Source organism: Streptopelia decaocto (assembly GCF_964273445.1).
Source record: "Streptopelia decaocto genome assembly, chromosome: 2".
NCBI lineage: Eukaryota > Metazoa > Chordata > Aves > Columbiformes > Columbidae > Streptopelia > Streptopelia decaocto.
The window spans coordinates 62,932,709-62,993,656 of NC_138655.1; the positions used below are offsets into that span (position 1 = coordinate 62,932,709).

Sequence of the window (60,948 nt, forward strand, 5' to 3'; positions counted from 1 at the left end):
AAGAAACTAAAGGAAACTACAGCTATTGATATTTTTCACCTATTACACTAGCAGCAAACACATGAGAAACCATACGACTTTACAACTTGTTTCACACACGCTGCACTGAGGCACAGCACAGTGAATAATGTCTGGACATATTCACCACTGGGAATAAGCTTCATGCCAGAGCCATAGGGCCACACTCAGTTGTATTGCAGGTGATTTTGAGTCCCAGTTAAAGCAATCACTGCCATCTTATGACTCTGAATCATTTCAGTTTGGACTTACTTTTAAAATGGTGACTAATGAAGTTTATTATAGATTCTCATAGTCACAGGGCACAAACTCATCTTCCACCAAACCATCCTCACCTGTTGGTAACAGGTTAGGGACCTGAAGTTTTTAGACTTTTGAAACTGGGCTCAAATAAGGGCTCTTCATGATTTTGCACAAGTCTCCAATGCCTTGTATCCTCCTCATTGTAGTTCAGTACTGTTGTAGATATTCAAGAGGACTTGGAGATGGAAACTGGGCCTTTGAGTCATTTTTCCAAAGATAATGAAGATGTATTCAGCCCTAGGCAGCTGAAGCACAGGAGGAGGATTTAGAAGTATTCTGAACACATTTTTCATTTTCGCTTAGAAACAAGGTCAAGACAGATTTTATTTTTTCTTAAACTGTTGGACTATTTGTTTTAAATTGTAGTAGTCTTGAAGTAGTCTCAAATCATTACGGCAGGAACTCAGCTGAATTAAAAAAACAGACAAAGAAGAGGAGAAGCAGTCAAGGAAGAATGTGCTAGGATTTCACCACAGTAATTTCACAAATGCTGCTTTACAATTCATCTATTGTCCTCAAAATAGCTCTAGTGTACTCTACAGTTCACAAAACAAGCAGAGGAAAAAGGTATTAATGACAACCCAATGAATTGCTGGCTCGTAGATTAGAACAATAGAAACTATAGACTCTGAAAGACACTTGGGGAGAAATCAACCTTCAGAAATACTTAAGATGATAATGAAGTAATGTATTACTTTTAATCAAGTAAGAGGCAAAAGTCTCCATTAAACTCAGATCTTTCTCATGTAAAGTACTGAGAAGACACACACAAAGCAACAGAGCACAGCCTCAGGGAAACACACACAGAGGTGTTGCTGAGGTTTTGACACACCAGATACAGTATTTTGGATTTAGTAATATGTGTGCAACAGAGAAACTTCTTCAGTAAGCAGGAGGCCATAAGTGCAGCAGGCTGTGCCTGTTGGAAAGAATCCGTCCATGTTTTTGTGCTCTTTCTTATGGGATTTGCAGTCATGCTAACCCTCAGACCACGTTAGTGATCTTCAAATTGTGGGACTGCTGCCTACATAGAGACACAGATACCATCTTTGCAGTCGTCATCTGGTGTCAAGTCCTGAAGCTTCATATCTTCAGTTTCCTCTGCAACCACAGTGCAACAGACTTTTTTCAAAAAGAGAAGCTAAGGCTTTTGCTGCACTACAGTTTCCCTTTCTGGGGTCTAAGAAAACACCAAATAAAAGATTTCTAATTAAATTAAGGATTAGCAACACAAACATGAAAACAGAAAAGCTTTCCTCTGCACCTCAAATTTATGTAAGAGTAGACACAGATAATCAAATTGGTTGAGTTTTCTAATTGCTCCGGGCTGCAATTAAACTAACTTTAACTCTCATTGTCTTAAAAATGCCTTAGCTCAACCTTGAACTGACAGTACACATTTCCGCTCTTCAATCTGAGACAGATTTTAATACCTCCCCAGAGTATTGCACGTCTTTTTAGATGGCCTTTAACAAGGCATTTTAAAACAAATGTGTTTGTTTTCATTTTAGTTTCATTTTGAATTAAAAAAAAACAAACAAACAACAACTGTGAACTGGTGCTAAAAAAGAGTCTGGTATGATTTGTATGTCAGAACCAAAGTAATGCTAATGAATATTTGCTCCATAAGCAGAGAAAGTTAGCTGTAAAAAACAAACAAACAAACAAAAACAACAAAAACAACAACCAAAAACAACAACAACAACAAAATCCACAGCCAGGCTGGAGAAGAAACAGCTGTTACATATCCAAGAAATACTGTGAGACTACTGCCATCTTCTGGGACACAAAACAAAAGCATGTCGATGCTAAACGAAACACTTAACTTGTAAAAAGAGGTTTTAGGGTTTGAGATACAGAATCAGCAGAAATTCTTGAGGACTGACTGATTTGCCCATGATTTCTTGTTCATATCATATTCCAGTTCTTCATCATTTACATACTGAACTCCTAAAAACTAGGTTAACATCATTTTATAAGCACAGCAAAATTATACTCCTTCAATTTATGTTGTGGGAAGACAGTTGAAAGCACTTGTTGCATTCTGCTTCTGAGAAGTTTTTCAGAGTGTTTGCATGAACTTATCACAATCATAGTGATTGGAGTGTCTTGTCATGGCTCATGACTAGGGCTTACTGAAGTACTGTTATGTGTTGCACAAACATATAATTCAGTAAATATGTGTGTGTGATGCATTTTGTGGCAACTTTATTGCTTATTTCAGGCTTTGCTGGTTTTGGACTTCAAACACAAGCAGTGAGAGAGCTGTTTGTTTGGGTTTTTTTAACTTACAGAGTGTTCCATGTGGTTATTTATCCTATAGGTTGACTGTGAACAGAAAAGTTTGTCACAGGAGTTCAATACTCAGTTTATATTTGTAAGCTATGAGTGTTTTTTGTCATGGCTAACAACAAAGAACTGTCTGGTGTTCCATCATAGAAACATAGTTCGTGATCAGTAGGCAAGTAAAAAGGAGTCATATAGCACCAGGCTTCTCAGCGACAGATGACTTCAGGTCCACAGGAAATAAACACTTAATAGTAAATAAAAAATGAACAAACAAATGGGCAAATAAATAAATGGGACTCTCTCTTCTCCCTGAGTGGTACATGACTGCTTTCCAAAACAGCACCTTCCGCCCAACCTTCAGGTCTTGAACAGCCGCCTACTAGACTAGGCTGTTCAGTGTGTACACCCAATATTGAAGGAATATAACACTTCTGCCTATCTCTTAAATACTAGCCTGTGACATAACTCAATTTGGGACGGCTTTGTTTTTTTTACCAGTTTCTCCCCATTCTCTCCCCACTTCAGACTGGATGTTTTCCAGGCTGACATTACAATCGACTCCTGGGCCTTCTTTTTATGTAGGGCGATGCAAGCAAAAAGAGACAAAATGTTATCTGGTCAAAACTCTGCCCACTGGGCTGTGTGGCAGGAGAAAAACTGCACCCATCTCTTCACAGCCCAGCAAGATATATGGGATCTTGGGTGGCCTTTGGGACAGGGCTACCAAATGCATGTCATGCGAGTTGTATAATGCTTGGCACCCTGCCTTGAGTTTATCTTTACTGCTAATACCGGCCATCAATCTTGTTCCTCCTGAGGCTGACTGCTCCTATAGGAAACTGTTTTACTTCTGCCCACTCATTGTATCTCACTCATAAAAGACAATTTTATACTCCTGGCACATCTAAGAGTATCAGCCTGTTGCCTCTGCAGAAAGAATCCCATATCCTGAAGAAGTCTCCCACGCTCAAGTGAGACAAGAAAGGAATGATGCTACAGAGTCTTCAGGTAATCTGGAGGTGAGAGTTTATAATAATCGGCAAGTGAAATACACCACTCTAACAGCCATTTAAAAGAAAAAAAAAAAAAAAAAAGTCTGGGCCAAGATCTGTGCAACATTTCACTGTAATTAAGATCCCATTCTGATAAAAATCCCAGTATGTTTCTTTACTTTGTCATGTCAGCTAAAATAAGATACAAGCCAGTAGTTCTGAGAAAGATAGTTTATTAGTTACATAATGTATTTTCTATAATATAAAACTCATTTTTGTGGTATCCCAGAGTTACATCATACTTGATGAGATGACTTTAAATGTTTGTTACTATGACAATCCACAGAAAACAAAATCTGTGTTCCATGCTTGTCCTTTTGGCACTTGATTAGGATAAATTTTGCTTGATATTTATAATACTGCATTTATACTACTTGCTCCATTTTTAACTATGTTGGACTGGGATAGTGTAACATGAGAACCTTGACAAAAAGTGAAAAAAATTTTCCATCACTTTTTATACTAAGTACTGATTTTGCAGAACATGGTTTCCATAAAACTATGGAGACAATCTGCCATCTGTCAGTAAGTGTTATCCAAGTTACGTTGTGTCCCTAGAAAACATGACATACAATTTACTGGGCATTACTGAAAAGTAGACTCTTGACACCCACCCTTAAGATATTAATAAGCACTGATAAGATCCCCTCTCAGTCTTCTCCAGAACCAGCTTTCTCAGCCTTTCCTTGTAAGAAGTATGCTCCAGGCCGCTATGGAACACTAGATTTTTTAGTGAGGCACTTAAGCACCATGTGATTACTTAGAATGCAGAAACTCCACTGCACCAGCCGGGAATCGAACCCGGGTCGCAAGAATGGGAATCTTGCATGATACCACTACACCACTGGTGCGCTGAGTGACTGCCTCCAAACACTCTTTGGTTCTGTTTAAACCAGAATATTGTGGAGAGGAGAGGGAGAGGGAGAGGGAGAGGGAGAGGGAGAGGGAGAGGGAGAGGGAGAGGGAGAGGGAGAGGGAGAGGGAGAGGGAGAGGGAGAGGGAGAGGGAGAGGGAGAGGGAGAGGGAGAGGGAGAGGGAGAGGGAGAGGGAGAGGGAGAGGGAGAGGAGAAGGAGAGTTATGCAATATCTGATCCAGAGAAAAAATCCTCCCATGGCAATATGCAGCAGTTCTCATTTGTATATTCATATCACCCTTTATATGTGCATGCACCGCATCTTTCTTCTCATTGATGAAGTTTGACAATTTGTGACAGGATAGAAAGGGAATTCATTATATTTAGTAACAGAAAACCCATTTCTCATTTTTCTAGTGCCAAGCAGCTGCAATGAAATTGCCTAAACCACTACATCACAATTCCTCACCATTGTGGTTTTTCAGGTCATCCTCAAGGGTCTTCAATTTCCTTATGTTCGCAGCTTGGCACCTGGTAATTTTCAGAATCAGGAAATATAAGGAAGCTATATATTTCTATTCTGAGAAGGATTTTTATTTATTTGAGAAGAAATAAGTCTGTCTGGTTGATAATATTAAAAATCAGAAGCTTGACTATAATAATCAGAGCAATGTCAATGCCAAATTTGTTTCACAAACTTTGGAATGAGTATTTTCTGCATGACAAAGAAACTTGCTCTCTTCCTGAAAGAAATTGGCCATGTGCAGGAAAAATTGAACTTTTATCTCAATAATCAATGGAATTTAAGAATAAGTCATGGTAATAAGGCTGAAAGGTAGTCGGGATTGTTTTTCCTTAAAAAGTTACTCAGTATCCTTGCTACTCCCAACTTCAGTGGGCTTTGTTGGCTAAAAGGAAATAAGTCATTTTCTCTATATGTAAAATGGTCCTATGCTTTGTACACAAGTGGTAATAGTTGAGGCAATGCGACGATAGGCAATAGTAGAGAATTCAATTGAATTCCTTAAGTATGACTTCAGATACTTGCTTTGGGCTCTGCAATGAGATGAAAGAAGGCGTTCTTTTTCACCTGACTTTATTTCCACTAAACATATATTTCCTAATTCTTTGTCTGTGTGTGACCTCAAATAAAGTACAACAAATACTTCTGTTCCAGTTAAATTTTTACTATTAGTGGCAATAGAAGGTTTCTGAATACAAAGACAAATTAAAATCAGTAAAAACATTAGATAAAGAGCACATTGAAAAACAAACTTCTTCATTTTGTGGCTTTTCAGTACATAAAAGGGGCCTATAAGAAAGATGGGGACAGACTTTTTAACAGTGCCTGTTGCAATAAGACAAGGGGTAATGGTTTTAAACTAAAGGAGGGGAGATTCAGCCTAGGCATGAGGAAGAAATTTTTACAATAGGGGTGGTGAAACACTGGCCCAGGTTGCCCAGAGAGGTGGTCGATGCCCAATCCCTGGAGACATTGAAGGCCAGGCTGGACGGGGCTCTGAGCAACCTGATCTAGTTGCAGATGTCCCTGCTCATTGCAGGGGGTTGGACTAGATGACCTTTGAATGTCCCTTCCAACCCAAACTATTCTATGATTCTAATGATTCTATATTTATTCACTTTATTATCCAAACCCTCCAAAGTCTGCCATTTCCCTATATTCTATTTTAAAAACTAATGTGTTTTATCATCAGGATAAATGTAGACAATGCAAACTGATTCACAGTTTTGGTTATTAATACTGTTCTAGTGTCATAAAAGCATCAGTCTTATGCTCTGCCTTGTCCTTTCCTGTGCAGTGCAATCAGATCAGCCCTCCATTACCCTTCAAAAAACTGCATAACTTGCCAGAGAGCTGGAAACACCTAAGCATGTAGATATGCATCAGATCACTAGATGTCCTTCTCCCACTAAATTTCTTCTCATTCTCAGTTGGCAAACTCTTTAATTTCTCTTTAAAATTAAAATTTAAAATTCTCTTTAAAAATGCCTACCACCATCTACAGCACAAAAAGGTCACCAGTGCAAATTCATGTAGTCACAAACAATCTGCTCCTGGAAAGCTGTCTCGAGGTAGGTCACTATTAATATTTTCCCAAATGTACTGGATAAATATAGCCGTATTTCTATAGAATATGAATCCCTGCTACTAGAAATTGATAAATATTCAGAGTTAGCTAATGCCAGTAGTTTTTCAGGCCTGCTGCAGGCACAGTAGCTGGGGCAGCTTTGCTACTCCAATTCAGCAAGCCCAGTTCGTGGTGGAGACACCTCTGGTAAGTGGAAGGGGTAGGGCATAGGATGGGGAAGGGATGCATGAGGGAAGTCAATGGGGAGGATGAATATTAATTTTGTTTTTCTCAGAACCTACAACAGTTCTTGACTCTCTTGTCACAAGTTATTGAAATTATGCACACTTCTTGCACACTTTGTTGCTCAAACACGTTTTTAAATGCTGATGGTACTAAAGAGCACCAAAGTAATAACTATGGTGTATGTACTAGTAGCTGAAAGGTATCACTTGAGAGATTGAAGTGTACCATGGAGCGAGAGGAAGAACAATATTTTAAAAGAATTTTGTTATTTATGGAATGTTGTCATTTCTGGTACTGAGGGCTGGGACCTTGCATTGGTGCACCATGTAAACAGCATGTCCCAAGAGTTCCTAGTTTAGGTAGAGAGGCAAGGAAAGTCAAGATGAAAGAAAAAAAGCTACAGTTTAAAATAGGCATCAGGCTTTTTGAGTGTTACTTATAGAAAGACACAGTACTGAGATTTTTTTAAGGCAATGAAGAGCCATATAATGATTGAGCTGTAGTGACTCTCAAGATTTCAATGAGCTCTTGATATTGTTGAGTTTTCAATAAAAATCACAAGATTTTGCAGAGATTTGCTAGGACATGATTTTCAGATCATTATGTGTAATTTCATTAAATGTCCTAACATACATCTTCACCGTTCATAACTATCTGCAACAGGTGGGTAGGCAATGTCCAGGTTTTTTCGGAGTGAGGCTTTTTCTGAACAGATTAAACAGCTGAGAGCCTATAAATGAATGAAATAAGATAAAACACCAAGCATGAATCAGGAATTTCAGGAAAAAAAGTAACATCCAGTGTTGAGAGAATATGAACTGTTACAGAGTTGCACAACCTGAAGGTTGTCACTCTATTGATCTAAGAATAAAAGGGCATGGAGATGCTCACTAGCATCCAGAAAAATGCCCCATAAGAATCTTGAAAAGACAAAAGGCCAGGTGTGTGAGCAACAGGAATTGGTCCTAGAAGGAAAGGGAAAGAATGGGAATCATACAGATGAACTCATTTAACAGAGACAGATGGTATTGATGTGGTGGAGATCCAGAATATACTTTAGATCTCATGTGAATGTTTGGGTGGAAAGCATGACATTTTGATGGGTAAGTAAACCCTTGTCTTCAATAAAGCAAGCTTCTGATTTCTAAGATTCATTTCAAAGTTGGAGGGTTGTTTTGTTTGGTTTGTTTGGTTTTTTGTTGTTGTGTGTGTTTGTTTGTTTTTCTGACTTCAAGCTTCCAGGGTACCCATGCAGTAGTGCCTCACCAGCTGAGAACAGACAGATGGTGTTTACCAACCCTTCCATGCACACTCATGTTTTATCACGCCAGTTTTGTCATCAATTATTACAGTGTATTAAAACAGTGACGGATGTCTTTTGGCTGACTAAGGCCTAAGACTGGAATAATCTGTGTGCTAGCTATTTATTGATGAGAATTTTTTTATTGGGAAACAATAAGCATATCAAAAACTTCAGTGTGGAAAGTGAGGTTACTACATTCATGCACCAAAGGTTTACCAGAAGCACCAAGTTGCACCAGCATACCAACAACCAAATCTTTCATGGTCAAAATGATAAAGTGTAGCAGAGCCTTATGACTTTTCTTACCTGGAAAATTATGTGAGACCTCATGCAGAGTGAAGGATATACTTTGACCATAACTGACTACATACTTTACCTCATTGGCTTGCTACAAGAAAAGCTGTTGTACAGACAGGTTAAAGTCTGCCCTTGATTTTTCCTTCTATCACTGCCTGCTTCAGTGTATGATCAAACCTTTAGCAAAATTTTACTCCTCACTTTGCATAAAGCATTTCTTTTGGTAAAATGAAGTTGAAGGAAAAGAAAAATATTAACTTAGGATTTTTTTTTCTAGAAACAATGCTTTCCATACTTACACAACTGAGACATCGATGGATGTTAGATATGTGGGTAAAAATATCTGAATACATTTTTACTGTAATTTTGCAAAGGCACACTTTGCAGAATCAAAGAAATTTTGCAACATCACAGATACTTGTAGCATAGATTTTTCTTCTTATTTCAAGCTAACAGAAATTCAAAATCTCAGATTTTTTTTTTCCTGTATCTATTACCATTACTGTTCTAACCATTAGCTGACAAGTAAAACTGTGGCTTGAGGCCACTGGGAAAATCCTGTTTTGCAATTACTGCTGCCACAAACCACACTATCATTAAATGCCAAATTCTACCTATAGGTCAAGGTCAGGCCAGGAAGATAACTGGTGAAGAAGGTAACTGTGATGGAACAGATTACTCAGGTGCATTATATCATCAAAGAAATCAAGTTGAAAGAAGGAACTGAAAAAAAAAAACCCTCTAAACTGTAGTGGTCATGTATAATGGAGGAGTCTCACTTGTAATCAAGTGGACTTTACATTAATGATCAATAATTGCTAAAATTTCAATCCCACCATCTCTTCATGCACTGTGTCTTACACAGCGAGACCACTTTGAATAAATAGCACCTCCTGTACCTGAACTTGAGTAAGCAGAAGACATTTCACAAAACAATCTGCTTGTGGTGTTTTATAGACAGCACAAAGCCTATCCTGATTTTCACTTCAGAAGACAGCAATTCAGGATGTAATTGTCACTTGGCATAGTATTCACCCATTAAGCAGGACCATTTGAGATATCAGGAAAGGGATCAAGAAACTCAAAGATACTGAGTCCATGCTTGTCTTGTTAGTATATTTTTTCCAGATATTGATGTCCTGATAATAACTCTGACCTTGTTCAGTGAGAACAAGCATTGGCAGACAAACAGAAATGCTTCCATGTAGCGTTTTTCCATAACAAAGCCCCGTGCTATTAATGTTTGTGGAAAGAAGAAACTTAAGCTGGGGGAGTAGCACTTGCAGAGGGGCTATCAGCAAATGACAACTTGAAAATTTAATTCCTAGACTGCATGACGTTGCTCAGGAGGACAATATGTTCTAGAGCAGCCTCCTTGTAAGGATAAGCTGCAGCAAAACTGGCCTATATCTAAAAGCATAAATAACACAAAACTTTACTTGACATGTACGAAATCAAAAGATGTTTTAATATTATACCAGAAATCCCAAATAATGTTCTACAAAACCATCACACAAAGCACAGGTGTGGGTCCATATTAATAAACGTGACCAAAACATAAAAAAACAAATACCACAAACATTGTTATGCAATTCATACACTTCTGTAGGTAGACAAATTCACATTCGTGAAAAGCAAAGTCAGTGTAGCAAAACCAGCAGAAGTACAAACTTCATAGCATGGAGTAGTACCTCAGGTTTAACTCATGCAACGAACCTGTGGTTTGGGAAGCAGCTGAGATTTATATTCAGTGGGCGCTTCTTGTCATCAGCATTGTTCGCTAGTCCAACCTGAAATGACAATTTTCATGATATTCCCCTTTCTTACTAGGAGTGTGGTTGGTACCACCAGATACAAATCAGGTAATAATTTTCCAATTGTTATCAACAAAATGAGGTCTTCCCTCTGTTTTTCTCTTTTTTGTGTCTCCTCTATAATGAAGCTGTGCATGACAGACACTAAGATTTATGATCAGTGGATACTAATGTAATTTAGGACTTGGGAATTGTAGAACAATATGGGAGGATAATGACATGTGTTTGTAAAGTCTGTATGATAAACAACCCAGTTTCTTGATGTCGGCTATTATTTCTGAATGAGCAGGGAGAGGGGAGAATATTATTTAGAGAGTGGGCAGCTCTATACCAAAACTGAGCAGCTTGGAGCAAGAGTTGTAAGGGACGGTGCCTTTTACCAAACAGAGAAGTGATGCAGTCTATCAAGTATTGTCAGACTCAGTATCTCGTGTTGCTTTTAAAATGTGTTTTCTCTGCCGTTGCAAGTTCCTGTAGTAATTTTTTAAATTAAACTTCTCATCTCTGAAGTATACAAACTTAAACCAAAATGGATTTGAAAGAACATCAGCAGTCAATCCATCATAAAACTAGGGACAACTCAAGATTTAAACACAAAACTACTCACATTTTTGGAAATTCATCTACCCTGCCAAAATCCAAGGTCCTGATCCATGTTGAACAGACTAAAGGAGTTAGCCTGTGAGTGACAAACTACCCTTGATTGGGTCACGTACACAAATAGAATTTGACTTTTGTGATATCATATCTTCTGTACTAAAAAAGTTAAATGGAAGCATTGCCCTTATTGCTTACTGCTTCTGCACTTTTTTTTTCCAATTAATATCTTCCCCTTCGAATTATAGTAACATTCATGTTTATATCAAAATTAGGCAATATAGGTTTTTTAAGTAGTTATTCTGGGGACAGTAATGCTCCAGATGTAAGAAATCAGCTCATGAAGCTTCTCATAGCTTCATGGGTTTTTTCAATCCTAGCCACTAGAGGGCAAAAGACACAGAAATAACTCAGACGTGGTATTCTTTTATGATTTTATGAGTATTGGAAGCTATAGGAATAAGGCAGAGCTGAAGGAGTACCTACAAAGATTTTTCCTCTATGGAACTGGATGTACTTCAGACGTTTCGTATGGAACATTAACTTGCTAAATTCCCACAAACTGAAAAGAGAAAGAAATAATACATTTTGGCCACAGCTAACTACATTTATAGATTATTATGACTTCAGCTTTGTGGGTGAAGGTGAAGTTGCTGTTAACTCAAGAGTAAATCCTTTCAGGGATGTGAATGGGTTTTCAGACTCCTCTTTGCTAACTGCCTTGTGAGGGGTGTGTGACAACAACCAGCTCTGTGAGAAACCCCGAAAGAAACTGCAACAACTGCAACTGATTTTGAGCAATTGATTAGCAAACAGGTTTGTAGCGCAGCTTATCCAGTGATAACACATAAAGATTCTGCAGCTTATCAAATATAGCACTGGAGAACATGGCTTTGAACTCTGCAAGCACTTTAATCTTTCACCTGCTAATATAACCAATTTGATGATGAAACATTTGCTTCCTATGCAGGCCATTATTTACTCTCTTGTAGGCGTGCAAACTTCAGGTGATGCCTTTCCTCTCAAGCTCTAAAACACTCCCCTTTGGTTTTCTCTAATTACAGGTGTTTCTGTGGAAGAGAGAAATCTTGAGATTCTGCAGAAAATCTGCATTAAAGTAATCTGTTCCCTAAAGTCATCTCCAAACCTTTTATTCTTTTTTTAAGAAGAACTCTGATTTGTGGTAATTGTTACCGTGCATCAACACCATCTCTCAAATTTTATTTTGTACTATTTTCAGTCCACTAAATATAGCTGTGAGTTGAAAGAACAACTACCCAAACAGAGAAGCCCTGAGGTACCTTGCATTCAGTTTAAAAAGACTCTAAGATGTAATTCTTAAAAAGGGTATTTCTAATGAATGGATCTTCTTTCTCTTCTTATGTCCAGAAAACAGTTTTACTCTGAGAACAAAATCATTTCTCTACTTACTGTCTCTAATATTTTGTTTAAAAGTTTCAGCAATAAAGCTTCGTATTTACATTCCTGATTAATAGTGAAAGACTTTGGAAGTTTCTGTAAATCTGTGAAAACCAGAATGTAACTACAGACCCTGGAGGCAGCGCTGTGAGACCTGAGGAAACATTACATATGTTGGCAAGTGGAGAAGACCAGAGTGCTTGTTCCCTGTGTAACTCTACTCACTTTGTCCATTATATGAATGAAATGTGAAAAATAATTTCCAGTCTCTCCAAGGCTCTAAGCCCTGGAAAACAGTAATAGAGATGTTGCTCTCCTCCTGACTTTCAGTGTGACTTGTTCTGGGCCACTGCACTGTAAACAGGAAGAGAAGACAGAGTAGCTGAATATCAGTAAAAAAATATGTATATATCTGTCTTACTGGCAGAATTTAACAAGCCTTTGCTCTGTATTACATTTTAAGCTCTATCTTCTAGTCTTCAACACTAATTAGAGGCATCTGAACAGTGTCATTATCTTCTGGCAATAAATTGCAATACATATTCGTGGTTACATGGATTTTATCTTCTGTGAAATGGTCCTCATAAAGCCAGTAATAGTTGGCATGTCCTTAGAACATACCAGCAACTAATCCTCAAAATGATCAACGGAGAGAATGTCCTTTTTCCTCTGTCTCTGTTCTCCCATTAATTATGCCTGATTTTCTGTTGGCACTTTCCTTCTTAATGCAATTCTGTTTTAGCCTATCTTTCCAAAGACTAATTAATAGGTAGGATCATTTATATTGTGTGGTGCAAATATTTAATAATCCACTAATCTTGACAAAAAGGCAATGCCTTACCAATAAAAAAATGCATGAGGAGTAATGGTTCCCTGCTAATAATTTACTAGGTCAGATCACCCAGATTGAAGTCTCTATCACACTTAAATTCTGTCCAATTTCTTTGTTTGGAAGCTGCTACTCTATCTTTTACTGAGATTATTTTTATCCAAAAAAATGGATCCCTTGCCAAAACCAGCTGCTTAGTGATAGGAAAAACAACAAACACAAGTTGCACTAAGGGAAATTCCACCTGGATTAAGCTAGAATTTCTCAGTGTTACGAGTGGTCACACAGCAGAACAATTTGCCCAGGGAGAATGGAAACTCAGCCCTGTCCAAAACAACTGGAGAAGGCTCTGATCCAGCTCTGAAGAGAGCCCTGCTCATGTGGCTGATGATTACTCCAGTTTGCTCAGAAAAAAGAGGCGATGTGGAGCAGATATGAGGAGACAAGGCTATGCTCAGAATATCAAAGTACTTTAACCAAAAAGCTCTAATTATCCTGCCTTTTACACTGGTGGCATACCAGTTGTCTCCATGTATTCCAGTGCTTTTACACACAGCCTAGCAAAGAGGAGCTCCAGCAAAACCCATAATGGTGTCACATAATTTACGTGTATTTAATTTTCAAACTTCAGAGCTTGTGCAAGAGAAGGGGTGAAGTTGCTGTACCTTACGCAGGTAGCGTTTAATCAAATTTAAGAACAAAAAAGGCAGTGATCATAATCAGATTGTAGAAAATGAAAGAATAAAGTTAAACTTACTTCTACTCACCCTCACTTCTTCTCTGGTTAATCATTGATCTTAAGAGTTTGGGTCAAGATTTTAGCAACAGGTAAATCGTTGATCTCTAGATAATGCTCTGATAAAATTTTTAGGTTTTGCTTTCTGTTTGGAGCAGGTCAGATAAAAAATGGTGTGGGCAGACACTCCTGCTACACTCCAGGTAAAGTAAAAGCCCTTTTTTGTGTTTGCAGCATCAACGGCTTCAGACTGATATATTTCCTTTTCTGTTAAACAGAAACTGCGGTGTAAAAAGAGACACTGGTATTTATTGGAACTTCAAGCCTGCTGAGGTTTAGATAGTTTGCTAATCACTATCAACTAAAAAGGCTGCCTCATTCTTTCATAAATTAATCATAATAATACACTCCACTGCAGGGCCTGCTCAAAATATTTATTTTGAAAAAACATTATCATATTTAGTCCAAGAGTGGTACTTGCAGTAGCCATCAAGGTTTTTAAACTGCTACAATTTTAACAACTTTTCTAAATATCTTCTTATCTTTGCAAGACTGTGGTCACCACTGTCTTAGTGTCTGGTAACTATCCAGCAGGTTCTGAAAGGCAAGAATGGAAAAGCAACACTTAAAAGTTACTTTGAGTGCCTGGGAGACTGAAAGTACACAACATTCCCCTGAGACTTTCTTAAGATTATGACTGAAAAGTATTAATTCCATGTTACTGTGAGAGCGAATAACCCAGCTCTTACCCAGTATCCTCTTCCTGCAAACACTTGGACGTCAGGATGATCTCCCGAGTTGAATTCCTGTCTAGATTTGTGCCAGTGGCAAGGCTCCTCCTAAGTTATGTATTATCAGGTGCTCATTTATAGTGTTCCTAAATTCCAGAACATTTTCAGCAAGAGAAGCTGCACACTTTAGTGCTGTACCATGTTAACTAAGACTTAATACTCCTCTGTGTCTTACCTGTGCACTGAATATGTCTGTGGCGGTGGTTTAGTTTCTCAAAGCTCGCTATCCAGTTCTTCTTTTACCATCCACTCTTTCAAAATTAATTAAGATACCGGCCATTACTGTGAAAGAAGGACGTGTCTTTATTTCTGTAGTCTAATGATAAAGTAGTTCCCCAGCACTACTTGCCATATAGCAAATTTTGAAAAATAGCAATGCCCTGAAGTATCTATCACAGGATAACATCCCACAGAGGAATAATACAGTTTCTAATCTCATCTGGCAAACACTCCACCCTCACTGCAAACATGTTGCAACCTCTCTTCTCCTTGAATACTTTGTCCTACTTCCTCTTTGCTTTTTTTTTTTTTCAGTGGGCCTTTTTCAAGTTCTGACTTTTCTGTTTCTTTTAGGACTACAAAAAAAAAATATCTGGTGCCTCCATTTGGAGCTTATACCTGGTTTCACAACAATGAACACAAAAAAATTCTCTGAGTGTCATCTTTTCTCAATTCAGTTACCTAAACAGATAATTCTCATTCACTAAAAGCAAAATATGAACATATTAAAGAAGGTGATTGACGCCTGCTGATTTCCAATGTGTTTTTTTTCTTCTTATTTCAGACATAGTTTTTGATTGTCATATGTTTTCAATTTGCAGTAATTTAAAGCCTTGCCCGTCTGCAGCAGAATGAAATTTGGCTTTAATGATTCTTGCTGTGATCAGTACTGCCTGGATTTTTCTTTCCAAAAGCCACACCCTGCTGGTGCTTTTTTATTTGCCCCATGCTTAGACTAATGAAACAAAATTCAACTGAAAGCATGAGAGTAAAATTATGACTTCTTCTTTTGAGTTGCATATTTCTCAAAAGTTGCTTATTTGCTTGCAAAACACAGTAGTACTGAAGAGCCAGGAACAGCTTTGTTGAATCATCAAGTTGCTTAGAAGTCTTCACAATATTGTCAAAATTAAACTCAGAGAAATGAAAAACATCCCTTTTAAAAAATATCTGAGTATTTGTCGAAAAAATATTCAGATTACTGGAAAAGGTGGACTGTGTGTCTCCTCTTGCTGATGTTATTTCTTGACTGTTCTGAAGATCAAATAGGCCCCAGGGGTAGCCTCACTGAAAAGGGCTGGTTAAGTAAAATGGCCTCATCTAATATTTTTACAACCATCTTATATGGGCTGCCAAGAGCAGTATCTATCCTATTATTGCCATAAAGCTTCTTGAATAAATCCTTAAGGATCCTTAAGGATTAATCTTAAAGAATCAGGGTTTTTTTGTTTTTTCAGGAAACTGGTTGTGTGGAAGAGAACATAATATAGAATGCAACCAAATCTCCACATTCTTTTAGGGAAAACTGAGACTTCACCTGGTTGAAATGTACTGAAATAATAATAATATATGGGAAGAGTTACATAATTTAACACTTCTGGGGTTATAATGATATTAAAATACTGATAAAGTTTAGTAATGTGAAAGTATTTGTTTTCTGCAATTTTAAAATTGTAACCACTTCATGGTTAGATGTCTTTTCCACCTTCCAATATGTGACTCCTTCAGGTGCCATAAAATGTACCTCTGTTTAATCTGAAGATGTTGTAATTTCTAAAGAGATACACTCTGCAAAACCAGTTTTGCAGTAGCGCACTGATAGAGTTCTGAATAAGTGTAAAAACAATGTGGTTACTTTTAGGATTAGGCGGGAGGATTTGATGCACGCAATTCATGCCATCATTGCATGAAGAAGTTAGTTTTTCCTCCTACTGTAGATTTGTAAGTAACAACATTTTTAAAATCTGTGCTGTGCTCTGAAAACCTATTCTTCCAAGAACCATACACCAAACCAGACAAAATTGCTGTCTTGTGTATACAGATTCTTACCTTGCATACACTAATGTAAAGCTATATGAATTACAGAACACTGGCAAGAAGTAAAATATCTTTGCTCTGCAGGTCTAGGGTGGGAAAAAAACATAAGATCACTCTGCTTCATGTATTGTTTGCCATAGGTACAAGCTGCCACCTGGAAAGCTAACAGTGCACAGGGAATGTTTGCCTTTCCTTGCCAGCCAGTAGTTGTCTTTGATCAAATAAGCCCAGAAATGTTTGTAATAAAGTAAAAATACCCTCCAAGAACTTACTGAAGGATATGCAGAAGATCTTTCAGTCAAGCTTCAACAACTAGCACAAAAGACGCTAGCAGATTCTTCTTCAGCTGGAAGAAAGGCAAGTTTTGATGCAGCACTTTCTTAATTCTGAGTAAAGTAGTCTTAAGAAAAAGTTCCCAGTTATGCATTACCTCTAAAAAGAACAAGAGAGATTAACACTGAAGGTGTTTCATGGCTATAAACGAGTAATTTGTGAGCACATTGTGCTCAGAGCACAAATAGGACCAGGAATTTGAAGTACTCCTAGCTGACCAGCATATACATTTATTATTGGTCTGGTGTAATGAAGATAACCTGATAAAGATCACACTATGAGAGTTTTTCTTTTGCACTGTCTGCTGAACAATCAGAAACCTTTTCCTGCAGCCAGCCAACTATCGATCCACCTCCCTACTGCCAGAGGTGCAGTTAATGGGAATTCCACAGGCAAATCAAAGCTACATTTTGTCTTCATTTTCATCTGAAATATGAGCTGGTCTCTCCAGACAGTCATTTATTACTCATTTTCTTTTATTGATGTTTATGAGCTGAAGCATGAAATGATTCTCAAATGTGGTTTAATGGAGGAAACAGTGGATATTGTGACCATGACTACTGCTGCACTATCAGCTGTGTTAAGTCCGTAAATTAAGGTTTGCTTTCCATTCATCTTTGGGGCAGAATACAGTAGAAAGTATCCTTAAAATGCAACTGTATTTGAAGAAACATATCAATTTGACTGTACAGGGACTGAGGGGGGAAAATAGTACCCAAAGGCCTTAGCCACAGCACCAGAACAGTACAGTGTTTCCTATTACTTTACATTCAAGGGCTTTTCCCCACACAACTTCTTAGAAATAATTTGCAAAATAGTCTTTCTCATTTGCTTTTTCATATTTTTCTCACTGAATTATTACTAACAAAACGAATAGAAGGAAAAGCTACTATACACAGCAAGAGGAAAAGCCACTGCACTTGATTCATTTGTCAAATGGTAAATGACAATCAATACTGTGGGGAAGTATTTTTACATGCAGTTATTAGCTCATAAGCTACAGTATATCCCATCTCATTTCAGTAACAGCTGATGTCTTCATTTCCCCCTAGAAACGCCTGCAGGTCCCATTAGAAGAATCATAAATAATATGTGTTAATGAGATATGGACTGAAGATCTTGGAAAAGCTGACATTTTAATCTGTCATCCTAAATGATATTTAACAATGGATTACCAGCAAGTAATTCCTCTGATATAAGATTAAATAAAATAGGAGGCTGTTTCAGCAGGCTAGTCCAAGGGGATAGAAATAAATCTGTTCAATTATTTTATTACCAATCTGGTTTTCACTGCTAAGGATATTATTATTTCATTTAGACTTGTTCGTGCATCATAGATTATTTCATTTCAGTCAGTCAATGGGAGAAACTGGAGTATTCTACTCTCAGAGCTGCAAGTAGCCCAGCTTTGAGAGAGCACAGTACGTGCCGCTCAAGCAGACAGAAAAAAGCTACCAAGCTCCTGTCAGACCAAAAATGCATTGTGAAAACCACATTTTAGAAAGTAGCATTTTGTTTTCAACCTAGTTTACCAAAGTCTTGACCAAAAGGTAATACCTGAGAAGCTCACCCATTGAAACGGAATTATTGGGTCCTCTACGATTTGTTCTTCACCTTCTTCCTGTCGTATATTGAGAATTAGGTCATTCAGGCTGTCTTTGGTCTGGGAAATTAGAATGCAAATAACTGTGACAAAAATGGTGCTTTTTTTTACCTCTGCCTTGTGGTCAGGAGGGGAGACAGCATGCAAAGTTCATTAGTAGCAGCCTACCACCTTAACGTCCTGATAAACTCCCCTTCCTTGCAATGAAATAAAAATTAAGTAAAAGACGTTGCACTTCACTCAGTGCCCATGTTCTCCACAGATTGTTTTTTAAGGGCAGATAGTACTACAACGTGGAGCATGTCTCATGCCCAGCTAAGCCACCCAGATGTGGGGGAACTTTTAGATAGATGGGTAAGTTTTATCCATCTATCCCAGAGCACAACTCAGTGGAGCAGGTGGTCTGTGGAAAACACATTGCACACTATCATATCATTTCTGTAAAAGAAGGAAGGAGGAGAATGATGGTTCTTCCACTCTCCAAACACCAGAAAAGTGACAGCCTTTCAGTGGCAGGTTGTAATCCATTCCTTTCTCCAACCTTGATACAAAACCTGCTTCCCAGGTTTTCGCAGACCTGACCCTTTCCCTGTGCTTATGGGCATCCCCAAAATAAAGACATCAATAAGGTAGGATTTTCCTCAAAAGCAAACCCACAAGATAACATACACTGTAGTTATGGAAACTATGCACTGAAGTGCAGTAACTATATGGAGACATGCAAGGAACACAGAGTTTATTTCTTCCCCAGTTTTATCACTCAGGTGTCGGCCAAGAATTAAAAGCTGCTGAAGCACAGTGGAAAATTTCCTTCAGTTTCCTGGAGGAAAGTTTCCTCCCTGACATTCTTGTTTCTTAGCCTGTCAGATAAGCTTTTATCTGATAGATGGAGGCAAGGACAGGTTGCAGAACAGTGCCCCCATGCAATCATAACCTCAGTATCCATGCAGTGCTGGACTAACTTGGCACTAAGGAAGGTGGTACAGGAGTCAGTGTGGATAGGTCTTAAAACAAACAAACAAAACTCAAACAAACAAACAAGCAAAACCAGTTTGATTCTCATCATTAGCCAAAAAGGCAAGGAGAATTTTTAGAAGTTATTGGGACAGGAGTGGAAATAAAATTAAAATGTGGTTATATCACTTCATTGACTAACATCACCCATTCAAAAAGGATATAGCAGAATTAAGAGATGCAATGAAATCAGCAGTCAAGCCAGGCCTAACCTATTGAATAAATATTTGAAAAAATTTATCTCCAGCACAGCCAGATTCCAGCTACTGCTGACTTGAAAAACCTCATCCTGTTAACACACCAACAGCTAACTGCTAATTTTAAAAAGACAATAAATATGTCACAGATGTCTCACTTCAAGGATGCACAGCACTGCAGATTTTCATTTGGGGCACCTTGACAGTGTTTACTCTGTACAGATTTCTAAATGTATTAATGTTATTGATCTCTTAGTCCTTGACAGTCAAAACAATAACTCTGAACCCTGAAGATAAACCCAAAAGCCAGATAACTCAGTTGAAGGACAAATTCAACACAATATGTCCAAAGTCATGTACAGAAACTACCCCCATCTGAGCACATTTAAGACAAGGGTGCTCCCAGGGCAGAGACTCCCACAGTTGCATTTGGCCAGTCTCACAGTTTAAAATCCCTCTGCAGATCCTGGCACAAGGAACACGGCTCCCAGGGGAAGTCCTCAGACAGACAGGCTCCTTATTGGGTAAAAAATAAGTAGTTTTTATATTGCAGAGACATAAGGGGTCATAGGACATCATCACTTGGAGCAGACAACGGGCATTGTTAATATCCATTTTTTACCTGACACAGCCAATAGGTGACGATTTCTATTTTCTCAGACCAATTTTTATTTTTCCGGACTATTTTCCTTTTCTTCCAGATAGAACAGCCAGTAGCTGTTGCCAATTCCTGCCTTCTCAGGATGTATCCCCCCTTTTCCAAACTATTTTTCACCTTTCCAGATGATAAGTTGCTGTTACAGTTACTCGGTTTTTTGCTTATCAATGGTATCACAGGATGTCTCCAGTTTATTGGTACTGATTCCATTCAAAGATGCCAGCTGTGCTTCTCAAGAATGTTGCTGGTTCCCAGGCTGGCAGGGCTTTTCTCTGTCAATATTTCAGAAGGCAACTTCTTCTGTTCTGTATTTTTCCTTTTATAACCAGCTTGCTTTTGTGGCTGCTCCCATCATTTGCTGAGCTCCGCTTAGTCTTTAATAAATTGACAATGGTTGAATCAAAAAAATGGTATTTTGCAGATGCTACAGGAGGACTGAAAAAAAAAGGTGTTCTAAAGATGTAAAAATGTCATATCTTCAGCATACAACTGTTTTTTCCTCCTCTTTTTACTTTTCTTCTGATTCCCACCTTGCCATTTTTTTAACAACAGACCATATGACATTTCCTAACATTACTAAAATCTCCCTTGGTACAAGAAACTCATGTACTGCCTCTGAAAAGCAAGGAATTGAATCTCTGAATGGTAACACTGGATTGCTTGTAAATAAATATGAAGGAGCCTAAAGGAATCGCCTGATTGCATTTTTTTTTAATATTTTTTCCATGCTATGTTGTTACATCAACTTTCATTCCTCAGTTTCAGGGATTTCCATGTTTAGGCCAGACTTATGGAGTCTGAAGTCTGCTTATTTGATGTAAAAACAATAATTCCAATAACAACATGAAAGGATCAATGAGAATGTTATATTTTTTCTGATGCTGACCAAGGCTGCTAGGCTTTGAAGAGGAAGTGTGTGTGGAGAGCGGAAGCCTGGCTGTCTTTCCTTTGCAAGGCAGCCCCATTTCTCACGCCCTGCAGCCTTCCTGGCAGCCCCAAGGGCTGATTTACAGACCCAGTGGGGGAAGATGATAGTCATCCAATGCTTTGCATAGTTGCGAGTTCCTGATTTTACTGACTGTTACAGATATAGTTTCGCACATTTTAAAATTTCTTCTGCAGAAAAGTATATTCACTTGTATACTCAATGCTAGCTAGTGATTTTTCAACCATCTGTACAAATATGCAAAAAGGTCCTTGGTGCAGTGCAGATTTAGGGAGATAAGCCCTCTTCTCTTCCTGGTAGGAATTACCGCCCAGCATCTTAGTGAAAGCAGGGAGAAAAGGATGAAAAGTAGCAACTGTCCCTGTTTGTTTTCCTGCACAGCAGTAGCTGGTCCAGTGCCCCTGACTTTGTTGGACCCAGACTTCCTTCTGGGTTGCACAAACAGGATGCAGGTAGTCCCCTGCAAACACAATGGTGCCAGAGCAAACAGCTCCCACTCGAGAAACTTAGCAGCAGCACCCATTGCCTATTTATAGCCTGCACACTACAGAAACATTATGGAATGGAGGAGCGGACCAAGAAAGCAGGAGTACATATGGCTGAGGTTAAGGTGGCATTTTCTTGCTGAACCAATTCTTGCCTTTCATAACACTGATGAGCTAATAGTCTTAGCACAGATGAAATAATAGGCCAAGTGTGCTGTAGTGTTATCTAAAGACCACTAAAGCTTCAAAATGTAGCCTACTAAGTAAATGTAGATCTGGTTACCTCCAGCTCCTTTCAGCAGTACATGCATTCAGTTGGTCAAACAAAAGCCCTGTGAAACTATCATCAGCCAAGACAGGAAACTCACTGCCAGGTATCCAGAGAGAGTTTGGATACCTCTGACAAGCACCCCTGCATCGCCACCAAATGGCCCTTCTGTCACCCCCTTGGTGCAGGTGGCAGGGAAGTCCTGGCTCGAGGCACAACATTACTGCAGCCTGCGGGGAAGTTCATAGAATCATAGAATCATTTTGGTTGGAAGAGACCCTCAGGATCATTGAGTCCAACCATAACCTAACCCAACTCCTTCCATTGCAGGAGACCAGAGCAGCCCCCCATCACCTTGCACTCCTCTCTCCCTCTCACCTAGCTTGCTCACAACTAGACCAGCTGCTTTGAAGTTTTCCACGTGGCATCTATTCCAAAAGAAAGAGAGATGCACTAGTTTGGTTACCAAACTTTTGTTACATGGTGTTGCACTTTTCCAGAAATACCCTTGTTCCCTGACTCTCTTAAATGGGTAAAAAACTTGATCTGTTTCAGTTCAAGGAAGTGTCTGCCAACACTGAAAAAAAAGGGTAGTATTCACCTTCAAGGCATCTGAGACAAATTTTTTTCTCATTCTTCAATAACTGAGAGAGTTTTTAAAAGCCACAATAAGGTGAGTTCCCTTTCTTGGCTGTATTTGTCCAGCATGGTCAGTTATACTCGCATGCAGCTGCTACTACCACATCCAGATAAAGCTTCTGCCTCAACAAATTATATTTCTGAGTAGGTTTTTATTAGCTTGTCTGCCCCACCAGTAACTGTACCAGGAAATCTAATAGTGCAGAAGGTTAGAAAGACATGGAGTAATCCTTCCCTCCTTTCTTTCATTGCAGCACGTTATCCTTCATCTAGGCAGACAAATACTCATCTTTTTCCTTGGTCAAAATGTAAATCTACTGTATCTCCTTGTGTTAGTAGCTCAGCTTCTTGTCAGATGTGCACGAATATATAAATGAAGATAACACTAGTGATGTTACTGAGGGTTGTTGAAAATACAGTCTTACTTTCATTTCAGTTGTTGTAATTCATCAACATTTCTGCTTGTTGCACCTCCTATTTAAGCCTCCTGTTTTCTCAGCCATTACTGAAATGGCAGCATTACACCGATGGCTTCCCAGTCACTGGGCGTGTTTTCTCTGAGCTGATGTTACACAACAAACCTTGTCTCCAATAAATAAAATGACGCTATTTATGAATCTTAACTAACAAGTCTTTATTATACTCCTGTTTAACACAAAACTGGGAAAATTTACCCTAATGAAGTTAGCCCCTGTAACCCCTGTGTGGGGCTTACCTGCACTGGGTATTTCAAAACAGCACCCACATGCTGGTCAAGGGAGGTGATTCTGCCCCTCTGCTCCACTCTGGTGAGACCCCACCTGGAGTTCTGTGTCCAGTTCTGGAACCCTCAGTACAGGACAGACATGGACCTGTTGGAGAGGGACCAGAGGGGGCCACAAAAATGATCAGAGGGCTGGAACACGTCTGCTGTGAGGACAGGATGAGAGAGTTGGGGTTGTTCAGCCTGGAGAAGAGAAGGTTCTGGGGAGACTTTATTGTGGCCTTTCAGTACTTGAAAGGGGCCTGTAAGAAAGATGGGGACAAACTTTTTAGCAGGGCTGTTGCGACAGGAAAAGGGGTAATGGTTTTAAACTAAAGGAGGGGAGATTCAGGCTAGACATGAGGAAGAAATTTTTTTACAATGAGGGTGGTGAAACACTGGAATATGTTGCCCAGAGAGATGGTCGATGCCCCATTCCTGGAGACATTCCAGGCCAGGCTGGATGGGGCTCTGAGCAACCTGATCTAGTTGCAGATGTCCCTGCTCATTGCAGGGCGTTGGACTAGATGACCTTTGAAGGCCCCTTCCAACTCAAACTGTTCTATGATTCTGTGCACTGTGTCTTCAGCAGGATTTTGTACTGGATTGCCTCCCACAGGGTAAAAACAGGCTAAGTTATGCAGTGATAACACAAACTTTGTGGAGATTTTCAACCATGCTGAGTGTATACAACTGAAAATCATTACAACTGCTCATCAAACAGAGACCATCTGTTTCTGTGTAATTATTCTCATCCATTTTTTTTTGTACAGCAACCATAACAATAGGCTCTGCATGTGTTGCCATAATACAGGTTATCGTGTTTCTATTTTGATCTAGTAATTTTGGATATGTCTTACCTGTTCTTGTATCAAATTGACTTCCAAACCCATATATGATGTCTGATGTTTATAGCTTTAATCTTCCATGCACTTCCTCTTTGTAAAACAAATTTTTATGAATTATGGTTTCAGATTACTCCCTACATATCCTTTAGGTATAAATTTTTAATCATCATAGTGTAGTTTTCTGCAGTAACTGTGGTAGTATTTTTCCATTTTTTAAATCTCTTTATTATTTACCTCCCTAGATGTTTAACATTTCTTTATTTTGTTCTATCTATATCTCTTTTATTATAGTAAGCTCAAGCTCTTTTGATATAGAGATGTTTAAGACTGGTTGGATCCTCAGAAGAAGTTGCTTCTCTTGATACCTGAATCAAAGTATTAACAAAATAATGCTTCCAATAGTATATGATTTTCACAAGGTCCATTGTTGCTGTTTATTATTAATAGGAGAGAATTATTGCATTTTCTCACCTTCACATGTCTGTATAAGTCCTTCGGGATATATAGACACAATTATATTATGTTATTGCATCAGGAAAACAAATCACAAGTTGTAGCCCAATAAATATTTTGCTTAGTTTAACTTTGTTGTTTCTGTCCCTTTAAGTTGTAGTTGTCATATTCAGCAGATATTTTACTTTTTACATCACTGATTAAATTAAGAGGCAAATTAATTGAAGGGCTCTGACTGCTCTTGATTGTCAGCAATTTGGATGCTTATTGAGTGGTTTAAAGTATATTTAATTAAGGATGTATTGCTTCACATCCAAGAATCAGTCAAACATTTAGCACTTACGTCTTCTTAAATTTAAGTATTATCACTTTTTTCTGCAGTTCCAGAAGGAGAGTTTTAAAGGCTATATGCATAATTTCCTCATTCTGAAAGAATGACGAACCACTAATTGCACTGACTATAGTCTTCTTCTTGCCTGTCTTTTATAATTAGGAAAATGAATTGGTCCTTACAAAGTGTTATGTCTTTGCTTGTTCCTAATAAAAATATTATGTTGTCGCTCACTACCTGTTTGAAAGGTTAAGAGAGACTGTGGACCAGAGGAGGTCAGGTAGTAAATGTCAGTAAATATGTTTGGAGTTTAGGCATTGAGTTGTATGCTACTCGGAACCCTTTTTTCTCTCTTCTTTCCTCCCCAAATTAAAAACCTATCCATCCTAGAAAAACAGCCTTTTTTCATGCCTTCCAAAATAGTCCCAAAGGTGTAGCCACATAAACAAAACCAGCCATAATAAAGAAGGCCATGTAAATTGGTGTTTCTTGTGAGTTCATTGTGCTTTCCTCTTCTCCAACATCTTTAGAGAAGTTAAACCATCATCTCCTGCCTGCACCTTCCCCACAAATCCTTTGGCTTCAACTACCAGGGAGGCAGAGGAAGAGGCTTAAGTGATGAAAGCAAGCCCTATGACATTTCTTTGAAGGCTCTTGTTGAGGAAGAAGAGAGCACACAGCAAGTCAGACAGTGTGACTGTGCCAGCCCCATTTTAAACCTGGAAGGAAAATCCTGGCAGTTGTGGATATTTTTCACTTTTTTTTAATAGAAATATTTATTTGGGAGTACAAAGAAGAGATCCTTCTCCTTCCTTGTTTTTGAAGCTGAGGTATTACACAATAATGGGATATGTTGAGAGTAATCAGGACATGACATCCTTCCCAAAACAAGACAGTCTCTTTCAACTTTAGTAAAAGGAATTTGGGGTTTGTTGTTTAAAGAAGCGAAAGCAGAACTGGAGATTTCTGCAGCTGATTTCTGTGGAGATGAATTAACATCCTGAGGTTTATTTGCTTGTTTATTAAGGTCACCCAGGCCTCCTGTTGAATCAATGGAAAACTACACCTACCTCAGGTGTCCCCATTCCTGGGACGAGGAGAGGCTGGATCTTGTTCAGGGGCTTTAGACAGGACATGAGGAAGCATTTCTTTACCCAGAGGGTGACCAAACACTGGAACAAGATTCCTAGAGAGGTGGTCAATGCCCCCAGCCTGTCAGTGTTTAAGAGGCATTGGGACACTGCTCTTAACAACATGTTTTAGCTTTTAGTCAGCCCTGAAGTGGTCAGGCAGTGGGACTATATGATTGTTGAAGGTCCCTTCCAACTGAAATATTCTATTCTATTCTATTCTATTCTATTCTATTCTATTCTATTCTATTCTATTCTATTCTATTCTATTCTATTCTATTCCATTCCATTCCATTCCATTCCATTCCGGTAGGGATCCATACATTTGTCTACTGCTGCCCTAGAATCACAGAATGTCCTGAGTTGGAAGGGAACCACAAGAATCAACAAATCCAACTCCTGTCCCTGCATATGACAACCCAACAATTCACACCATGTGTCTGAGGGTATTTTCCAGTCTCTTCTTGAACACTGTCAGGCTTGGGGCTGTGACACCTCCCTGGGGAGCCTGTTCCAGTGCTCCACCACCCGCTGGCTGAAGAACCTTTTCCTGATCTCCAACCTAAACCTCCCCTGGCACATCTTCCTGACATTCCCTTGGGTTCTATTGTTGATTGCCAGAGAGATCAGTGCCTGCCCCTCCTTCTCCCCTTGTGAGGAAGCCCTAGACCACCCTGTATCGCCCCAAGCCCCACTCACCATGTTTGCAGGGTGCAAGACAAGAGGTGAGAAGGGCAGTGTCCAGACACACTCCTTCCCTGGCGCTTGGCTCGCTGAAGCGTGCAGCCAGACATGTTAAGCTAAGCAATAACGGGATCAGTGGAGTTTTCCTTGCTAGGCAGGTAGGGCTTCAGGGTTGTGCCACTGCTGTTTGCCTGTGTGACAAGCTGTTTTTTTGTTTTTTGTTTGTTTGTTTGTTTGTTTTAAGTGGCATTAGTTGCAGGTGCCCAGGAGCTTGTGGGGAGAGGGCTGCAGGGGCCTCTGTGAGGAGCAGCAGGGGCTGCCCCATGCCAGACGGTTCCAGCTGTCTGAAGTGGACCCACTGCGGGGCACAGCTGAGACCCGCAACCAAGGTGGTGAGTTCTCAGAGAAAGCATACATAAGGCAAGGCAGAAACAGCTGTGCAGGCAGAGGAGGAGGAAAAAAAGAGTGAGAAACAGCAGAGGGAACACCCGGGTCAGAGGAGGTACTCCATGGCAGAGCACATACTGCCTGAGCCCATGGAGGACCCACAAGGGAGAAGAGAAGAAGCAGGAGAGGGAGGGCACAGCTGAGAAGCACATTTGTGTGCTAACCATAACCCCCTTCCTGTCACTCCTTACCCTGCTGAAGGAACAGCATAACCTGCAGCAATAACAAGGGGGAAGGAGAGGACCCTGTGGTGGCATTGATGTTGAGAAAGAGAAAAGGTGTCTCCCCTAGATATTTTAATGTTTTTCTTTTTGTTTCCTAATACCCAAATCAGTAATACACATATGCTACTTGGCATAAATTAATTTCCCCAAATCAAGTTTATTTTGCCCATAAGGGTAACTGGTAAGTCATCTCCCTGTTTTTATCCCATCCCATGACCTTTCCCGTTTCTGTTTCTCCCCATTTCTTCTTCACATCTCACCAGGGATTAGGGGAATGAGTGGCTGGGTGGGAGCCTGGCAACCAGCTGGGGCTAACCCACTACAGAAGTCCAGCAAAATACAAGTGGTTTGTAAGCTTTGGGCTTAAGACCAAAGATGAACAAGTAAAGGAATTCAGGCTGTCAGTTACTGTGTTCACTTTGTGTCGTTGACATGGGTTGTCTGTGCTTCTTCTCCATGTCTGTGCACTGAACTTCACATCAGAAAGTTAGGACACTTTTCAGTTTAAACCACTTTAGTACTTTGCATAACTATGAAACGACAGTTTATACAAGATTGATTACACAGTTCTTTGAGTAAGAAAATCAGTTTAATCTTTTGCAAAGTCAGTGAGACCTTGCTCAGGCTTTGCACAACAGTTTACAAGAGCATTGTTTCTAGAAGCTCACTAGAAAAATAACACATTTTAATCTACAACTCATATCCAGGTTAATAAACACAAAGTAAGGTATATACCATCCCACATGAACAAATTCCATGTATCTGCCTATATGATTTTCTTGTCCAATAGAAGGCATATCATTCTTAAATCTGTTCAATATAAGTCTAATTCCTATTTAAGAAACCCTTATTCTCTAAGACCTCTTCATTCTTTCCTCAGCTCCTTGCCTGAATAAGTACATATATACAACACAAACTTCCAAAGCTAATACAAAACACCCTACAAAAGACAGAGTTGTAAAGGATAATGGAAATCACAGACTCACAGAACAGTTTGGGTTGGAAGGGACCTTCAAAGCTCATCTAGTCCAACCCCCTGCAATGAGCAGGGACATCTTCAACTAGATCAGGTTGCTCAGAGACCCATCCAGCTTGGCCTTGAATGTTTCCAGGAACGGGGCATCTACCACCTCTCTGGGCAACCTAGGCCAGTGTTTCACCACTCTCATTGTAATAAATTTCTTCCTCATGTCCAGCTTGAATCGCCCCTTGTCCTATCGCAACAGGCCCTGCTATAAAGTCTGTCTCCATCTTTCTTACAGGCTTCTTTTAAGCACTGAAAGGCTGCAATAAGGTCTCCCCAGAGCTTTCTCTTCTCCAGGCTCAACAACCCCAACTCTCTCAGCCTGTCCTCACAGGAGAGCTGTTCCAGCCCTCTGATCATTTTTGTGGCCTCCTCTGGCCCCCCTCCAACAGGTCCATGTTTTTCCTGTACTCACGGTGCCAGAAATAGTCACAAAAGAAACAAAGCAGACATAATAAAAGTATTCTTAAAATAAAAAGCAGCATTTATTATGAGATTATAATACATGCCAAAATAAAAGTGAGTTTTAAATCACCAAGTATGTTTATGAATTGTATTTACAGGTTTTTCCTCCCGTTTTAAGACTAGAATTTGGTTTTGTATTTGTGTGTACTGCTAAAAGTAAATTTTCAAAAATTTGATTCCAGAATAGATGCACACTATGAAGTAAAGGGATCCTTGGCTTGAAATGGAGCCATTCCAGTAAGAGTCAAGAGCAGAGAATGTATTGGGGTTGAAAATTTAAATACGTCCTATTTAAACTGAGAGGGTAAAATTTTGTAAAAAACAAGAACAGGTCACCTAAAAATTAACAATGCAAGACTGTTTGGTTTGTTGTTTTGTTTTTTTGTTTTTTTTTTTATAATATCACATCAAACTTACACAGAAGACCCCAGTGATCACTAGGGAATCTGCCACAGTCTAGTTTTTCCAATCCGATTAAGTCCATACTTCGTGGAATAATATGTCCCCCGTCTGCTGCAGGCCGAAAGTAAATGCGATCAAACCTCAACTTGCACTTGTACTCTGCATTCAGGTTGGTATTGGAGTAGGTGTCCCAAGTGTAGCGGCAGTGTTGAGGTTTACCCAAAAACTCCCAGATATCCATGATGTTGTCAGGTAAGCTACCCAGTTTAGCAACCTGAAAGTAGAAGGGGAGGGAAAATCCACAAGATACTGAATTCGCAAATTTTACCTTCAAAACCACATCATCGCTTTTTTTCTGTGAAACATGAGTTGTTAAAAACGAAGATATGGGAGACGTTTCTAAATTTTTTGTTTCTCAGGATACTCTAAAGTGTGACCAATTCTTATTGTACTTTCTAAATCCAAAACATGTTACAAAATAAACATTCAGCTCTGAAATTTTGAGGTACAGGGGTCAACACCATGTTCCTTGAAATAATGTCATTCCAGCTCACTGTAATGAAATTTCATGATAGGGAAAGATGAAACACTGACCTTTCAGTAATAATGCACAAATTTAACTTTTAATATCAGCAGTCAAAAACAACTTCTAATTTTGATTATCTCTATGATGGGGGATTTATTTTAAACTCCCAAGATCTATTTCTCCAGAGCACTCTCTTCTTTCATTGACCCTACAAGCATTAACTCTCTGAGAACCAGAGAGCTGAGCAAGTGAAGATCAGGTTCTCAAAATGAGAAGACGCTTTTCAAGTTGAAACTTCATCGACTACCCCTGCATCTCATCAGATACAAATATTACCAATAAAGCATTTTGTTATTTGGGGGAGGGGGGAGCTCTTCATATACACGACCTCAGCTATAACAATGCCTCAGCATAGCAACGCCACAGCTTCTACTTAGTTGTGCTTCCACTTTTTAAGAATAAATGTTGCATATCTCTGTTCTGCCTAAGCAGGTCATTTCTCATAAAGGCAACAGAAAAGCCTCAGAAGATTCTGTCAGGGTACCTTCTCAAAATAACAAGGTTGCTTATTTCTATTTACCTCACTGTCTCTGAGGTTTGTATCACCTCCAAATATAACAGTGGTGGACTCAGACTCCTTCTGCATTTTGTTTAACACTATTTTCAACTGCTTCATACGCTCCTTAGAGTGATCTTTAGTGCTCTCCAGATGAGAAGTCATGAGGCAAAGTTCATTACCAGATATGCTCACCTGTGCATTAAAGAAAGAGGCAATGTTACTATCCACATCAGGATAAGAAGTTCAAAGACAAAATATAATCACGAAGTAAATTACTGATTGACAAAGCTCTGGTTAATATTAGTTTTACATTGAAGTAAAGTGGCTGACAAGTGGATAACAGGCTTTTAGTTTTGTTTTCAGAGTTTATGAGACTTGGAAACAAAGCACAGCCAGTAACTTACATAAATATTTAAGTTCATTAGTATCAAATGCATCAAATGGGTTCCTGTGTTTGGAGAAGTTTTTCTGCTGTTTGAGACTGCCACAGAGCAAAGCCAGTCCGGCCTTTTCTGGAATTTTTTGTTTTGAGGGGAGAAACACAGCTGTTCAGTACATACTGACTGACTCACTCACATGCACAACCAAAAGGTTCCTCATCATAGAGGTTGATGGAAAAGGTATTATCTCATATTTCAGCATCTTCACTCTTGATTTCTTCAACATTATGACAGTGAAATAGCCATCTATGTTACCTAAAGAAGAACAGGGGAAAAAAATTGTCAAGGATATCTTCTGTCATGCCATAAATAAGTTAAGGTTCTAAAAGAGACCTTTTTACCATGACCTGGGAGAATAGTCTTAATTTGTAAAATTAAGTCATTAGTTAGAAGTTTTGTAACAGTGGTGTGAATTTTTCAGATATTTTAAAAGCAAATATTAAGAAATGACTTCTCTGTGGCACTTCTTTGGCTACCCTTGCTGTCAGTCTTTCAAAATGCAGAAAAAAATACAAAGGGAACGACCAGGCAAGCAAGCTTTTCATATGCATAATTTGCATCAGTCTATATTCTGATATCAAAACACAGAAAATAATTTAAGTGCTTTCTTCTTCACTCTCCTCTTTTCATTCCTACAAATGGTCAGAGATTTAGGTAGGAGAGACAGAATAAAACCCAACTTACTCTTTCTGATTTCTGTCTTTAGAAACTGAGGGTTATTTCTTACCTGGAATAACAGTGTAGCTGCTCGCTCTCGTCTCTAGAAGACGGAGATGTGGTTGGACGACCTCTTGTAAAAACACAACATCTGGACTATATCTGAAATTGGCAAGAAAATATTTTAAATTAACCACTACAGTCTGGGGCCAAATGGAAGAGGATCAGGGATTTCAGGTGCACCTTGCCCTCGTATTCCTAGATATTGTAAAAATCTGTTGGGTTTTTTTGTTTGTTGGTTTGGGTTTGGTTGTTGGGTTTTTTTTGTTATTTTTTAAACTCCCACCATCATATTTAGCTGCATATAGACACATTGCCATAAAGGAGGAAACAATTACTATTATGGAGATGGAACTGACAAGGTAATAAAATGCATTACTTCCTTGTACCTTGATCTTGCGAACATTTGCACAGGTTTCATATACCACATACATGACGAATTCAACTTATGCAGCTTTGGAACGTGTTCTGCAACATCCAGGTTCTTCAGAAGATTCCAACCACCATCTCATTCCCTTACAAGAAATCCTCCCAGGTAATCTGCCGTTAATTTTCTCCAGTCTCATCAATACCAAGCTTCTTTATTTCTTAAAGCTGTGCAATCAGTAACAGTTCATGTGGGGCAGTAGTCCTGAAAATACTGATTTAGATATGACTTTACAGCTGTCCCTATTTTTGCTACACCACTGAATAACCCTCCTCTAAGCAGGTGAAGGACAAACCTAAGGTCTTATTTACAGAAGAAAAATATTGTCACCCCAGATTAACAAAATCAAGTGAAAAGTGATTTAGTCATGGCATTTCTGCTGTTTTAAGAACTTAAATTATCACTTGTTTAAATAATTTAATTTACACTGTTACTGTATTAAGGAAAATCTATTTACGTAATTGTTAAATTGCTCATAAATATATTCATAGGAGACTACCACTGGTTAAACTATAAAAGGTAATCACACATTCTATGGCTTTTCTCTTGCCTTGCACATTTTCTTTTTTGACAGACAAGCAACAGTAATGGGAAGACAGCAACTTTTCACATTTCACTAAAAACTAACCTTTTTTGTTGTTTCAAACAGTTTGCTCTAGTGTGGAGTTATTTATATTACTGGAATGAGACAAAAAAGCTTCTTAAAGTAGCATTATAAAAAAGCTTTTTAAACTAGCATGCACAAAGTATTTAACCTTCAGGATGCTGCACAGGTTCACACCTCTTCCAACCAGTATATCAACTTTTACCCAGCTATTTAGGATTTATAAAGTGATTGTATTGTTGCATCTAATGTTAAGATAATTTGGGCATGAAGATTTGTAAATAACTAAAACAAGATGCTTCTTCCTTTAAAGCTCGGTACACAACAATACAAAGATGAAGCTACACTTACAATGCCAGGTAAGAACAGATTCCTCTAGCTCTTTCTTTTAGATTTCCTAGATCCAGCCCATCAATGTTCCATGTTATCAGTGAGAAGCTGCTGTCATCTTCTTTTTGCTTCAAGTCTGCACTATTGACACCAGCATTACTAGTAGTCGCATCTCCTGTGAGGTCAATCCTGAAGAGAGAGTTTACTTGTTTGTCAACAGGCGTAATACTATTCTTTCTGCTATTACCTGCCTTATCTTCTAAAGAAAAATGTTTTAGACCCATCACAATTTACAGGTGGTGATCTAAAATTTTTCCAACATATAAGTTAACATGTATTGATTACAACATAATTTAAAAGCACAGTAACTGAAACATACAGACCTCAGTCATACACAGCCTTAGTACACAGGTGAACTAAGTGTTTTTTCCTCTTCCTTATAAACACAAGATAACAGTTATCATTCTGATTTAAGTTAATCAGATGGTGACCAATGTAATCAAAAGCACTTGAGTAATTTCACTCTTCCCCATTGAAATATAGGGGGGCCTCTGTATATTACTTTTTCAAACACTTTTTTAGCGTACTAGAAACAGAGAACTGCAGCCAGGACTTGCTTTTATGTGCCTATCTTTGTAGTACAGCTGAGATTCTTTCAATCGTGGAACCCCCTGGGGAGGTACGTGTACAAACTTTCTCTTGTAACAAACTGGTAATTCTTTTCTTAGAGAAAATATTTTCTTGAGAATATTCAACCCAATTCCCACCTGAAAAACACAGGCCCTGTCTACCCTGTTGATCTGACAAAGGCTAAGCAACACTGTCAAAGTTTAAGTGTCCTGTCCAGTCATTGTTTAGGGACTGTGTTGCTAAAGAGAACCAGACTCTAACATGGTTGTACTGGTTTGGCTGGGATGGAGTAAATTTTCTTGATAGCAGCTCATATGGTGATGTGGTTTGGACTTGTGACCAAAACAGTGCTGGTATCTCAGGGATGTGTTAGGTGTTGTGAGCAGTGCTTACACAGCATCAAGGCCTTCTCTGCTTCCCTGGCTGCCCTACCAGTGAGTGGGCTGGCACGGGCAGGAGATTGGGAGGAGACACAGCCAGGACAGTTGACCCAAATTCACAAAAGGGACATCCCATATTGTATGACATTGTGCTCAGCAATAAAAGCAGAGGGAAAGGAGGAAGAATCCTGCTTTCCTGGAGATGATTGAGCACCTACCTGTCAATGGGAAGTAGTGAGTGAATTCCTTGTTTTGCTTTGCTTGCATGTATGACTTTTGCTTTACCTATAAAAATATCTTTTAACTCAGCCTGTGAGTTTTCATACTTTTACCCTTCCAATTCTCTTCCCCATCTCACTCTGGGAAGAAGAGATTAAGTGGTTGTGTGGGGCTGAGCTGCCCACTGCGGTTAAACCACAGCACTGATCCAATGTAAATTCCCTGAGTGAAGGGAAACTTTGTTACAAATACAGTAAATAGCATAGCTAAGACTAGACAAACTGTATTTTGGTGAAGCTGGGATGTTAGAGTTTTGGTTTTAAAGGCAGAATTTTTATACACACATGAAAATAAGGTCTTGAACCAAAACAAATCTATTCCCTAGAACTTAGCACTGGTTTTATACTGGGTGCTGCACAAACAATGTAAGATTCCACTACCATGCTCATGTAATCTAAACTCAACAGAAAAACAAAAGCAAAAGAGAGGAAGCTAATGGATATTTAAGTGGGTAAATAACACAGTATATACCTCCAATATTTCCACGACTATTTTTTATATTTATATTGTAACCTGAAGGATTTTGAGATGAAATATGAAAGTCTGTGTAATCTTCCTCTGACTGGGAGATCTCCAAATAGTCCTCCCTCCCAATATATCCTGCATACAACAGCTCAAGACAGAACCCACAGTGCAAAGACAGACAGAGGATGGAAAAGAAAAAAGTGCTGCCAATTTGATAGAGATGTATTCTGACTCATCACAGACCACCTAGAGACCAATGCTAACACTCAGTAGGCTTGCATTTTTCATACATACATATCAAGCAAAACCAGGTATGCTGTTATCAAATACCTCTTACTCATAACTATAAAGATCATAAGGGCTCTCCTACACACCATGCAAGCCTGTAATAAACAAATCTACCGGAAAAAAAGCTTCCCTTGGGACTGCGAATGACAGAGATCTGTAAAAGCTCAATTCCACACACAGCTGAATACCTTTGGTATGCCCCACAGGTATGTTGTGATCATAACTTCCACAGGTATATTTAACAAGGTGTGCAAGTACCTGTCAATTTTATTTATAGAAGTATAAATACATCTAGTATATGACATATATGCTCAGTTTACACTTATACAAATGTGTGCATGTACAGTAACATCTACATATGTATAGCTGCACAAGGCAAGACCATAAAAAGAAAATGACCCTGTCCCTTCCCAAAAAGGCTCCCCATCTGCTAGCCCAGAGGAAGGCAGCTGAAGCATCCAAAGAGTGATGGGGCATCTTCTCAAGAGAAGGCGGCTGTTCCCCTCGAAGGGGGCAGCCTTGGGAAACAACGAGAACCAGGGCGGAAACTTAAGGGCGAGGCACGGAAACCACCTGCCCCATCACAGCTCAGCAGAGGTGCCCGGTCAGGTGGAGAGCAGAGCGCTGCTCCCGGGGAGGGGGACGCTAGGACCCGGGAGGTGCCTCTCCGCGGAGAGGAACCTGCCTACAACCGGGAGCTGCGGGGGCACCGCTCCCCTCGCCCCGCCAGCCCGGGTGCCCCTGAGCCGCTGCCTGTCACACCACATAATCACAGGATGTTAGGGATTGGAAGAGACCTCAAAAGATCATCTAGTCCAATCCCCCTGCCAGAGCAGGAACACCTAGGTGAGGCTACACACAAATGTATCCAGGCGGGTTTTGAATGTCTCCAGAGAAGGAGACTCCACAACCCCCCTGGGCAGCCTGTTCAGTGTTCTGATACCCTTACTGAAAAGAAGTTTCTTCTCATATTTAAGTGGAACCTCCTGTGTTCCAGTTTGTACCCATTACCCCTTGTCCTACCATTGGTTGTCACTGAAAAAAGCCTGGATCCATCCTCATGACACTCACCCTTTACATATTTATAAACATTAATGAGGTCACCCCTCAATCTCCTCTTCTCTCCAAGCTAAAGAGCCCTGGCTCCCTCATCCTTTCCGCGTAAGGGAGGTGCTCCACTCCCTTAATCATCTTTGTGGCTCTCCTCAGGTGTCACGTACCAGCTGCCGAGCCCGGGGCAGGCTGGCTGCACCCCACCTGCCGCCGCCTTCTCCACATCCACATCTTCCTCCTTTTCCTCCTCCAGCGGCGGCTCGAAATAGGCGTTCAGCGCCCTCTGAAACACAGAGGCAGACGGCGGGGAAGGGGCCGCCGCCACGGCCGGGACAGCCCCGCGGCCCCGCCGCCGCCTCCGGGCGTACCTGCAAGTGCCAGTCGTTGTCGGCCAAGAAGCTGCGCGCCACCGCCGCGTCGCTGCTGGTGACGGCGGCAAACTCGGAGCACAGCACCTTCCTCCGCTTGGCGAGGTGCAACTCGTCCTCCTCTTTCACCTTCTCCGCCGGCAGCGGTGGTTCCCTCCCCGCCTGCGGGCACCGGCCCTCCTTGTCCTCCTCCTGCCGCCCCATCGCCACCGCCTCCATGGCTTCCACGGGCGGGGAGCTGCAGGAGGAAGCCGGGAGAAAGCTCCTCCCGCCGGGGTTGTGGTTCCGGGGCGCAGGCGGCTGGGTGACCCTCGGGCGGGGGGCAGCATGGGGTTGACGATAGAGTCCCTGAAGCAGGCTATGAAGTACATGGTGGAGTCGCAGGGCTTCGACCGGGTGCTCCAGAAGGTACGGGCGGGCCGGCGGGAGGGGCACGCGGGAGGGCCTCCCGCCCGGCGCGGCCGTTGACGGTAGCGACAGCTTCTGACTGGAGACACGCCGGTTCGGCCGAGGTGGGGCTGCTTGTTCGAAGGCCGGCTTTTCCCCTCGGGGAATAAAAAGCTGCACCGAGGGAATGTCAGGAAGATGTGCCAGGGGAGGTTTAGGTTGGACGTTAGGAAAAGGTTCTTCAGCCAGCGGGTGGTGGAGCACTGGAACAGGCTCCCCAGGGAGGTGTCACGGCCCCAAGCCTGGCAGTGTTCAAGAAGAGACTGGACAAGGCCCTCAGACACATGGTGTGAACTGTGGGGTTGTCACATGCAGGGACAGGAGTTGGGCTCGATGATCCTTGTGGATCCCTTCGAACCCAGGACATTCTATGAGGTGTACTTTCCTTACAGGCGGTCTCACAGCCTGAGGCTCGGCTGAGGCCTGGTGAAGCTGTGCTGTCTGGCCAGGGCAGTGCCCACCTCAGGCACTGCTTCGGGTGGGCAGCAGCGCAGTGAGCGGTGCCCCAGGGCCAGGCCGCCCAAGCTGCGGGAGGCCAAGGCCTGCAGTGGGTGGGTGGGTGGGTTAGCTGAACCCCAACTGCCATGGGGTGGCTGTGGGCACATCAGGAGCCCGGGCGTGCAGGCCTGCCTCTGCCATTGCTTTTTCACAGAATCACAGAGTGGTTCGGGTTGGAATTGACCTCTGGAGATCATTTGGTCCACCCCCACTGCTAAAGCAGGTTCACCCAGAGCAGATCACACAGGAGTGTGTCCAGGTGGGTCTTGAATGTCTCCAAAAGAGGAGACACCACAGACTCTCTGGGCAGCCTGTTCAAGTGCTCTGGCACCCTCAAGGTAAAGAAGTTTCTCCTCATATTCAGATGGAACCTCCATTTTCCCTGGATTCATGATTTACTAACAGGAATGTGGGGCCCTGGCGGTAATGCACAGTAGAAAACACAGTTATTACTCAATAACTCTTTAAATACACTGCCTTCCAGTACCTCTCAGAAGACAAAGATTGTGCTGAATAGCCTTACCATGAGGTGTTTAGTAACTAGTATTCTCCTCTTTGTAGTACCTGTGACTTAGCTAACTTACAGGATTGTGAAATTATGATTTATTACTCTTCTCTGTCAAAAAAAAAGAAAAAAAAATAGCTTGTTATAACATCTGACATTTCACCTGGAAGTCAGGCCAAAACCACAAGCACTTAAGTGCTCTGTGAGCTCCTAACAAGACTCAGTATAAACAAATATATTTGACTGGTACGTCTCTAATGTAATACTACCTCAATTCTCAACTCAAGTTGAAATGATGTTACTGTGTCTTCTTAAATTTTGCAGTGTGCAGCTGATGTGTTCTCAAGCTGCTGTGTAGGATGGTCCTATGAAGTAGTTTTAGTGTTCTCATGAAATTTAGCAATGTTAGAATTCTCCATGTAATTTCTGTTATATTTCTTTTATTTCTACGAGGACAGGCTGAGAGAGTTGTGGTTGTTCAGCCTGGAGAAGAGAAGGCTCCAAGGGGACCTTATGGTGGCCTTTCAGTACTTAAAAAGGGGCCTGTAAGAAAGATAGAAACAGACTTTTTAGCAATGATTGTTGTGATAGGACAAGGGGTAATGGTTTTAAACTAAAGGAGGGGAGATTCAGGCTAGACAGGAAGAAGAAATTTTTCACAGTGAGGGTAGTGAAACACTGGCCCAGGTTGCCCAGAGAGGTGGTAGATGCCCCATCCCTGAAGACATCCCAGGCGAGGCTGAACAGGGCTCTGAGCAACCTGATCTAATTGCAGATGTCCCTGCTCATTACAGGGGAGTTGGACTAGATGAGCTTTGAAGGTCCCTTCCAACCCAAACTGTTGTATGATTCTGTTTATTTGTGTAACTGTGACATGGAATGATGCAGTAAATATATCTAAGAAAGCCAACCATATCCAGATTTATATGTTTTGCATTGTAAAAGAGCAAGTGTAATATTGGAAGCATGTTTTTATTGACAGGTCCATGATCTGATACATTTAATAGAAAGTAATTATTTGCAAAGCAACTGTCCTTGTCTTGTTTCCCCAAGACATTTTGGTCTTGTATATGAAAAGTATAAAGCCTTAAATTCAAGAAGCTCATTTATTTGTGGAGCTCAATTAGTTCTTAGTCAACTCTTCACTGTGGTAACTTTACTCTCCTTTTCCTTAAAATCCTATCAAGTGGAGAGCAAATGCGGTATTTCAGCTCATAAGGGTAACTGGCTAGAAGTGAGCCTTGGGAGACAGGCTTCCTGCTTTGCTCCAGAATACTTTTAGACTTTTTGTGCAATCTCCTTCTAGAATTATGATGCTATGAACATAACAATAAAAGTATAGTTTTGTTTGAATTTTAAGTATATGATGTTCTTCTGGGAGGTACCTGAAGCCTTTCTTACCATAACTAAATATGACTAAAGATTTTTCCTGTTCTAGAGAAGACAGATTTCAGTCTGAAACTTTACAGCTCCTGCATCAGACTTAGTTTTTGGTTTAATTCCAATGTAGTATCTACATAGGGCTTAACGACTGTGGTTTTTAAAGCTCTTTCTCCAAAGAAGTAGAGCATCGCAGTAGTGGCTGAAAGCCAAAGCAGCATACTGTTCGCTGAGGTAGACGCGTGGGAGGACTGGCAAGAAGAGCTGTGAAAAGTACAAAGCAGCAGCTCTGGCTGTGTAAGTCCTGGAAGCATTAAAATACTGAGCTGTTTTCATCAAGGAGAGCAGGCAGCTAGTGCCAGATCAGAGCAACAACAAATGAAACCAGATGCTTTCCTTGCCTGGCTGATGGATTGGAGCACTCTGACGGCAGTGGAAAATATCTGCTCCCACTGTCAAGCGTCAGTAAAGTCCTCATTAGAAATTCCATCAGAAATTTAGGCCTCCAGTCAGCATGCCTGTTTAGGACTTGGGATTTTCATTGATCAAGGTGCTGTTTCTATATTAGGACACTGCCTCTGTGATTTCCCCTCTACTTAATTCCAACTTTTTCCATTCGTAGATTGATTGTGTACTGTGTCATCATTTATCTTAGTATCATTTCTCTGCAAAATCTGGATAAACTTTGGCCTATCAGAAAGGGACGTTGGCTGAAACGGAGTTCTTACCCTGCATTATAAATGAGGAATAATGAAGCTGGAGACATTTCAATCTTAATTCTCTTTAAGATTAAAAAGATTTAAGTCAGCTCCATTGATACGGTATGGAAACATTTAAGTTAAAAAAGAAGAGTAAAAAAAAATACAAAATTAGGAGGAATTATAATAAATATTATACTCACATTTAACTTGTGATCCAAGTACTTCAAAGTCGTAGTTGTAGGTGTAAATATATATGTTGAACTTACCCCAGGTTTGCATTTGCTTTCAGATTTTGAATATCTTTCAGACTTTGAATACAGTGCAACTAACTAAAAAAAACTTGAAATAAAAAAGATTTTAAAATAATGAATTGCAATAACTTATTGGTCTCAGAGATCCAGCTTCTTGTGTTGGTTACACGGGGAAGTGTGATACCATAGGTGTACTGTAATTTTTCTGTTTAACACCTATGGGCTGGAGTAAAAGTGCGTATGCAAGTCATGATGCTGTAATACAGTGTGATACAGCCTTGGATACTTCTACCCAGGATTATGAATTTCAGGTAAGGGAGGCTAATTTGATTAGCATTTCCAAGGCTTATTTCAAAATACTGATTTCTTTTTACTGAGGTTGCTCTAGTTTAATGATTAATTAATTACTGTCAGTCTCATTTCCATTTTGTGAACTAATAAAGACACTTTCACAGCTATGGTACACACAGAGCAGTTTCGTGTTCTATCTAATCTGGCTTTTCAGTCACAGATTAAAGCAAAAGGAAAATTGGAGAGGAATGTCGTCTTCTGAGCAGTTCCTGAGAGCACAGCAAGTATTGAAGTTTTGTTAAGCTGTCAGTTTAAATATTTATCTACACTAGAAGTACAAATTCTTCTAAGGCTCAGATATGGAAATACCTGAAGTGACAGCTGAATTACTAAATTTTCCATCTTTTAATTTGTCCCAGGAATTGAGAATTTAAAAAGATTTACTTTCAGTTTAACTCAGGGTAGTATCAGGCGTTGGTACTGTTGTCAGTAAGTTTTTTATTCTTTTTTTGGTTATACAGGTGAAACTTCTTTCTGCAACTCCTGGAAAAATTGTTTGTGAAATGAAAGTAGAGGAGGAGCATACAAACAGATTTGGCACATTACATGGAGGCTTGACAGCCACACTTGTAGATGTGGTGTCAACAGCAGCATTGATATACACAGAAAGAGCAGCGCCTGGGGTCAGTGTGGACATGAACATCACGTAGGTATCATCCACCATATTTACCAGAACACACTAACGTTTCTTCTCCTAACACGGTGTCGACTCCATTGTATATCATTTCGACACTGTAGTGCCCACTTAAAAAAGGTGTTTTCTTTGGTTTCAGAAGTCTTGTTTTGATGAGGGGGGGAATGTACTTAAGGGTATTGCCATTTAGTTGCAAAATTTGAGTTGGACTTTAAGCTTTTCTTTGTTACATGCATGTAAGGGTCCCTACGCATTCCTACACAGAATGTTGATACATGGTTAATTTTAGTCTTATGAAATTGGCTCAATTTCTGTCTTCTCTTGTGAAGATATGTTAGAATGCATCCTCAAACACCAAAATCTAAGGTAAGCAGCTTTCTATAAGCCCCTTTTTTAGTATTAGTCCATAAAATACTAAAACAGGAAACAGTTTAGCTCTGTTGTGTGCACACATAAAGGGTGAATTACAGATTGAATCAGTTTCTCACTGGGGGAAGATTCCTTTGCTCTAGGTCATTTCAAGGTAGTTTTATATTGAGAATAGTTCTTCCTCTAATGCAAATTTAAAGCGCTGTGTCTTAAAAAAAAAAAAGTTCTGAAACCTTTGATCATGTCAGCTTTGCTTCATTACTTTTAATGAAGAGATTATGACTGATTGGAACTAAAGTAATCCTACTTGAAATAACTAGCACAGAGCATTAAAAATTTTAGTAAAGTAACCCCTCGTCAAAACTGTCTTTAAATGTTAAATTTAAAAAAGCTTCAAAAGTGTGTGGGGAGTGATCTGGGTCTTTGCCAGGTTTGCTCCTTTACCCCCAGCACCCTCCGATTTCTCCATTGGGCAGGTGGGACTGGAGCATCTATTTAAGCTTTATACTACCACTGTGATTACCAGGAAATGAGAACCTGAAATTCCTCTATGATTATGTATTTTTTCCCTACAGTAGTATAACAAGAGGCCAAAATCTAAATTATTTACACTATCAAGTATGCCTATTCAGATACATAAAGGTTAAAATAGGTTAAGAAAGTGCTGTCTCTAGAGTTGATCCAAAATGACTGAGTAGCATAACCTTTAGGAAATGTTATCTGAAGCAATATTAATAGCTTTGTTTAATGCAGACTACTGCTTTCAGTGAACAAGTCATATTAGATAGCAAATATTGCTATAATACAACCTTTTCCTTTTTGAGAAAGAGCTTTTTAAAAGGCTGTCATGAGGAAACTATTTCAGTAATGGGAAGAACAGAGAGAAACAGAGAAACTTTTTTTTTTTAATCACAAGAGGATCAGCAGTAGCCTCTGAGAATGAACTAAGATTGAAACCCTGCTTCTGTCAACTAATGGGGCTTGCAGTACATCAGCATTAGGTGTGACTGACATACTTTTGACATGGTGTCACATTAAAAAAGACTGGCTGATGAAATTTATCTCAATAAGATTTATATCCCTCAATTATACATTCTGCTTTGTAATATTGTTTCCTTGCTTCAGATCATGGTTGGATCCTGTTCCTCCTAATTCTTTCCAGCTGTTTTGTGGGGGAATTTCTTCCTATTCTCTGGAGAGTGTATTTTAAAAGCACACCCTCCTATTCATGTAAATAAAAACAGTTATCTAATTAATGGAAACAGCATTAAACCTGGGAAGTCTGAAGGCCTCCCAGATTTCCATGACTTTTCTCTGACCAGGGTATGGGAAGCAGTTAATCTGTTCTTAGGTTCCATGCAGAAATGACCTTCAGGAGCCTTTGTAATGGAGACATTTTGCAGCTCAACCCAGCATACTGGTTTAGAAAGGCTGTAGGGAACCAGCAGTGGCTGGAATAGGACTTGGAGCTGAATTTTTAACTGAGGTCTTAGATATCCAGTTGGTTTCTGTTCCAAAATGGACTTTTCCTTAGAACCAAGCCAATGGGTTTCTTTCTATCCTCCATTTTCTCAGAGAACTCTTACACTGAATTACCACTGAAGTACTTAGAGGAGCTCAAGGACTCAAGAAGTGGGAATTTGCAAGCAGGCTGTTAGAGGGAGATGTGTCTTTATTACTCACTTTTGCTAATTCCCTTCATGATAATCTAAAATACAGAAATATTCTTGGATTTGTACTCTATACAGCCTCTTACCTGTTAATTTTGTTCTTCATTGAAGATATACTTCTGCCGCTAAGATTGGAGAAGAGATACTGATTACAGCTCAGATTTTGAAGCAAGGAAGAAATCTTGCATTTGCCACCGTGGATTTAACAAATAAGGCATCGGGAAAGTTAATTGCACAAGGTAGACATACAAAGTATATAGGAAATTAATATAAGAAAGTAATTTAAAAATAATTATGTTGGGCTTAAGAATCCCATATAGAATTGTTTTCTCATTTATGCAGTAAGACATTATCTGCATGAAGTTGCAATAGTTTATGTAAAGTAAATTAGTCTCACTTCCATAATAAATGAACAAATTTCTTGTTTATCACCAGTATTGCTACAGGCCTAAAATTAGTGCCTATTTTGGGATGAACAACACAGTATGATAGCATGGGGATGCATCTAGCTATTTTTGGCCAAGCTAACAGAAAGGAAGAGTCTTTGGACCAGCCATATGGCTTATCAGCATGACAGTGTTTTAAGAGATCTGGGTGTTTTTGCCTGTGGTGTCATTGTGTGACAAAGCAACCCTGTCTTCAGGCCCATCACAGTCACGTGCAGTCAACACTGTATATGCTTACAAACTAAACTACCCATTCTGTAAGATGATTGTACAGATTTTCTATAACATAGCGTGAAACAGGTTTGAAAGCGTAAAGCAGGCTAATACGGAATGTAATTTACTGATGCGGTTACAAGCTCAAAATTATTCAATAAAGCTTTCTGAAACTACCTTTTAAAAGATTATTTAATAGTTTTGTAACCTCTTTGCACAACGTAAAAGCTTACCAGCATGGAGTGGTTGAGAGTGAGTGTGGTGGAACCCTTGTATCCAAATTCACCTGAGAGATTAAATCTGTCATTCCAGAATGTGAAAATGCGGTTATATCATCCATGCTTTTTAACTCTACGTACACGAGTTTCTGGCTATATTTGTTTCAAAAAATCATCAGCTGAGAGTTAGAGATGTATCAAAACAAATTTGGTGAGACTTTCATCAGGCTAAGGCTGTAGATTATTTGACTAGGGTTGAATTTGGTGGACATAATCTGCTGTTCATCAGCTGAAGACTTGTCTCCTCATGCACTGTTGTGGACAGGTTTAACTGCATTCCTCAAACTGATGACAAACAATCCTTGGCAAGGCTATCACACTGTAATAAAAACAGCGATGCTACATACGCAGTTCAAGTTTACATAAACCGTAATCTTAGTTTTTCTGCTGTAGTGGAGATTTGGAAAAATTAATCTACACTAGTAAAGGGCATGCATAATTTTGTCGTGGGGACTGACTCACTGTCTCTAGTGATTTGAATTTTGTAATTAAATGTGCAGTTAGGCCACTTTTTCGTGCATGCCTAAACCTAAAGAAATAATTTCCAATTAATAAAGTGACCTGTTCATGCAAACTGATTTTCGATATGAAGTTGAACAAGTTTTTAATATATCAGCAATCTTTCCAAAATGGATTTCAAACAAGTGATATAGTTGGTAACTTACCCTTCTAGTGGAAGTTCTCTAAAAACAATACCTACAGTGGGCTTTTGCTGCAAGTTTAGAACAGTCTTTCATGGTATATACAACTAAAGTTTTTTCCCTGAGGTTCTCTTGAAAGCGCACATGGCTTACATGCCTGTGGCTAGTTAAACTTTTAATAGTAGCATCCTCCCTTCAGCAGTACATTCGTAATTATTTTTCCCCAGTGCTTGCACTCATGCTCAGAATCATCCCTGAATCCCATTTTGTAGAAACACAATGCTTTGCTAAAGCAGTTCTGTGAAGACGGTTATTACAGGAGCAACCTTTTTTGTTTTAAGTCTTTGCTCAGCAGAACTATATGCTTCACTGTGTTGTTTCTGACTTTACAGCTTCCTCTGCCTGGAGATCAATTATGAGTCTTAAGCATCTCCAGCTCCTCTATAATTTCTAGAATAAACAAACAGAGAGGATCCATCATAGCATGATGTCATACCTAGTTGGTTTAGCAATTGCTGTTCTGGTCATCTTTGTGTTATCATGTTCTGACAACTCCAGTCAGCTCATTCTTACATTGACTGATTTTCTTCCATAGGTTATCCATGTAGTAGAGTGTAAGAGGTGAAGGAAATAGAAATGAGGATTAAAACTGCTCCCCCAACTACTATAAACCCACTCCCTTCTCTGGAACACAAGAGTGATTTTGACTATTTGAAATAAAAGGCAGAGGCTGAGAATGAAGGAGGCACCGGATTCAAGAAGCACCAAAAGATTTAGAATACTTGGGCTTGAGCAGCTTGGGCTGCTCTGTCCTAGTGCAGCTGTCCCACTGCAACTTAGTATGACATCGCTCAATCAAAGCTGGTTGCCTCGGGAACCTACCAGAGTTAAGTGATCTCATTCTATCACTTAGCATTCATCATTTCTACATAATTACAATTGAAAAGTGTCCAGGCAAATTAAGAATGGCAAACCTCAACACAGAAACTATATCCTCCTGTTACCATTTGAGCCTGGCAAGGACTGCTGCAGGCCAAGAGAGAAACTGAAAAAAACCACAACCCACTTCCTGAGCTAACTAGTGAAGTCCCTTCTATCTTAATAACAGACTATTCAACAAGAATATTTTAGTGCTGCCTAATTAATAAGAAAGAGGGACATCATTAATATGCAAGCCACTTATTTTAGAAGCAGTTCATTAAACTGATTATTTTAATATGACCTTGTCTGTTATCCCTCTACCACCAGCAGCATGCTGACCTCATAATTTATTTTGCAACTTAATTTAGGCTTGAAGATGATCGTAGAAGGAATTGTGACCATTGGTCTTGCTTAGCTTTGGCAGTAAATTGTCAAACATCAGACTTAATATTTGAAGGTGTTCTTTACTGATTTCACCCTAACCCAGATTTTGAAAAATCTCTATCTTACCTTAGCTGAGTCTGAAAAGAAGTAACAGAAAACAATCATTGTAATAAAGCCAAATGGCACGTGGTTCAACCTGGCATCAGAACAAACATTTCCTGTGGGGTTGACCTGGTTCCATCACTGCAGATTTAGGTATAATTCCCTTACAAGCAAGCAAATAAGGTGACTTGATGAGATCACCTTGTGATTCTTATTAGTATACCAGATTACTTATGCAATAACTGACAGACCTCTGTAAGCTCCATATCTTACAGCTGCAAATAAGAATGTCCCTCCCATATTGTGCAGGGTTTTGGGTTGTTTTCCACCCCCCCTCTTTTTTTTTTTTTTTTTTTTTTTTTAAACATATCAAACACCTACACCATAGTCCTTGATGTCTGGAGGTCTCCTTACAGAGGAGACTTTTCACATAGCAGTATGTGACATGTTACGGAACAGTTTGCCTCTATCAGTGAGAGTAACTGCAACTTCGCACTTCACACAATATATTGGTCAGCCAAGTGTTTGGTGCTGGTTTCACGTCACCCCTATTGCACAAATGCATCCAGACTGACAGCCAAGTATCTGCACCATGGTAGAACTGTGCACTGCAGATCCCTTGAGAAAACGAGGAATTAGAGTCATTCCCGCTGGCATTTAAAAGCAAGACTCCAGATACTAATCAGGGCAACTACTAATCACAGGTGAAGGTGCTGTGAGGATGGATTCAGTCACTAAGAATTCCAGCTCTTGGGAAGAAGCAACTTGTGATAAACTAGGGAGAGGAAGGGGTAAGGAAGGACATTACTGCTGAAACAAGTGTTAAACCACCAGGACTCCTTGTTCACCTTTCAGTTTGAGGCACCTGTCACAGGGGTCTCATGGCTAATCTGCCAATTTAATTACAAGCTAGTTGGTTTACAATTCTCAAATTGGCAAGCATTACCACCTAAAGGGAATGGGGGAGGTGGGGAGAATTAGGCTGTTAAGTAACTGTTCTGAACAGCAGTTCTATTCAGCTTCATTGACTGGCTCTGAGCCACTACCAAGGCATATGAAAGAATTTCCAACAGCATTTTATCACTATTTTAGAATTTGCTGCAGAAATTTGCAGAAACCATGTAGCCAGTTGAAAGAAACACCAAAACCTCTCCCTTGCCTCTCCATGGGAAAGAGGAAAAAAGAACTTTGATTCCTGCTTGGCAACTTACGAGTTCAGGGACAAAGGCATTTATTATGATTCTGTAGTGCATTCACTGAAAAACTGCTGTTAGCAGATTCCCCAGGTCGCAGACTGCCATGGTGTGGGACACTGCAGCATATACAATTCTTACCTGAACATAAACACGTTACCTGCAAGTTCTAATTAAACAAGACAACATTGGCTATCCTCCAGAAAAACAAAACAAAACCACATGCAAACCACACACCCCACCGCTTTTGTTCACCAAAACAGTACCTGGGGCTGTACCACAGTAGAAAGAGTCTGGATCTTTGATGATTTTTTTTTTTGCTTAAAAGCAGTAGCTGCTCAAATAGATTGCAAGAGTCCAAAAAAACAGCTTGTAGAGCGGGTGCTCTAGCATACAGTAATTGTCCTCACATCAAGGGACCTGTCCATATGTAAATCCTTTCCAAGCAGAACTAGGTCACAGGTATCTTCAGCCCTAAAAAGCATTTCAGTCAGCTATGCAGAAGAAAAATCACACTCACGTATCACTTAGCTTGCTTTAGATAACCCACAGAGCTGGCGCAGCCTTCCACAGCCTCAGCGCGGAATGGTCAGAGCCTTGCAAATGCCCAGCTGCAGCGCACAGATCAGCAAGTGGTACTGACTACTGCAGATGGAACTACAGTGTTCCGGAAGGCAGAATTCATCTGTACTCCACGAACAGCACAAGGAAGATTTAAACACCAAATTAATACAAAGCACCAAGCCCCTGTGCACTACAGCAGGGAAAGAGCTGATGGAACTCCAGTTCTAGTGCAGAGGCTCCCTCTGTCTGAAGTGTTTATCTCCCACTCACACTGAACCTTGCAGCGAAGTGGCAGCAAGCTGGCAGGTACAGAAGAGGCCTTGCTTTCACACCACCAGCATAGCATCAAGTAGCACAGGTGCAAAAAAAGGCCAAACCTATACACAGGAATGTCCTTTTTGTGCACTAATGATCCTAAGGGACAAGTAACAACATTGGCCTTACGGTTTGGGAAACAAAATTACTAGAATAAAAAGTTAGATTGGTTCCACAAAAGGAATTCCAGAATAAACACTACTCAGGCTACTACCATCCCTCAAATGTGCAAGCTAAACTTTTTTTCCTTTTGTAAAACACTATTAAAGCCCTTTATTATTTCATGCCAGAAAGCTGTTCCAGAATCTGTAGGCTTATACAGCTTCTGAATTTGCTGCTGCAGTAAATGCAAAAATGGGGGAAGCTTTTCCAGGCTAATGAAAGAAAACAGCAATTAAGTAAACTCATAGCACATCTGTCTTCTTAGTGGATATAAGCATAGTCTAGTAGTTGACTTCAACAACTATCATGCTAGTGGCAGGAACCTTAGTGTAATCTTATATTAATCCTATAACAGTCCATTAGTATAATCTCACACTTAAAAGAGCAAAAAACCCTTACGTGAACATTCTCACTGTTTAACCACCAGAGATCCAGATTTAACAGGAGGTGGCATTCATTAACTGCAAGTAATCTAATGACTCAGCACATGACCAGTGACAAGCGAAAGAAAATGCTGTGTCCTCCCAGCAGCAAAACAGGAACAGGCAGGGAAAGATGCCTGTAGAGGTCACAAGCTGGGAGTATGTACAAGAGGCAGGAGTTTCAAACCTGATACAGGTGCCATAAAGTAATTTTAAAACTAATACATTATGCCTTAATGTGTCAACAAGATGTGGTCATTCACAAGGACTAGAGCACTTACCTGTAGTGAACTGGTCCTCTGCTTGTTTTGTATTTTGGAAGTACAGATCAAGTATGTCTTTCAGAGATGTAATATTTAAAAAATTATAGAAAATTGTAATTGGCAAAATCAGCACCTTTCTACCAGCTCTGTTTCTAATAGTCTTAACATCTCGCTATGCAAAAAAAAAAAAAAATAAACTTGCAGCAAGAGATCATTAGCTTGATCTAAAAGCTTTAAATGCTGAAAGAGTAGTTCCAGTTTAAGTAAACTTTTTAAGAGAAACACTGAATAATCCGATTATGTTTCTAGTACCTGTTTTATCACCTAACACAGCAATTTAAGTGTAACAAAACAGCTTTCAAGAAGCAATTTATGCTTCAGACACGTGACAAAAGGGCATCAACTCCCAACTAGCTACAGGCATATTACATTTGGGCAACACTTACACAAGCCCTTCTGCCCATCTTATCGTATTTTTGGTAAAACCTGTGCAGCTGATGAAGCTTGAAAAGTGAAGTGAAACTATACAGCCACATACAAGCTATGACATTCAAGAAGTTTCTCATCATCACCTGGGAAGCACGTGACACAAGCTTCCCTTCACCAGACACTTCATTTAGGTGCATATTTAATAGGCCTCCATCTACTTCATTTTGCTGCCTTCACATTTCTCCCTGCCCCATTCACACTTGCCAAGATCACATGACAAATACTCAAGCAATAGCCTGGTAAAACTCCCATATACAGGTTAGATTTTGAGCATATTTCAATTCTTGGGATTAGCATACCCAAAGGAGCAACACAAGGAGCTGACAGCAGGTAGTACCAAAAATTCTTGTGTTATAAAAGAGCCATTTCTGATTTAAAAACGGCTCCACTGAACATACTAGGTTTACACAGCTGTAAACTGTGCTTTTTAAGCATTAATTTTGAGAGAAAACCTATACTTCGAAGTTAAGAAAGCCTACCAAAAAGCCACTAAGCTGGTATAAAGAAGGCCTGAAACCAAAAGCCAGATATTATAAACTGCTTCCATTCAGTTTTGAAGCGCATTTCGCTGAAGAACATTATGAGACTGAACTAGATGTTCCACTGAGAAAGAGTGGGACAACTTGAAGTTTAAACTTTTCCCTCAAAAGAGACACCTTTCAAGGATGCCAAATGATTTCAGAACACACTCTCACACACTTCCCGGAGATTCTTATGCTCTGAAGCCTATTGTTCCTGTTTATCTTTTTTCACACAATGCAGATGCCTATCGACCCAATCTGATAGCACAGCAAAGGCATAATGTTTGTTAGCTGGGTTAATAAAATTATGTTCTCCCAAGAAAGTACAGTGTTATTTAACTCTAGGATCACTGTCAAGAACAACTTGATAGCCTGTGCATCTTATGCAACTCATACAAAAAGTATGTAATTAAACCGAACAGGTTGTTCCATGTAACACAGAGAAATAAAAACCTATTTCAAGCTTCATGTGGACACCTGGTATCACGTCTTACAGTCCATTCAAAGAAAAGACGCTTACATTTAGCTAGGAAATTAAGTACTATTAGCAAGTATGGTGGTTACTAAATATTCCGGAAAGTCTTCGGATTCTGTAGAGCAGCATTTTCAAAATATTTCTTTGTAACTTAAGGCATTTATTAACACGAAGTTGCAGCTTTCAGACGGTGTTTTTCTAGTGTGCTCCAGTTTAACCTGTAGGACCTTATAACAAAAGAACTAAAAAACAGTATGTAATTGGATTATTTCTGACAGCTACTTTTCAAAAGAAATATATTGCCTGCATATGTAAGAACACCTTTGCCACTCATCTTTGTTAATCTTAACATTTCACAGTCTGTACATTTTCAATATTTGCAGTGGGTGACACTGTCAAGATGTAAGACGCTAAAAAAAATCAATTCATAGGATCTCCATAAAGAAAGCCAGTCATTTTTCACCTAATTTATTTAACTTTCATTTTTTTCCAATTCCAAACAAAAGCTAAATACAAGTTTTAAACAGGTAAGCACTAGTTTAATCCAAAGGGAGCAGGCTTATGCAGTTTTACTCCAGTAAAGTACTCAACCCTCAAGCAGAGCTTTCTGTCATCAAAACTATACAGTAGTCTTCCTTTTATCATTGCACAATCTTAAAATGTTCTGTCAGAACCAACTTTTGACACTCCAAACACTATTTTACATTGGTTTATAATGTCTATTCCAAAAGAAAACAACCTCAATGGGTTTTCCGTAAGAAATGTTTTAGAAACCAGTATTTCCTGCACAGTTCACCTGCAAGTTTACAAGTCTCAACTCTCAAGAAAAAATAATCCTCTACCAACATTGTTTCAGCAGCTATTATTTTACTTTATTTTTAGCTGCTTTAGCAACTTCAGACTCCAGGTCTGCCTCATCTGTATGAATGCATCCAACTCAAAAGAATACTTTCATACAGTTATACAGCAACTTGGGGAAAGAGATCCAAAACCAAAGTGCCAGTAAACTTAGACGTGGCCCAGCAAAATAAAAGAGGCAAAAAATGCCTAAACATTAAATGAGATGCTTTTTTTTTTAAAAAAAGAAAGATTTCTTTCCCACACTTCCTATTGTAATAGCCACTTCTCTGTTCACTAAAATGAGTGATAGTGCTCTTTGATACAATCATTAACAGCAAAGCTATAAGGCTTTTATACCCGTTACATTCACTTCTCACCCTCCAAATACTGATGGTTAACATTATAGATGTTAAGGGGCATGACCAGCACAAATGGGAACACCACCACAAATGATCACCTTGTGCTTTCGGATACATTTGTTTCAGTGTACAGTCCCTTCATTTCACATTTTAGTAAGATGCTGATGCAGTGCAGAAGTGTGCAGAGCATCCTCTCTTTCACAAGGTCCATGCAGAAAACATCTAAAAAAAAAATTGTAAAGTTCTGAGATACAAATGACAAAAAAAAAATCCAGGATGATCAAGTTTCACAATGTATAGTTCTGAACATGAGTCCATTTTCTTCTAAATTCTGAAAGAATAAAGTGGTGAGGAAAGTGAAAATCCACTGCTGCATTCTGTGATCTTCCCCATTTTGCTGGCCAGTACCTTACTCTGGCATGTAAGGACGGAGGTGGTCCTCAATGGTACCAACCGTCCAGTGAGTGAGCTGCTCCTGTGGCAGATACAGGCAGATGCTGCATAACTTGAAGATTGTAGCTTTGTTTTTTGGAGTCTAGAGGCAAAGAAAAAAAAAAACCTATTAAACATGAAGTTAACTCAAGAATAACAGGCAGTCCCCTAGCAGATCCAACCCAGTTATTAGGTTGCTGCTGGTTGTGGAGGAACAACACAGGCATTTAAAAGCCACAGTTTCATCTGTATAAACAGTCTGAACTCAAAACTAGTCTGTGACCTCTAATGCCCAAAATATTTTCACTATTCTGTTCATTCTTCACTTGAATGATTTTTGTAATATCACCCAAATTAAACCAATGTTTTAATCTTTCCAAAACACTGTTAAGTCTATTTCAGAACTTATTTGATTTTTAATACAAGAACATTAAAGTAATTCTATGTGAACACATCTGCAGTCTGTAGCTAGTTTTCATATGTGTGAATCAGATTCATAGTGCAAGTTTCCTCTGAAACTGCTGAAATGTGAGCATGAATGCATGATCAATTTTTCTACTTGAGTATTTTGCAATAAAATAACTGATGTTCCCAAGAAGAAAACACATTTTATGATTAAAACATATGCATTAAAAAGAGGAACAAAAATATGCTTACCTGCAAGTGCTGTCTGTCAATGAAGAGAAACACTGACTGGTTAGGGTTGTTGACAACAATTCCAGTCTTGTCCTTTCGGCTCAGAACATGCAGAAACTGTTTTTCGTAGTCACCATGATGAAATTCAAACTTGGCCTGCATTGTGTGAGGGAGGGGAATAAAATATTCACTAAACTGAAGCTCACATAACTAGTTAATTTCCTTCAATCTGGGGCTTTACAACCACTTCTGTTTCTTTCCTTTTCTCCTCTATGAAAAGCAGAAATCAGGGACCACAGTGAAAATGATACACTTGAGCTGTGGCACAATGTAAAGAACTGCCTAGTTTCATTCTGCCAATGCAGCTATTAGTCATTACAATGACATATTAACAGCTCAAAAGGTACAACTTTAAATATGGTTTTATATATGTAGTTAAAGGTGCAATTTTAATTGCATATATAAAACCAGATTTAGCTTGTTCTGTCATAAAATCCCTGAGCGTCAACAATACAGCACATTTCTTCCAGTAACTTACTATTAATACAGAACCAGCATAGAAAATAGATAAAACATCATTCAAAAGTCTGAATGTAAACAGCTAAAGCTGGTGACTGAAAAAATAATCCAAGATGTTTAAAATTTAAGGCAAAGTTATAATGCAAAAATTCCATTGATCTCAGACCCTCTTCCATCTTACAAAATACCGCAACTTGGGATACTCACAGAATCTTAATGACACCGTCATAGTTAGACAAAGATTCAAGTGTACTAAGAGCCATATCTGATCCACTTCTACAAATACTAACATGGCATATGTATTTACCCATACATGCCACTTGTAAAGGGTCCTTCAGACACTTAAATTTTCCAAGCACTAATATAACAGTGCATAGAGGAAGCAGAATTTGGCATTCAAAACATTTACTGCTTTACAAATAAAAACAGACAACATACTTTTTAATGGCCACAGAAGTCACATATTATCAACTTCTTGGTTAAGAGAGAGTAGTTATGCTCCCTTCAGGTGTAAGTTACTTATTGAAGTTAAAAAAGAGAAAAAAAAAAATACCTGAACAGGCCTAAAGGGTTCATCAGATCCCTTCCACCGAGAAAACAGGAGACAGACTATCTTCTCAATATCGTTACGAGGCCAAAGAATGAAGTCCATCTCCTGGGTACAGCCGATCACATCCTGTAAACAGCAAAATTCCGTACTTACAGTCCCTCCATTAGTCAAAGACACAAAGAAGCAACTTATCTGTACAGGCACATAATTTAAAGGTGGTACTTATTACCATGTTTGTGTCATTTTCCATTTGTATTACTCACAGTAATACAAGGACAGCAAGATGATGTAATTCTCAAGGCATATTTGAATGAGACAGATGAAAAGTAAATCTTGAGCATTACATATTTACACAAAATTACAGAATACATGTGCTGTTACCCTTCAACCTGGACCCCACAAACACAGGCCCCCAGAACCCTTGTGCAGCAGAAGAGCTGAGAAAAATCAAAACAGCAGGATTATCCTTAACATTCACCAAGAAAAGCACAAGTGTTGAAAACAAACTAAGAGTCAGCCATTGTAAAGAGTAACTTTACCCTGCGCATAGACTGGTAGCGGGGTGCATGAAGCTGTACTACATCCTTCTGCAGAAGCTCTAAGGAACTTTCCAAAGAATAGCTGGAATCCCGCACACCTTTCAGGATATTTTCTTCATAATTATTGGTCATGACTGGTATCACTTCAGACACTTCAAAAAGCGCTGACTTTTTCTTCTACCAAAAAAAAAAAAACCCCACGGGTTACATTAGGATTACAATCCTTTTTAGGCAATTATAGATAACAGTTTATTTCAGAATTTGTGGTTTTGTTAGCATACACGTATGAAATGCATATCTCAAGACTTTGACACAAACCACATTAAAATTAACATGCAAACACTTAGAAATTTAACAGAATCAGTCCAACAACTTTTTATTACAAAAAAGTTGAACATGTTTTTGTAGTCTCCAAAGACATGAATCTACATACCAATCATGCAAACATTAAGGCTGTATCTAAACGTTAACAGCACCACCCTTTCATCACACAAAATACATGATTTGGGGCTGACCAAGAGCCCTCTATCAAGCTTCTCTTCACAAATCAAGTAACCTTTTTCTCCTCTTGCGATACTTTAAAGTTGGCCGTTTCATAAGAGTGAAGTCTTTAAATGCCACATTTGGTAACAATTGGTGATCGAGATCCAACCAGAAGTTAGCTACAAGCCATAACCTCCTCAAAAAGGACTATTTTTATTTGCTAAATAACTTTTATACTCACTACAAATATTTCAATATCTCTCAAGCAAGGCAAAAACATTATGGGGAATTTGTAAAAACAGTTTTTGCTGTACGTAAAAGTCACTTAAAGTTGTAATGTCTCCTTCTAACAGTTTTCTTATAGCTCATAAAAAGCCTTGACCTATTTAAGGATCACATGACAGACAAAGCATATTTTATCACATAACCCTCCACACTCCCAGACAGAACAGACATAACAGGCAACTATATGCTGAACAAGCTACGCTGAGCTAAATGCCTACTTCAAGCAAACTGGTACTGGATGGACATCTTCAGTTCACTGTGATAAGTGAATTTTACAGGATTTAAAACAGATACACAATAAATTTCTACAAAGCAGCCAGAGAGGAGTACGAATGCTCCAACTAAAACCACTGAAGTCATTATCTAAGAAAAATCTAATTGCTACCACTGCTTAAACATTCATATTTCTCTTTATTACTACAAGACAGTACCAAGAAATTACATCCCACTATATCCATGTCTGTTTGCAAAAAACAAAAGCAAATTGGAGTCAGAAATGTTAAAGAAATTAAAATTTAAGTTGTTCAGAGTCCTTATTAAAAAAAACACATAACTATTACGGTGAATGCAAAAACTATAAATTTGAGGGGATTAAACTATTTCAGTGCTCATCTACATGCATTTCCTGCATTATCTGCTATGTTGGTATTTGCCTCGACCTTCACTTCCCCATCATTTGCTCAGCACATTCACTTACTATAAGCATCTACTTTTATTCACCTGTGGACAGAAACTCTCCTACAATTCCAGTTAGCTTCAGAAATACCAGCAGGCTCCCCAGGTTGGCCCAGACACACAGCAAACACCAGCTCCTTTTCGCCCTCCCCCCTCCCTCCCAAAACAACAGCAGCAGTTTCACGTGTGCCAGTGCACTGAGGCCATTTCAATATCGCATTTTGCGACTCCTCACTTAAACCGCCAGGTCCTCCCTTCTGCTTTAACCAGATAAACGCAGGAACTTTAGCAATCGCTCCAGCCAGGTCTGCCTTTTCAACTCAACTCTTCATAGACAACAATTCTGCAATTCAGACCCCAATAAGGCTTAAAGAATTACAGTATTAACTTCAACAAATATTTATCGAATACAGAAGTTACCAAGTAATCATCTAATGAGGCACTGACACCCCCTGCATTACAAAACTGCAAACATACAAAAAGCCAAAATGACAAACGTGAAGTAAACATTACGGCAATCAGCAATGAAAAAAAAGAAAGTCAATGAAATCTATTAAGGATAAACTGTAAGATGGAATTAGGCAGCAAGACTTTGCACAGCATAGTTAACATGCATTGGAATAGACAACACAGAGAGAAACATTAAAACGAAGTTACCTTGTCTTTGAACACAAAGGCAATGTACATCTTGAAGTCAAACTGGTCAGCTAAAGATTCTTTTTTCTTTCTAAGCTGAGCACGAAGTCTGTTCAGAGCTTGTTTCTTCCGGGAGTTTGGGTCCCCCATTTTGCAATATAGGTGGTACTAAAGCCTTTGGAAACTGTTGCTAAACTATGGGCACCTTTTCGTAAGACTCAAGTACAACAGAAACAAGTCGTTTTACTCCTGCTAATACGACTGAACAGATAAAATGCGAATGTAACCCAAAACCGCACCTCCGGCAATTTTTTAGGAGAATGTCGTATCAGAGGGGCCAAGAAACAAAGTAAGTAGTTGTCCAGCCATGGCTGGACAAGAGGTTTTACAATAAATCAAGGAAAAAAAAAAAAAAAAAAAGAAGAAAAAAAAAAAAAGAACAGTTTAGCTGCAGGAATAAGTGTGGGTAAGAATGAAAAAGAAAAAAAAAAATTTATCACAATTTATGTGTACAATAAAAAGCAACTGGCACAAGCCCAATCCATGGGGGGGTACTTTTGCTCTGCTTACAAAAAAAAAATGAAGCTGAAATCACAAATTGCGTTTTACCCCAGCCAGATTCATGACTCCACTGATTATTATTCTCAGCTTTCCACTATTGCTATGTTGCCTTTTTTTCTTTAAAATTATTACACTTGGTGGAGAGCAGAGAAAAGGGTGCAGAGAAGGAGTGCACATCCTGGGAGATATAAGATTTCTCTGCCAACAACAAAATCAACTACAGACAACACAGCGCTGGTTTGCAGGGGAGCAAAGAGAAAAAACAGCGGAGCCATTTCTAACTTCATCCTGCTCATCATCAGGCACATCATCACCCTGAGGCTGCTGCTGCCAAAGAGAAGAGGGATCATGATGGCCACAGATGAGGGGCAGGCAGGGGTTGAAGGGGCAGTATTATCTCACCTAGAGACTAAAACCCAACCCAGCGCCCCAAACCTGGGCTCCTTTACGGGTGGGAGAACCCTACATCCCCCGACACCTCACACGCTCCCGAGGCTGCTGATTCCCGGGGGATCCTTCTCTCCCCGCCGCTGCTGCGCTGCGCAGCGAGCACGGTTAGCCCAGGCTGTGCATGGCAAACGCTTCTGGCTTCTCCTGAGGCCTCTGTCTCCTACACGAGCTAGCGGAGGCTGCAGCGGGTGGCCTGTGCCCGGGGCACCCCCAGTAGCACGGCGCCTCCCCTCTCACTTCATGGTCAGGATTTGGAAAACATGGAGAGTTTCGTTCCCAAAAATTTTCGGTGCCCAAAATTTTCGCGAGGTTTTTTTTTTTTACTAATTGCAAGCCTAGGCTGCAATTCTAAACCTCTAAAACACCCTCCCCACTTAAAAAAAAAAAAAAGGCAAATCCCCAATTATCAGGTTATTTTCTTCCTCTCTCCAGACATTTTTTCCCCTCCCCAAGGTGTTTGATTAGTCGAGGTTAAAAAAAAAAAAGTTTTTCGGTTAGCAAATCTGTCAGACCAGGTTAAGAAAAGGGGGTAAAGTATACCCCTTTCTCTCCTGACCAAAAAAAAAAAAAAAAACAAAAAACAATTGAAAAAGAAAGGAAAACAAAAACAACAACAAAAAAAGGAGCCCCTCCCAAAACTTTTCCCCCCAACTTAAGCAAGAGACTGAGAGACTCGGGCAGGAGGCCGAGAGCGCGGCCCGCTCGCTACCCGCAGCCGGCGGGCGCAGGAGGAGCAGTGGAGGCGGCGGCGCTGCTGGCAGCACGGAGAGGAGCCATGTCAAGATAAAGCCACGAAGCCACGGAGCCCCCCCATCCCTGCCGCAGTGGACACGGTGACCGGGCCGCCCGCTCTGCCGCTGCTCGGCCCCAACCTGGTCCCCATAGTCTAGCTCAGCGCCCCGGTGCCGGGGAGTGGGGAAATGGTGGCGGAGAGAGGAAGAGGAGAAGGAGGAAGAGGCGACGGCGGAAGGTGGAGGAGGAGGCGGCGGCGGCGGGTCCCTGCGCTAGTGGCTCCCACGGAGGGCGGCGGGCATAGAGATCCCGGAGCGGCGGCGGAGCGTGGTCGGAAAAAGGACGAAAGGGCTGAGAGCCTCTCTTCGCCCACGCGGCCCCCGGGACGTCCTCGAAGGTGGCGGGAGGAGAGAGCGGGAGCGCCGGGGTCTGCGGCTGAGCCTCGGCCCGGGAGCGAGCGCGGAGCGGAGCTGCGCCGTCAGCACCGACCACTCAAAATGGCAGCGCCTGAGTCACACAGGCGCCGCCCTGCCCGCACCGCGCCACAGCGCTCTGCTGGCGCGTACCAAGTGCTCCGGTTTCCCGGGGGGGAAACAGAATCTTGTGCTCCAGGCAGGAAGGCTCAGAGATAACTACACTAGCCATAGACGCTCCCTGTGTGGCGAACGATAAAAGCGAGAACAACAGCGGCAGAGCATCCCCCAGCCGCCGCCACGCCGAGAATCCGGGTCGCGCTTCCCTGCTCCTTCTCCCCCCGCACTGCCACTCCTCGTGTAACCGCCGTCATGACCCACGTGATGCTGAGTCGGGCACCGCCCGCGGGACAAGGACCCGGATGGAGTTGCTCAACGGAGTTCCGGGGGGGGGCAGGGAGCGTTGCCTGTCCCCCCTCCCCTGCCGGAGGTGGTATCTGCCCGGGGCCGCTGTCCCCCGCTCCCCGCCTGCGACAGGCGGCTCTTTGCCAAACTCGGACTTTTCCTCCCCTGCTGGGGTTTTGTCGTAGATAAAGTGAATACTTAGACTTGATTCAGCCTTAAGCGCCCCACTGTTGTTGGAAGACACAAGGTTTTAAGTTTTGCAGTGGTGCCTTGTGTTTAATTTCGTTCGCTGGGGTTTGTATTCAGCCCAGCGTGCTTCGGTGAAGTAAACTGTAAATAAATTAAAAATAAATGCAGCCCTTGACCCAAAGCTGTCGGGGTGATGGTGTGCCTCCAGCGCCGCTCTTGCAGCACAGTCCCGTGCACAGCCGTGTGTGACAACGTGTGTTCCCTCATTTATATACCTGAGGAATTGATGTTGTGGAGACGCAAACCTACTCCTGGGAGAAAAGCAAAGCGTTTTCATTTCTGTGCCAAAAGCAGAGACTCGCGCCTCCCACCTTTCACCTTCCCTGCAGCGACAGAGGAGACAGGACACGGCTTTACCTTGGGATGGAACCACCATCTCCGTGGCCTGTCCCTCGTGTCTTGCCCAACCCGTGCCAGGGAAAGCCTCGTCATCCAAAACTGCCCAGACTGGAGGTGCTGCTAAAATGCTGGTTCGCCCTGTGCTGCTCCAGAGCGCGCCAAAGGGCTGCGGGCCAGGCACAGGCTGCCGGGGAGGGTGAAGGTGTCGCTCCCCCCTCCCCTCTGTAAACTGGAGCCTGTGACTCACTGAACTGCAACGATATTAAAAAGATTACAAAGGGGAAGACAAGCACGGTCACCGTCTGTCTCACTGTATTGTGTTTCAAAGCCCGTGGTGCTGACATTCTCCCATAATCTCCAGTAGATTTCAGTCTTTTTTTTTTTTTTCCCCTTGGTCTCTGCTTTTACTTGTCTCTGCTGTTTTCCCTTGTTCTCTCCTGACCCGTCACATTCTTTATTCCCCTTTAGCGCGCGTTTCCTTTACACACACTTCCCCTTGGACACCCCGTTGACTTTTCCTCCTGCCTGTCTTGTGGTGGGCAGCTGCCATGGCTCAGTCCTTAGGCCTCATTGTCTTCACCCAGCGTCAGTCGGGCCCTCTGGTGCAAACACTCCATCTTGCCTCCCCTGTCACAGGCACCACCCAGAACGCTCCCCTCTCGTTTCAACAGGAACAGAGCTGAAACAGATTATTTTTTTTTACCCACTTACAGAGTGCTGTTCACCTCTAAGGGCAATGCCTAATGAAAATAACCCCGTATCTGGAGGCAAAAAAGCAAGGCATCTAAATAAGAGTATTATATTAGCTGTGCACTGCTGGGACTATTGCAGAATGCCAACATTTTTAATCGGTAATATCAGCCTGGCCTCAACGAGAGCTGTGTTTAGACACCTGCTTTTTCACTCCAAGCGGTTTTGCTTGCTGAGCTGCCCTGTACGGCATTTTGCGCCACAGCCTGACATTCTCTTCGGTGCCCGCTGCTATTTTAAGCTGTGACTCACACTTGGCCTGTGAC

At 40.4% G+C, this 60,948-nt stretch overlaps 3 protein-coding genes across 3 annotated transcripts; 1 reads left to right on the forward strand and 2 right to left on the reverse strand.

Annotated features, from left to right (window-relative positions):
- Positions 1–29,162: 29,162 nt before the first annotated feature.
- On the reverse strand, positions 29,163–36,888 carry TDP2 (tyrosyl-DNA phosphodiesterase 2). Its single transcript, XM_082045016.1, has 7 exons — positions 36,635–36,888; positions 36,434–36,549; positions 33,193–33,360; positions 31,821–31,912; positions 31,230–31,348; positions 30,675–30,845; positions 29,163–29,842 (listed from the first exon to the last, which is right to left on the reverse strand). The coding sequence occupies exons 1-7, from the start codon at positions 36,851–36,853 to the stop codon at positions 29,561–29,563; spliced, it is 1,167 nt and encodes a 388-aa protein (XP_081901142.1). The 5' UTR covers positions 36,854–36,888; the 3' UTR covers positions 29,163–29,560.
- Positions 36,889–36,894: 6 nt separating this feature from the next.
- Positions 36,895–44,276, forward strand: ACOT13 (acyl-CoA thioesterase 13). The gene is made up of 3 exons (XM_082045018.1): positions 36,895–37,042; positions 41,229–41,413; positions 43,552–44,276. Exons 1-3 carry the CDS (start codon positions 36,962–36,964, stop codon positions 43,706–43,708), a joined length of 423 nt encoding a protein of 140 aa, XP_081901144.1. The 5' UTR covers positions 36,895–36,961; the 3' UTR covers positions 43,709–44,276.
- A 6,988-nt stretch (positions 44,277–51,264) lies between these two features.
- On the reverse strand, positions 51,265–59,053 carry LOC309436113 (uncharacterized protein C6orf62 homolog). Its single transcript, XM_082045017.1, has 5 exons — positions 56,805–59,053; positions 54,705–54,881; positions 54,169–54,291; positions 53,118–53,252; positions 51,265–52,563 (listed from the first exon to the last, which is right to left on the reverse strand). The coding sequence occupies exons 1-5, from the start codon at positions 56,931–56,933 to the stop codon at positions 52,438–52,440; spliced, it is 690 nt and encodes a 229-aa protein (XP_081901143.1). The 5' UTR covers positions 56,934–59,053; the 3' UTR covers positions 51,265–52,437.
- Positions 59,054–60,948: the final 1,895 nt, after the last annotated feature.

Bases quoted from the DNA above. Each gene is read 5' to 3' on its own strand.
- TDP2 (XM_082045016.1), bottom strand. From the start codon at position 36,853: ATGGAGGCGGTGGCGATGGGGCGGCAGGAGGAGGACAAGGAGGGCCGG. The intron at 33,361-36,433 runs GTACGTGACACC...CTCTCTCTTCAG, and splicing joins TGCCCCGGGCTCGGCAGCTG to GATTGACCTCACAGGAGATG. The intron at 31,913-33,192 runs GTAAGTGTAGCT...TGCCAATTTCAG, and splicing joins ATCTGTTCTTACCTGGCATT to ATATAGTCCAGATGTTGTGT.
- ACOT13 (XM_082045018.1), top strand. From the start codon at position 36,962: ATGGGGTTGACGATAGAGTCCCTGAAGCAGGCTATGAAGTACATGGTG. The intron at 37,043-41,228 runs GTACGGGCGGGC...TTGGTTATACAG, and splicing joins TCGACCGGGTGCTCCAGAAG to GTGAAACTTCTTTCTGCAAC. The intron at 41,414-43,551 runs GTAGGTATCATC...TCTTCATTGAAG, and splicing joins AGTGTGGACATGAACATCAC to ATATACTTCTGCCGCTAAGA.
- LOC309436113 (XM_082045017.1), bottom strand. From the start codon at position 56,933: ATGGGGGACCCAAACTCCCGGAAGAAACAAGCTCTGAACAGACTTCGT. The intron at 54,882-56,804 runs GTAACTTCGTTT...TTTTTTTGGTAG, and splicing joins CCTTTGTGTTCAAAGACAAG to AAGAAAAAGTCAGCGCTTTT. The intron at 54,292-54,704 runs GTAAAGTTACTC...TGCTGTTTACAG, and splicing joins GCTACCAGTCTATGCGCAGG to GATGTGATCGGCTGTACCCA.